Consider the following 72,089-nt stretch of genomic DNA (forward strand, 5'->3'; position numbering starts at 1 on the left):
TTATTCTGATATTATTACATAAAGAAGTGTGGAAAGATAATATATAAAACAAGCATGCGCTGTAGCTAGCTTTCATGCTCAGTTAAGCTAGCTTAATGTAGCACCTTTTTCTTAAACTCGTAAACATTAATTGAAATGAAAACCCCTACATTTAAAAATATTTGGCTTTTCTTTGAAATTTTTGTTAAATGTGTTCAGTTAACTTGATATTAGTAAAGCAAAAGGCATATGCACAATAAGCATGTGTTATGCTAGCAGCCATTCAGCTGTTGCTAACTGTTTGTGATCCAATATCCTCGTTCTGAATTCTAAAGCCCACGTTTGAAAGAAAACACTTAGGTTTATGGAGGATTTCATTGTTTCCATAGTGCCATATCATGAGAGTTAATATATTAAAGGTGTTGGGTTATTCTGACATTACTACATGAACAAGTGTGGGAAGGTAATATATAAAACAAGCATTTATCATGCTTGAAGCTGTTAAGCTGTTGCTAGGTGCTATGCTCAATTAGCTAGCTTAATGTAGCTCTTTGTCTTGGAACTTTCAAAGATAAATTGAAATGAAAACCCTTACATTTTAAAAATATTTGGCTGTTCTTTGAAATTCTTGTTAAATGTGTTCAGTTAACTTGATATTAGTAAAGCAAAAAGCATATGCACAATAAGCATATGTAATGCTAGCAGAGTCATTCTATGGAAATGGCACATTTTAAGTCCTTCTCACTTCTTAAGGTGAATGTCCTATGTGGGGTTACCATATTTTATATTTAAACAGCTTTACATTTACATTGAAATGCACTCTCAAATACAGTGTAAAAAGAACTTGACTAAATTGTTTTATTTATTAGAAATAATCCAGTTTTTTATGTGACACTACCCATTTTGTCATGTCCCTCATGGCCTTGATTACAGTTTACTTTGAAAATACCAAATATAACTATTTAAAAACTCAAGAAATTTTTTCATGAACATAAAAACCTATTTGTGCTCTTTTGTTGGTAATGTGTTTTTCAAAAAAAATAAATTGCTAATTATCAAATAAAATTACATTTATTTCTGTCCCTGAGTTACACTCAACCCCGTTACAATTATCATCAACCCCCCATAAATACAATGGTATGATCCATAATTGCATATATACATCAGGAAGTGACAACACTGAAGTCTTTTGGACAACAGGACTTCAGAGTGAGGCAAGTTGCTCCTTTCTTCTCCTTCATTTTACTTGTTTATCTTTTAAAGGTCCTATATTATACACTTTATTCCCAATCTGAGACCATTCAATAATATCTAAATGAAATATTTCCGCCATGGTATGGACAAATCGACCCTCAGTTTGAGTGCAGCGGCTTCTCTTCACCTCCCTCTTTTTAGCAGCTTCAGAAATGTGCCGTTTATGGTGGGCGGAACCCTGGTGAAGCAGCTCAGCTGTTGGCTCCGCCCATCGCATCGCCCGTCATGAGGTGATTGACAGGTTAGGCCTTAGCGGTTACTAGACGCTGATTACAGCGTAGTGAAGGATAAACAAACGCCGGAACACCGGAACCCATTCCTGAAGAAGTTCGAGCAAGAAGACTAACAGGACGTTAGTGAAAGGTTAGTGTGACTTTTACTAGTCCAGCCAGTAAAATTTCAGCCATTCCATTAGTCCCTGTCTTGAATTTTTTCCCCCTCTTTTGTAACTATGTTCATGGATGATGCCCGTTCATGCTGCTCTCGTGAACAGCAGCGTTATGGCAACTGGTAGAGACGCTGTTGTTCTCCCTTACCAGTTTGAGCCAGAGTCGGACCCAGAAGGAGAGATATCAGAGGAGGGTCAAACTCTGCGGCTGCAGCAGGGAGTTTCTGCATGGTTAGTTGTAAATATTGTCTCTAAATATGTTGTCAAGTTTTTTTCATATTTGGTGCAATGTAGCTAACGGCAGCTTTTTACTGTCACAAACACATACTGTGTCACTTTCTGAAAGTTTTTCAATATATTGTGGATAGGTGCACCTGTGGAAACTGTGAAACCATGCCAACAGAAGCTGAATGTGTTTGTTGCTTGGAGATCCCACAGGTAAGAACGCCAATACTAATATGAGAGCTAACTCGTGTAGTTATGCTAATAGTTAGACTTACAAATTACAATATCACTATTTTCTGTAGGAGGGCGGGCTTTGAGAGCCGGTAGGCGGGTCCATCGCTCTGTGGGGAGTGGTTATTGTCCCTTATGACGTCATAACGTACACGCTTTCAAACAAGCTCATTTCAGCGCTTACTTCCCTAGAGGTGGAGCAGGGGGGAGAGAGAGCGCCTGAAAGAGTTTCACACTTACGGGTCTCCTACACATGCGGGGGGACCAGTATGACTGTTCCAAAACCATTAAAAAGTGAATTTTGCATAATATGGGACCTTTAATACTGATGTCGTCAAAATCAATGACTCAACACCGTAACATGAAAAAAAGATAGAAAACTTCTGCTTATGAATTTTTTGTGGATTATTTCAAGAATATATACTAATTCAGAATTTCATGGGTGCCATGTGCTTTGTCTCTGGCATTCACTACATTAAGTAGCGGCCATTTTGTGATCAAATCTCAACCCCGTCACACTCAACCCCGTTATGTGTTTGATTGTAACGGGGTTGTGACATTGTGACGGGGTTGAGATCTTGGTGGTGAAGGCTGGTCTTGTAGATCTCCCTGATCTGGACTCTCTGGAGGAGTGCTCAAGAACTTGACGGGGTTGAGAATAAATACTTTGGTTGTGAAATAATCCAGTTATTTTACATAATTATAATTAAATTCAATCAACATTTTTCTTCTTTCTGCAAGCTAAATGTGATTAATGTCTCATGTTAAAGATGTGAGTAAGATGGCACCAACAACAGCAGCAGAAAGGCAGAGGAAGTATCGAGAACGCCTCAAAGCAGATCCTGAAAAAAGGGAGAGATACCTGAAGAGTGAGCGTGAGAGATGGAGAAAGAATGTGGAGGCAGGAAAGAAGAAAGTAATTAAAGAACTGAGTGAGAGAGAACAGCGTAAGAAAAGAAAAATGTGGCGAGCAGCTTACCATAGGAGCAGGAAGAGGAAAGAAGTGCTCAAGAACTTGAGCACTCCTCCAGAGAGTCCAGATCAGGGAGATCTACAAGAGCAGCCTTCACCACCAAGATCTTCAAGGTTTGGGTAATGGGTAGTTGACAGTGTTATTAGACGTCAATACATGTCAATTTTCACAATGTCATTTTAGAAACAGGGAGGGCAGGGGGGGACAAGGCACTACTTTCCTTACCCAAATCAACTTTTATTTTTTGCTTTGTAGGCAGCGTCTGGTGGCGAAGAAGAAGGATAGAAGAGAAAAAGAATAAGCTCAAGAAGAAAATAGCAGAGTTACAGGAAAAACTTGAAAAAGAAAGAAAAAGCAAAGAAAAATACAAAAAAAGGTGCCAACGTTCAAATAAATACTCAGATTCCCCTCGGTCAAAAGTAAGACAACTCACTACTAACTACCCTGTTAATTCCCATATAAAGAAAACCTTACTCTACCATGAATCACTAATTCAAGATATTAGAAATAAATACAAAAAAGCCACCAAGGACAGAGAAAGGCAACTGATTGCCAAAGTCGTTTCAGGGAGAATCATGAGAAAATACAGGTTGCGAAAATTTGCAAGTGACTCCCTTGGATTTTCCATCAAGAATTTTAAACATCATGACAGTCTTGATTTTGAGAGAAAGATGACCAGCCGGGTCACTGAAGACTTCAGAAAAAGAATCAAAGCATTCTATCTCAGGGATGATGTGAGCAGAATAACTACAGGAATCAAACAAACACTCACAAAGAACAAGTTAAAAATGCAGAAGAGGTTCCTCATGGATACAATACAAAATATCCACAGAAGATTTCTGGCAGAAAACCCACACCAGATGATATCCTACTCCCATTTCTGTCGTCTTCGGCCCTTTTGGGTTGTAAATCCGACTGTCTCTGAACGTGACACATGCCTGTGTAAGTTGCATGAAAATCTCATTTTTCTCGTGGTGAAGCTCAGTCAGCTGAAACTCATTGAGTCTGCCAACATTGAAGAATTGATAGAGAAGGTTTGCTGCAACTCATCCAGCAAGAGTTGCATGTATGGAGAGTGTGTCCACTGCAAGGACAAAATGATCCACATCGCAAGTGCATACAACAGCACCTCAATCACATCCTTTACCCAGTGGGTAACAGAGGAGAAGGAGATAGACAAAAAGGGAAAAAAGGCAACTGTCAAGGTGACAGTAAAGAAATCTATAGATGGCACACAAGAGGACCTCGTTGAGCTCTTTCACAGCTATGTCAAGAGATTTAAAATGCATCACTTCAATATCAAGCAGCAGTATGCATTCTGTCGTGAGCTTAAGAAAAACATGTCAGGGGAAGAGGCTCTTATACATGTTGACTTCTCTGAAAACTACAACTGTAAATACAGTTCTCAAGTTCAGGCAGTCCATTTTGGGGCTTCTCATCAGCAGGCCACTCTTCATACTGGTGTGTTGTATGTTGGTGGACTCCCAGAGCCTGTGTGCTTTAGCTCCATCTGCCCCAGTAAACATAAAAGCCCTCCAGCAATATGGCAGCACCTAAACCCTGTGCTGGATTACCTCCAAACCCAACACCCACAAGTGTCTGTACTGCATTTTTTAAGCGATGGACCTTGTACACAGTACAAACAAAGAGGCAACTTCTACTTTTTCAACACAGAACTGGACAGAAGAGGATTTAAGGCTGGTACTTGGAATTATTTCGAGGCTAGTCATGGAAAAGGAGCCCCAGATGGTGTCGGGGGAGCCTTAAAAAGAGCAGCTGACATGATGGTGGCAAATGGGCGTGACATCCCAGATGCAGAAGAGTTGTTCAAGGCCCTGTCTGAAACAAGCACAAGTGTGAAACTATTCTTTGTAAAAAGTGAGGATGTTGAGAGAGCAATGGAGAAAATGCCGAAACAGATAGCAGCTGTTCCTGGAACCATGAGAATTCACCAGGTCATTACTCAGGCTCCAGGAGAACTGAAGGTCCGTGATGTAAGCTGCATGTGCACAACGCAGAAGCAGTTTGACTGCAAGTGCTTCAACACCAAGTGTTTCAGTTATGGCCATAAGATTGAAACAGATGCCTCAAAGCCAGTCAGTGGGGGGGTTCCAGAAAAAGAAATCCAGTGGGAAAGTCCAGAGCTGATTGGTAAATGGTGCATTCTCAGATATGATGATGATTTATATCCAGGTGTAATTGTAAATGTACAAGAAACACATGTTCAAGTCAAGTGCATGCATCGTGTTGGGTCAAACCGATTCTTCTGGCCACATCAGGAAGATTTTCACTGGTACCTGTTTGATGATGTCCTGGAACTCATTCCACCCCCACAGAATGTGACAAAGCGCCATGTAGAAGTCTCAAAAGAGGTGTGGAAACGACTCACAAGATGAAGAAACAAGAGGAACATTAATACAAACAGACACTGATGCAGGTGGAGACAAACAAAATACTTTGATATGGACACAGAGACGAGCACTGATACAGACAGGTTGAAATCATAAACTGTTTATCATTGTTATTATAAGTTAATCAATTTAAATTTTCAAATGTATTGTTATAGGAATAAGGATAAGATGACTATTACCACACCTCCTTGAGGATCTTTTATGCTCATACACACACATGCACACACCCACCCACCCACTCACACACTACATTTTATGTTATATTAAATTAATTCACGTTACAATGTTTGACTGATAACTGTTAACATGGTGATGATTGTTTTAACTTCAGATTAATAAAATGCAAATCAACCAGTTTGATATGGACACAGATACAAACACTGATACAGACAGGTTGAAATCATTAACTGTTTATCACTGTTACTATAAGTTCATCAATTTTCAAGTTCAACTGTATGTTATAGGAATAAGGATGAGATGACAACTACAACACCTCCTTGAGGCTCTTTTATGCTCACACACACGCACACACACACCAACACACACACTAAATCAATTCACGCTACGATGTTTGACTGATAGCTGTTAACATGCTGTCATGATTGTTTTAACTTCAGATTAATAAAATGCAAATCAACCAGTTTGTATGTGGTGTCCTTTTTTATGGTTGCAAAATGAAATAATGCTAATGGAAAGTTCTAGACATTGAATTTGAGAGAAAACAACTATTTATATGTAAAGCTATATTTGTCCCTTCAACCCCGTTACCATCTTCAACCCTGTCATGCAAGCCTCAACCCCGTCACACCTACATTTTTGTATGTTATTTTCTAAAAATGTTGAAAAAATGATTCTAAGTTTGTTGATTTTTGTCTAAAATATTTGGAACTATCATATGATTATTGATTTTGATTACAGTTATTCTGTTGAACTATATTCTGATGAAAAAGACAAGAGTGTTTTCACTTATTACCTAAACTTTAGGATATAAGTGAGTAAAAATCTGGGATTTTGTGTCAATTTTCTTTCCAAAATGACTGAATTAGTATAAGGGACATCTGACTAATGTGAAAATATGGATTTATATAGAAACATATTCATTGATGAAATTCAGAAATCCTCCATAGTGTACGCAACGGGGTTGAAGACATATGGTGTCCACATCTTGATAAAATGATCAATAATAGAAGAAAACTAATGCCTGAGATGGGAAAATGTGTTTTTCTGATAGTTAAACATATCCTTGATCATTTAGGATATACATAGAAATTATTTATCTTGGTAAAAAAAACAAAAATATCAAAGTTCAAATCACACCATTTTCAAGGAATGACTCAGCAGCTGTTCAGCAGTTGCTAATTGTTCATGTTCCAACATCCTTTCTCTGAATTCTAAAGCTTACATCTGACAGAAAACACTCAAGTTTAACCAGGATTTTTCTCTCAGGTAGTGCCATTTCATGTGCGGTAATGGATTAAATGTATTTGGTTTTTCTGACATTACTACAAAAACAAGTGTGGAAAGATAATATATAAAACAAATATATATAATGCTAGCAGCTGTTAAGCTGTAGCTAGCTTTCATGCTCAGTTAAGCTAGCTTAAGCACCTTTTTCTTAAACTCTTAAACATTAATTGAAATGAAAACCCTTACATTTTAAAAATATTTGGCTTTCTCTGAATTCTAAAGCCCACATTTGAAGGAAAATACTTAGGTTTAAGAAATACACCATGCCAAAAATATTTGTGTTGCCTGAGAACAACATGGTACAATAAAGGGTGGATGGATTGATCAGAATAAGCCTGTTTGCTTCTTCCTCTGATGGTTTGTGCTTTCTGAGAGAATATGTGGACTCAGAACAGTTGCTGGAGTCAAAATGGTTGACAAGCAGCCAACTGAGCCAAGCCCTACAGAGCTGAGATGACCTCATTCTTGTCTCTCTGCTCCACCACTGCTGACCCTGAAGCGAGATGGAGCTGCAGATTGAAGCTGCAGCCCCCTCTGCTGGCGAATGAGCAGAAAACTTGCAGGAGATGCAATTCTGAAAGGAAACAAAATGAGCCCCAGGAGCTACTCATCCATGTAGACAGCAGGGGTGTCATCAGGGTATGTTCCTTCTAATGTGCAAAGAAAAAACTATCATTTTTGTTTGACTCCAAATGAAAAGGATGCATTACTGACAGAAAACTCCTAATCCTCTTTTGAGTTCAGTTCTGCCTCTATATACTGAAGGCATTTGGAGGCAGAACTGTGCATAATAGCACATGAAAACTTTGAGGCAGTTTGTCTCAGGCCAATTAATAAGACTGACAGTGTCCCTCTTCATTTTCCAGCCGCTTACCTGCGTAAATACAATCTGTAGTTATCAGGTAATAGAGATCTGCAGGCTGCTGTACCACTGTGTCACCTGATTGAGTTGCATCGGTCGCCGTTGAAGAAAACTGAAAAACTTGTAGATTGCAGGACAAAATAAAGTGGATGGTTCAGGGTCAGTCCGACGGTCCAGGGTCAGTCTGAAGGTTCAGGGTCAGTCCGATGGTCCAGGGTCAGTCTGACGGTTCAGGGTCAGTCCGATGGTTCAGGGTCAGTCCGATGGTTCAGGGTCAGTCAGATGGTCCAGGGTTGGTCCGATGGTTCAGGGTTGGTCTGATTTTCAGACTGTTTATTGGCTGATTATGTGTGTTTATACTTTTCTACTTTTACTGTCTCTTTGGTAAACTGTATTGTTTTTAAAGTGCTATATAAATAAAGTTGAAATGGAGATGATGGTTCTGAGGCTATGACATTGGGAGAAGATTGTTTACACCCCAGCAGGACATCCAGAATCTCTCTGATGTTTCCATGTTTTTCACCTCCAGCCTGAACCTCAGTTGTTGTTGTGTTGTTGGTTTCAGCCTTTGTTTATAACTGCCAGTTCCTTTAGCATCCGTGGTCAACAAACTGACTCAAAGAAGAAGCGAAGTGTAGAGACCATGAACATGGGTCCTTAGAAAGTTGTGTCCGTCCACGGGCTTTATCCCATTCAGCTCTCCACTTCTTATAAAAAAAACCAGCAAAGACTCACCTTGCTGTTTTTATTTCCTTTTAACTAGGACCTTAAACCAAGGGCAGCTCAGTGAGCATCGTTTCTGTCTTGCCACAAAGAGGCTGCATTTACCTTCACCTCCTGGTCATCTTGTTTTAAAAGCAACCCTGACACATCATTTCTCAGAATGGAAGTAAAATAATGCCAACCTCTGTAGGTCAAAAACGGAGTAAGTACATAGGATTTTTAAAGTAATTATGAATTTTCACTCATAATTAAATTAATTTTAGTAGAACAGGACAATAACTACATTTACAACATTTACATCTTCTTGTACATGTAAGAACAAGTGCTGATAGTCAGGGTTCCTTTTAAGAGTTTCCAGAGACCCAAGCATCTTGTATTTCACACTGATTCCAACCAAAGTTAACAGCGACCCAGCTGGACGTTGCAGTTAGCGGTATCTATTGATTGACTCAGATGAACAATTTAAAATGAGGTCACTTAGGCAAATATGGGATACGGATCCAACGCAGGGCCACATGTGAAGGTAGACTGGGTCGGATTGGGAAAAAGTTTCTGCTCCTCAGACTTTCATATAAAGATCAGATATGGGCCATATAACGGGGGGGTCAGATTTGCTGTGGGTCAACATGCATATCCAGAGACACAACGCAAAGTGGATAACAAAGTTACTTCTCCATGTGTAATTTTATTGCTACATCTGCTGTTGGAAGCATGTCTTTCTTACTAATGTGAAACTATAAAGGGATTAATTTTCATAAGCTAGCCTTAAAAATGTGGAAACTAATTTATAAACACAACAAATGGAAATATTTTGCATAAGAATAAGAATATTTTTAATGTATTGGCAAACATACTGATGTGTCCAAAAGGTCATCTTATGGGGTTTAATGATTTTGTGATTTTGTTATTTTACTATAACAGAAGAAGGAAATGGTTATGAAGGTTATGTTGGTTTAGTGTTGCTCCTTAAAAATGTGCCTCATCATGCCGATGCTGCTTTAATTTATCCCAGTTATACCTTTTGTAGAAAAACGTTTTTTCTCATCCTATAAGAAACGTGACAAAGATGTCTGTATAAAATATACTGGCAACCGTTTGTTAAAGATGCCCTTTGGGTCAAAGTTCGGATGTTGCTACACAAATTCTTTACAAGAAATAAAATTAAGCAGGTATCATTAAAATTTTAAACAAATTTTACCTGGTCAAACATTTTCTTAAGGAATTTAAAAGTTGCACTGAAATGGAAAAAAAATCTATTTTAGCATCACTAATACAGCAAAAAAAAAAACTCTGGAAACTGGAAAGATGTTTCCTAATTTATTATTGATGATTTGTTGGAAGATTTTCCATTGTCATTTGAACAAATGATTTTAGGGTGTTTAAAATATAAGAAAGTAAAAGAAAGGAAATATATTAGCAACTTATTGATCAATATAGCTAAATTCTTTTTGAATGAGTTCTCTCAACAAAAGTCATTTTCCTCCGTATTTTACCAAATGTTTGTATTATAAAGCACCAGTACCAGTCCCACTCGTTGTAATGACAAAATGTGACCAAACTTTTGACTTGTAATGTATGTTAATACTATCAAGCCCCTTTTTCAATAACAAGGCTAGAAAAAATGTGAAAATGTGTTGTTTAGAATTAGTGTCTTTCATAATTTCTGATTCTTATTCCTTGTTTTTGTTTTTATTTTTTTAATGGTTAATCTGTGTTTTTTTGCTTCTCCGTCTTGTTGGCTCTTTGTCCTTTCTATTGTTTTTTTGTTTTTTTTTCTCTTCCTCATATAGATTATTCTTCATTTTTTAAATTGCAATATTTGTTATAATTGAATATATTTATTTGTTGCAAACTGTATTTGTATTTATTAATAAAGATAAATTATTTAAAAAGATACAGGGCAGCTGCCATATTTGTGCCAACATTTTTACTACGGCGTCACTGAATGGACAAACAACTCTGTGCGTGAAGCTTTACAACTACAGTGCTGGCTTTGTTTGATAGGTGTTAGCGCACTGTTTGGTAACGCTTTAAAAGGACCATAGAAGACTGCACGTGAGGCCGTTAATCCACTCACAGACCAAATCAACATGTTTATGTCTGGATATATATATTATAGCCAGTCTGTTTTACTATTGTGTGTAATAAACATTTATTAGCTTGTAGGATTATATTAATCAGCTCAGTATAATGTGTGATACACTTCGGCCTATTTACATGGTGGAATGTTTCTCATATAACAAAGTAGATATACAGGCTTAGGACACCCACGCACATGAAACTATTTTAATAACTGCAGAAGTTGGTGTGCAAACTTTCTGTGAGTCTCCAGTCACACACACACAGGTCCAGATAGAAAAGCAGTGACTGATAAGAAGAAACTCTGCCCAGCAACCTGGAGTCAGATGTTGGGTGCGGTGAGCCTCCTCCAGGCCTTTAATCTGCATAAAACCACTGGCGAACTAGTTAAGTTTTGTTCTTCTCCTCGTGAGCAAAGACACTTGCTTGCTAGTGAGAACGACCAGAGCTCTGCACCAGCACATTCAATTTCTGATGTAACCTGCATTGTAATAATAAAGCTTTTGAATGAAATCTATTGTTTCTCTCCTGATAATTCCCAAATCAACAAACATGTAAATCCTTGACCAGGTAAAGCCCAGGATTCAACAATATGTATATATATATACATATACTGTGTATGTAACACATAAATAATCTATATAGTCATTATGATCTCTCAGAAATTTTAAAATTTCTAACTGGACCTGTTAGTTGAATACTTAATAGAGGTACAAACATTGAAATGTCACTGGTATTAGAACTGGCAATTTAAAAATTTGGTTTTGAAATTTAGTTTTGGGGTGTTAAGATTGATGAAAATATACCATGGAAGTCACATTTTAATGGTAAAAAAAAGCAATGAAAGGATTCACTGGACAATGAAGTTCTGTATCTATTGTATAATTCTTTTATTGTTCCTTAACTGACTTATTGTGATGAAATATGGGGAACTATATGTAAAATGTGTGTTCTGAACGTAATTTATAAAGCTTAAGCGATTAATAACCAAAAAAGATTTGAAAAAAAAAACAAACATGATTTGAAAGGCTGTGAGATATTCATAACACTGAGCTTCAGAGCTAAAGAGATGGAGGATGTGTTTCTGGGTACAATCAGCAGCATGCCTGTCTTGCTGTTTTTAGTTGAATTTGTTCTAGGTTTCATTAATTAATCCTTTATGTGAGAGGGGCAGATTATATCATATTTTTCTTCTTTCTGCTCCTTTTCATTCAGTGTTTGAGATTTCTGTTTCTATTTATTTATTTATTTATTTTGGAATAGAATTAAATAAATCTGTTTAAAAAAAATTTTTATATGTTACTGGTGCCAGACCTAGGGGAAATCTGGACTGGCAGCTAGAGGCACACAGGCTAGAGAGCACTGTGTAGCAAGTACAAACTGTGAATCACAGAGAGGAGACCATTTTAGTGTGTTGTCCAGGCCAGAGCTTGTTTATTCTAAATATAAAAATAAAGAAAAAATAAACTATTTAAACTGAAAGTGCATATAACTTTATTAAAGGTATCTTTATAAAATAAAATAAATACTAATTGGTCTTAAACAAATTTAAATAACTAAAAAGACAAGGATATTACATTTACTCACAAACACAAATCATTGTGGTAATTACCAAATATACTGCAATCTACCAAGCGGCAACCTCCGGCAGTAAAATGTGGAGCCAATGTGGAAGTGCAAAAAACTGCAGTTCACCCCTCATCCACTAGGGGCTGGCTCCAAAACAGAGTCAATCCCCATAGACTCTCATGTTAAAAAGACCAACTTCACAGCAGAAATAAACATGTTTGAAGCCTGGTACAAAAATCCATTTTAAGATTAATAGGTCAAGTTTACCTTCATGACAACTGTGATTCTAACTCATCCGTTCGGATGATATTTAATCTTGAAATTCAGCCCAATTTGATAGGCTGGTATCCAATATCCTCAGCAAGAAGGGAGTGTAGCACAAATGCGGTTTGTAGCCGTCTAACAGTGCGCCTTAGCTTTAGCCCACCTAGCTTCATTGGCCGGTTAGCTCACATTAGATCCGAGTTTGATAGACGTCAATCATCCACCCCCAAGCTCACAGCCCCCCTCTCAGCACTTTCCCCTTTTTTTATTTTCCAGGAGCAACGGCAGGCGTGAAGCTACCAAGATGGCGACGGTGGGAACGCCCAACGAGCTTCACTTTTGCTCTTCTGAAACCTACGGGTGACGTCACGGAGGCTCCGTCCATCTTTTATATACAGTCCATGCAGTCTACTTCCACTCTTTCAGTCTTACCAGTACAGCAGAATACGCTTGTAGTTAATGGCGATGGTGAACAACATGGCGGTGTGCACGAAATGAAAAGCATGTATGTAAAACAATTTAAAAAAAAATGAAAAACTTTCTCTTATCCTCACAGAACATGCTACTGGCTGGTTAACATTTTACATGCTGAACAGAATTTCAAATAACAGAAATAGTTTATGTCAGTTTAATACACTTTTAAAATCATCGTGCATCTGACATACTTGAAAACATGCTAGGTACCAGATAACAGACCACAGTTAAATACAAAACAGTCATTTGAAGCTCAAAAGTCTCAAACAGTTCAAATTAATAATAATGCCTTTAATTACGATTCTAATCAGTTTTAGCATAGTTTTACCGTACCTGTGAATCACAGACAAGAGACCGTTTTAGGGTGTTGTCCAGGCCAGAGCTTGTTTATTCTGAGCTGCTCATGCCCAAAGCCTGTAGCTAAAGCTTCTCTGCTGGACCCACCATGGCACAAGGACGCCATCTACTGACTTGTTGGAGCTGTGTAACACCATGTGAAAAATGAATGTTTGAATAAAATAGTTCACAATATAAACAAAAAAAGGGGGGGGGGGGGGCAAAAAAGCTTTATGTAGCTATTTTTTCCAACCTACTACAAATACAAGATTGTATTATTTTTATTTATGGTTTTGGTACTTTTACAATCTGTAAAGTACTTTGTTCTACATTCATCTTACTTTTAAAAGTCCAATACAAATGGTCTGATATATTAATTGATGGATAGAAATTTCTGCGAGACGCACCACCTTTACTAGTGAGTCATATTTGATGTTCCACATGTGTAGGGTAAAGGTGTTCCATTGAATCTGTGGATTCTGTTTCTCTGTCCATGAACACCAGACCAGAAGAAGTTGAAACTTTATGCAAATTATATGCAGATTATTTAAAAATACATTTGAGAGGTAGGTTTGAGTGGCGGGGCTTCTGTGCCCCTCAAACCTGCCCCCTCATGCAAAAACAGTGACAGAGTTGAAACAGAAAGTCACATCAATGAAAGAAAACTGACAAAAAAAACGGTCAGTGTAAAGAAATTATGCTAACAAGTAAAAACACCATTAGCATAAATAATTATTTGAATTGAAAGTTATGACTGTCTTAATAAATGTATTTTATTGTTCAATGCAACTTATTTTATTCTCAAAAAACTTTGAGTTTTTCAGAACTCATAATTTAATACCAGGCTTTCTATTTTAGTTGAAATTTAAATTTTTCAAAGACAAATTTTATTTCAACACCAATAGGAGCTGTCATTGTTACAACTCCATAATAATATTTCAATGGAATTAACTGTAATTCCTAATGTGTCCACGTGAGGTCAGACTTCAGATCTGGCTTCAGTTTGTAATATGAGATGAGTCAGTTCAGGTGGTCAGGATTACTACATACATGTAGAAATGTACATGTATGAATATTTAAAATAACTTCTAGATCTGGAAAAGTTACTCAGATCATAATGTGAAATTCTGGATTTTCCAGTTCCAGGTACCTTAGATTAAATGTGACATTTCTCTCTTGGACTGGATGCAACAAATAAACTTTTAGTTTTTAGGCTGACATTTAAAAAAAAGTCACAATTAAGAGAAAAAAAGCAAGCCAAGGGGTGGTGCAACTTAATCTTATAACTAAGTACCTATTAAATGAAAAACAACAGATGGTGGGAACAGATGATGAAAAAATAGTCGTTTGATATTGGAATGGATGTTTTAGTAAACGAAGGAATTATTGATTAAGACTGCCTAATCTAAAAATTGTGGTTAGTCATGAAAAAAGTACAAACTGACTTACCTGACAGGTTTAATTTTAATTTATAAAATAAAAAGCTTATTCACAGAGCTGCCAAAATTATCTGGATAAAAATCATATCCAGTTTCCTCTGCAGCAGTACAAGACTTTGTCCAACAGGGGGCGGTGTTGCACCAGTAAGCTGTTTGACACCCTCCATACAGACACCCAGGTACCCACTGTTTACATAACTATGAAGAAAGTTGTGATTCTTTTGTACTTTATGTGCAAGGGCTGGGCCAGAGGGGAGGCCTGGGGGGGGACACAGGCTACCCGGAAAATCCTAGTACCACCCCAAGAGTAGACCATCCAAACTGTAAACTGACCTTTACCTGGGTAAAACTCAGATGTCCAAGTGTTAGTGAATGCAACAAATTTATTACTATCAACTCTACCATTTTCTAGATTAACAATTCTCAATGGAAGTATTACAGTGGAAAGCAGGAGTGTGTGTGTGTGTGTGTGTGTGTGTGTGTGTGTGTGTGTGTGTGTGTGTGTGTGTGTGTGTGTGTGTGTGTGTGTGTGTTGGGGGGGTTACTACCCATAGCTCATGACCATAGGTGAAGGTGAGGGTCGACTGGTAAACTGAGCGCTTCACCTTTCCGTTCACCTCCTTCACAGACTGATGCAGAATCACTGGAGACTCAGTAACAGGAACAGGTCACACACAGCGGCCCAAAGCCTGGAGATAAAACTGAAATTACTAACAAAATAGAAAATTCACAACTTTTGTAAACATTCAAAGCTTTTTATTTACTAACGTTTGATAAGTTATTATAACTTATATAATATTGTGTTTTATACACACACGCGGTTGCCTTTATATTTACATCTTTATAATGTTTGCGTGAAGTATCGTAAAATAAAAGATTTATGCAAATGCAGGGTGAACGTAGGTTCTGGATTTATCTGGATCAGCCTTGAGGTCCACCCTCAAATGATAATATATATCATGCTGTTTCCTAGTTTGGATGATTCCAGGGTTTTCTTTCTCTTTTGTAGAGTGGATTCAACTGCATGATTTCTGTCAATTGAAGCAAAATCTTCTGACTCATCATCCTTCATGTTCTGTCCATCAGTAAAATTGTCTAACAGTAATACTTAGATGGTATACACATGGTCTGACTGTACCCTGGAGCTTGTAGCTTGTTTGTTTAAAAATCAAACATCAAGGCAAATTTAACCTGGTGAATTGCTACCAGTCCTTTCTCTTCCTTACACACACACACACACAAAAGCTGGAATTCTGCCAAAAACGATGATGGATCTGAATTATTGATGCATGTCCACTGTAGAGCCTGACCACATCCATGTGTTCAATACAGCCATTATACAATAAAAGCAGACACATTTTCCAAGACTGTTGTTTTTACACATGTTGTCTTAGTTTATAGAAAGTTGCTCATTTCATGACCTACCTGTGCAAACTTATGTGTAAAGTTTTCACAACTTAAAAGTTTATTTTATCTGTTTGCTATTATAATATATGCAACTTCTGGTGTACTTCCAGGACGCTCCTTAGTGTGCGACTTGAGTAGCTTACAAGATTTTTCGTGTCTTCCAACCCAACAACCATGTTGGAAGACACAACAAAAAAGTGCTTCCTGATTTTGTCTGACACATTTTATTTTGTCTGACACATTTTATCTATCTATCTATCTATCTATCTATCTATCTATCTATCTATCTATCTATCTATCTATCTATCTATCTATCTGTCTGTCTGTCTGTCTGTCTGTCTGTCTGTCTGTCTGTCTGTCCGTCTATCCGTCTATCAGTCTGTCTGTCTGTCTGTCTGTCTGTCTATCTATCTATCTATCTATTTGTCTGTCTGTCTGTCTGTCTGTCTATCCATCTATCTATCTATCTATCTATCTATTTGTCTGTCTGTCTGTCTGTCTGTCTGTCTATCTATCTATCTATCTATCTATCTATCTATCTATCTATCTATCTATCTATCTATCTATCTATCTATCTATCTATCTGTCTGTCTGTCTGTCTGTCTGTCTATCCGTCTGTCTGTCTGTCTGTCTGTCTGTCTGTCTGTCTGTCTGTCTATCTATCTGTCTATCTATCTATCTATCTATCTATCTATCTATCTATCTATCTATCTATCTATCTATCTATCTATCTATCTATCTGTCTGTCTGTCTGTCTGTCTGTCTATCTATCTATCTATCTATCTATCTATCTATCTATCTATCTATCTATCTGTCTGTCTGTCTGTCTGTCTGTCTGTCTGTCTGTCTGTCTGTCTATATGTCTGTCTGTCTGTCTGTCTGTCTGTCTGTCTAGCTATCCATCTATCTATCTATCTATCTATCTATCTATCTATCTATCTATCTATCTATCTATCCATCTATCCATCTATCCATCTATCTATCTATCTGTCTGTCTGTCTGTCTGTCTGTCTGTCTGTCTGTCTGTCTATCTATCTATCTATCTATCTATCTATCTATCCATCTATCCATCTATCCGTCTATCTGTCTGTCTGTCTGTCTGTCTGTCTGTCTGTCTATCTATCTATCTATCTATCTATCTATCTATCTATCTATCTGTCTGTCTGTATGTCTGTATGTCTGTCTGTCTGTCTGTCTGTCTGTCTGTCTGTCTGTCTATCTATCCATCTATCTGTCTGTCTGTCTGTCTGTCTGTCTGTCTATCTATCTATCTATCTATCTATCTATCTATCTATCTATCTATCTATTTGTCTATCTGTCTGTCTGTATGTCTATCCATCTATCCATCTATCCATCTATCCATCTATCTATCTATCTGTCTGTCTGTCTGTCTGTATGTCTGTCTGTATGTCTGTCTGTCTGTCTATCTATCTATCTATCTATCTATCTATCTATCCATCTATCCATCTATCTGTCTGTCTGTCTGTCTGTCTGTCTGTCTGTCTGTCTGTCTGTCTGTCTGTCTGTCTGTCAATCTATCTAAAAAATAGTGGTATTTAAAGGTTTATTGAAAATGCTATGTGTAAAATAATTAAAGTATAAAATAGAATAGAACTTTATTTGTCATACGCACTCACAAAACACTCAGCTGCGCTACTTGTGAGGAGGGTGCATGGCACGGGTGCTTTTTCCAGCACAACAGCGGTCTAGTTGCAGTATTTTGCGGTATTTTCTCAGATTAGTCTATGGATTCAGTGAAAAATGTCAGAAGATCCGTGCAAAGTAGCCCCAATGGACACAGTGTTCCTAAAGGGTAATTACGCTCTTCATCGTACTGTAGGAGCCTTAAATGTGGACACATTTTATCCACATGGTCATGATGCCATATATGATACACTATTGCTAACATGTCCCGTTTTTCACCAACTCAAATCTGGTCACCCCAATTGTAGCCCAACAATATTTGTGTCATATCCATCATCTGATTCACATTAGTCTGAGCTCTTGTTAGGAAGTGTGGACAATTGTTAAAGTTATCCCGTGAGTTGGCAGCAGATGTGGAAACAGCTGTTTGCACTATACAGAGTTGGCTAAGCTGCTGCTGGAAAACCTCCCACTCCCTTTGACCTACATTCCTGGTTGCAACATGAGTCAGCAGAAACAGAAAATTGACCCAGATTTCAGTCTGCTCCAGAGATTATTCGTCCATGTTCAGCTAAACACGTGAGCAGCAGCATTTGGAGGCCACTTATCTCAGGATTTTGTGAAATTTTTAAATATTTGAAATAGCTGGTTGCTGTTTCAACACTTCTTATTTGTATATGTAAAATACCTGGAGGCACAAACTACCATGTGTCAAATATGCAAATGGCTCTGTGATTAATTATCTCCCATTTCTTCCCTGACATTTTCTCTAAGAACTCCACCTCTAAACCAGCAAGTGTGTTCACCAGATTAAATAATTGATTACATAAAAGAAGAGCTTCATAAAGCTTGAAATCAAACGTAATGATTTAAAAAACTGTTAAACCTGAAGTTATCCTACATTTTTACTAAGTTAACTTCATAAACTTGAGAAGATTATAAGTAAAAAAGAAACCCTCACATCAGTACAGGAGTTCTGGATGATCGTTCCTCCCTACAAAGAGCGAATCAGCTGTTGAGATTAGTTTGTTCAGAATTACTTTTTGATTGTCTTCTATGAATTATATGACTTGTCGGAAACTGGCAAGTTTAATAATTTCTGTGAGTGTTTAAACAGATAAAATTCAACAGCTATAGGCCCTTCAAAGCAGCTAAAAAACACACACACTCCACACATACATCCACAGCAGATAAACCTGATAAACGCTGGAGGTGAAGAGCAGATGGCAGGAGTCAAATCAGAGCAAACAGAAAACGTGGAGCCCTGCAGACCCGCTGATCATCCAGTCCATCCACTGTCAATATGAACTACTGCAGGCTGGCCTGGAGGCACAAAGTCTTCAGCTGGTGAATGAGTTCAGCAGCAAGTCAAACAAGAGCAGAAGGAAATCCTTTTACCACCACACGTCTGGACAATGAGCAGTACGAATAAAGAGATTTCATTTAATTTATGATAATAAAAACAGAATTCAATGATCTCCAAATCTTATCAAATAATAATTTATTTCCAGTAGAACATAAACAAAATATCAGATGTTGAAACATTTTACAATTTCAAGGAAAATCAGAGCTCATTTTGAATCTGATGGCAGCAACATGTCAGTAAAAAGTAGTTCCAGGATGATGTTTAGCATCATGTAGCATCCTCTTCTTCTAACATCTGTCTGGAAACGTCTGGGAAGTGAGGAGACCAGATCTGGAGTTTTAAGAGAGGAATGTTATTCCATTTTGGTTCAGCATTGTCTTGCTGAAATCTGCAAGGCCTTCCCTGAAAGAGACGTTGTCTGGATGGGAGCAGATATTGCTTTAAAACCTCCACGTACTTTTCAGTATTGATGGAGCTTCACAGATGTGGAAACTGCCCACACCATAGATACTAATGCAGCCTCAAACCATCAGAGATACAGGCTGCTCACCTGCCCACTGATAACAAGCTGGATGCTCCCTCTCCTCTTTAGTCTGCAGGACACGCCATTCATGCTCTCCAGAAACTAGTTCATCTTACCACAGAACAGTTTTCCATTTAGCCTCAGACCATTTTAAATGAGCTTCGGTCCAGAGAAGATGGCTGTGTTTATGGATCCTGTTCACATCTGGCTTTTTCTCTGCATGATGGAGCTTTAACCTGCATTTGTGGATTTCAGGGTGAACTGTGTTTACAGTCAGTGATTTCTGGAAGTCCAGTAGTGGTTGAACTATGCTCTGAGGTGCTTTGAGAGAAACCAGTAAGGTCTCTTATAAAGGTGGTTACATCGGATGGAAAAAGGGAAAAATACCAATATTTTGGTGTATAATTCATATAGAGGAGAAACTCTGAGTGTGAAAGAAGTGTATACGAGAAAATGTATGAAAACTTTTGAAGGGCAAATTAATATGATTCATTATTGTCACTTAATAACGTGCTCAACCAAAGCAGCAGAGCAGGAAATTAAAGGGTTAAAGATCAAAATCAAGATGCTTTGAACAACTATTTCCTCTGGGTATGACGCTGTGGAACCACAGTACTCTGTTCTTCAATAACCCTCTGAAACTATTAAATGTGCTCAGCACATGTAAATATAGACGTGAGGTGGAAGGGTAAGAAACATAGAAAGAGGTGGAGAGTCTGAGTTAAGGAGAGGAGGGACGGAGGGAGGGATGAAGGGGGAGGGTGAAAAGACAGGAGTGAAGCGAAGTTGGTAGTACCGATCAGAGGAAGAGGAGCGCACAGAGAGAGGAGCATCTGCACATGACGTCCGGTATTTATTCAATCTGCAGCTGTGTCATAGAAAATATGTAGATATATTTACACACAGGAGCTGTTTGCATGACTGCTGCTTGCTTTGTTTGTTTTACAGAACTACTGGTTTACAGGATAGAAGTGAAACGCCCTGCTGCAGTTAGCAGCTGCTCGGATAAGTTTGTTTCATATTTGACAGGTAAACAGTCAATGAGCTGAAAGCTTCTAAAAGCTGCACAGACCAACATAAAAATATAATTCTGGGGTCAGAATATCATCTGTATATCATCAGATACACTCCACTGACTCACATTTCCTAAAAAATTAGTTTGTATCTGTGCTTAGTTTTATCTGTTGAAATGCAACGCGGATCAGCAAAAATCAGCAAAGAAGTAACAGCATCTTTTACTGTCCTTCTAACCTCATTTCTAGCTATAAGCTCTTTTTTCTTTGGTGTATATGTGCATTTTAATGAAGATGGATTCCCCATAAGGACGTCACTTTAACATCTGGAGCTGCGCTAGTTGCCTGAAGCAACTGAAACATGTTTTATATGACGTCATTGGCAATGTTAGGGAACTTTTTTTAAGGACTAAAACAATGAATGTTTAAGCTGTAAAAATTATTTTACTTCATGTTTGTTTAAATTTAAAAATTTAAATGTTAAAAATAATGTTTTCAGAAAGCTTTCTAAATAAAAAACTGGGTAAAGAATGACATAGCCACGACCACTGGATTACAGTTACATTTACAACTTCTCTTCTGGGATTTCGTCTGTGGTTTTCTTCATTTTTGCTGCAGGATATTTACAAGCAGGGGTCAGAGTTTGTTTTTTTTTTTATCTTTCAGCAAGCTTACTGTCCACTCCACATCCAGACAGAAGAGACCTGAGCCTGCGCCACATCTCTGCAACAACAGCCTCAGCAGCTGGTGAGTTTGGCTCAGCTAGTTCCTGTTAAGACAAGGCAAATTTATTTGTATAGCACATTTCATGTACATGACAATTCAAAGTGCTTTACATAAAACATAAAACCATCACAGCAAGGTGTAGGGAAAGAAAAAAAAAGAAAGAAAAACAAAGATTAAAAAAGATAAAATTGATTAAAAAGCTCAGATAACAAAATAAAGTTAAGATTTCAGCATAAAAGAACCAAATGCAGATCTGGATTTCTAAATAAAAACTACTGAAATGCAGCAGAGAACAGGTGGGTTGTCAACCTTGATTTAAATAAAATTTCAGCTGTTTCAGCTGATCTGAGGCTTTCTGGGAGTTTGTTCCAGACATGTGGAGCATAGAAGCTCAATGCAGCTTTTCCATGTCTGGTTTTGACTCTGGGAACTGATAAGAAACTGGATCCAGATGACCTGAGGGTTCTGGTAGGTTCATACTGGGTCAAGAGGTCACTGATGTATTTTGGTCCTAAACCATTCAGAGCTTTATAGACCAGCAGCAGAACTTTAAAGTCTATCCTCTGACAAACAGACAGCCAGTGTAAAGACCTCAGAGCTGGACTGATGTGGTCCACTTTCTTGGGCTTAGTGAGAACTCGAGCAGCAGAGTTCTGAATAAGCTGCAGGTGTTTAATTGATTTTTTAGATAGAACCTGTAAAACCACTGTTACAATAATCAAGCCGACTAAAGATGAATGCATGGACTAGTTTTTCCAGGTCCTGCTGACATCAGATCAGACCAGAGGTTAACGCGACCTCTGGCTCCCCCTGCTGGACAGTTAAAGAACACACAGATGGTTTTAGGTCTGAAAGCTGCAGTTTTCTCAGCTCTGTGCTGCATTCAACCCTCTAACTACATCCTCTAGTGTTTAAGAAAGCAAACTTTTCAGTGAATTTAAATAATTTTATTTAAAAAAAATGTGTAAATAAAGCTGCCTGAGCCATCTCTGTCACTTGGTTTGGGTATGTACTGAAGTGTTTGTTTTCCCACTACTGATTCAAATTTTGACCATTTCACTTCTCTGACTGTTATCTCAACTATTTGATTAAACAAAAACACTATTCCCATTATTACTGTTGTTGTTCAAAGGAAAAGTAAAAAAAAAAAAGCAAAGAAACATTTTTCTGTTGTCATTTTCTTAGTGAGAACACTGACGTATTAAAGCCGTTTCCACCAAAACAGACATGATAAAACTGTTGTATGTAACCGGTTCATGAATGACGGATTAAAGTTAACCAATCAGGACAACCACAGTGATTTTTAATGTTGCTTCACATCCGCTGGATGTATAAATGAGGCAGATACATATTTATTTTAGCTTTTTGACCGGCCTTTGTTTCCTAAAACATGTTTTACTGAAACTTTTATAACAGCTGATCTTTAACTCGTTTTCTGGTGTTTTAATGTCTCAGCAGAGGACGACAGTAGACAACTGTGGACGGGATGGAGAGCAGCCGTAAGCCAGAGAACACGCCTCCTGGCCAGATGATGAGGAAACCTCTCATCTTGGACCACCGACAGAGGCAGCACAGCCAGACAGACCCTTTCCTCACCGCAGCCCGCCTCCTCCGCGGTGGATGGCTGGAGGAAGGCACGAGAAGAAATTGGAAGTTTTCAGATATGGAGAAGTCAGCAGGTCAACCCCCTCACCCTGGGTCAGAAGAAAAGCAGATTCCAAATCGTGCTGAGATTTGGGTCAAGGACCCCAGGACCAGGCGGGTCATCATCTCAAACATCAGGGAGACGAGGGGGGACGAGAAAAAGACATGTGAAGAGAAGCAGAAACCTGATGGTGATGATGCTTTGTCAGTTAAAAGACCAACACAAGAGCAGGCTGGTCAGACAGGTGTGGTGTGCGTGTGGAGGTCTGGATGTCGGCTCACATGTAGACAACCCAGAAGGTTTAAGGCCCCGATGCTTCCAGTGATAGCTGAGATGTAGACACATCACCAACTCTGAAGACATTTCTTTGTCATTAAATGTATGAGTCGTCATTAAACTGCAAAGTGCAGATGTAAATGAGTTTGTTCTTGTTAAAGCTGGTGACTGAAGTAAAAAAACTGTCCAGAAGATAAGGATCAGCTTACAGATAAGTAGCTTTACTTTAAACCAAATAAACTTTGTCATACTGAGGCATTAAAACAGAGTTTATCCATCATTAACGTTGTTGTTCCTCAGGACTCAGATGGAACAACAACAGGAGTCTTATGGCAGGGATCATCAGCTCCAGACCTCCTGAGCCAGTATCCTGATGGTTTTCATTATGTCCATGCTACAGCACATCTGACTCAAATAATGGGTTAAGAGGCCGGTGCAGACCTTGACAAGCTGCTAGAGAACTATTTCATTTGAACCAGGTGCAGCAGGGACACACTGACAACCTGCAGGACACTGGCTGAAGAGCTCTGGAGTTGGGAATCAGTGGCGTATTGGATGAAGATGAAGTTGGTGTGCTGGAGTGGTTGGTGTAAAACCTGAGCTAAAATGAGTTAACCTTCTTTGTGAGATGTTTTTTTCTGCCTCCTGTCTGAAATGGCATCCCCAAAATAAATGAAGTCTTCACAACTACAAGGGCTGTATGTATAATCTTGGTCTCTACAAAAAGCTGAGACGTGTGAGATTACTAGACATGTCAGAATCAACATTACCGTGTCAAGAGGAACTTCACCTGGAGCACAGAAAAAAGGTAAATGGCCATCTCTTCGTAAAACCATGTTTTTTTTAGTGAAAACCAGAAGATAGCAGCCCAGTTCATCAAGGAATGAGTACAGTAATATGTGATGAGGAGCTGTGCTGCAGTAAAAGCGAAACTCAGCAGTTTTCCGAGTGTTAGATGTGCTACGCAGGTAAATACACAACTCACAAAATGTTAGTCATATTAAACTTTTGGGTGATATTTACAGAAAATAGAAAGACGTGGTGCTATGCTGATGTATCATGAATGTAGGACATTTCAGTAGAATCACGTGACGGTAATACCTTCATCCCAAATAATTTACTGAAACAAAACCTAATAACAGTGGTGGGTATACCTCATCATGTAATGTCAGTGTATCATGGACTTGTCTTGGTGTAATTACGTGTATGTGGAAACAGTATGATGAAGAGGAAGGTTTAGCTACAGGCTGCCATTGAATCACATTTAGTGGTCCATTCATTGTTCTGACACTGTTCTTTGTGGTTTATTAATCCTGTTAGAGAAGTTTGTCATGAAACAAAGACTTAAACACGGAAAAACTGTCCATGTGCACTTATAAGTTTCATGTCTTAAGTTCACCTATAAAAGTTATAATGGATTTTAGGTTAAATCCAACATACAAAACATCAAATATCACTAGCTTTTTGAGTAGTGCATGTCAGGAAGCTATTGGCTAGTGTTGACAGACGCCTGTCTCAATGGTCAGGAGAATCCAGGGATGTTCCCAAATTCACCTTAGAAACACCATGAAAATCCAGAAAGTGAAGCCCACATCAGTCTATAATAGGAAGTGAATACTCTATAAAACCCTCTAATATGACCTTAATGAATCACTTCAAAGGCAGTTGTAGAACAGATTAGCAGCTTTTTTTTAAAGCTGGAATAAAGCTTCTCACCACAAAAGACATGATTACAGATTGTGGCTGCTCCTAGATGAGACATTTTTGTAATAAGCCGTCTCTGCTTTCATATGACACCTTGTTTGGTTTGCTTGAAGTGGAGAAATTAGCAGAAGCTCTACAGTGGACAGTGCTGTTCTCATGTATTGTGACATTCCCATAAATTGCTTGGGTTATGAACTGCATTTGTCTTTTAGCTGAAATTCTTCCAGTTATTTTGATATGCTACATGTTAGGATTGCAGCTTCCTAGTGTGCAAACATCTGTACTGTAGGTTCCCATGCCTCCTCCTCCTGTACAGGGTCTGCAATGAAGAGGTTCAACATTAAAAAAAAGATCAAAATTCTTAAAATGTTAAGTTTATTAAGAAACACTGGCTGAGGAGACTGCAGCAGCAGGATTAAATTCTACGAACGAAGAAAAAGCAAGGACACAAAAAGGAAACAAAAAGCGGAACTTAAATAATCTTCCAGACATGTGATGCCGTCAGAAGTCAACCTAAATGAAAATGAGGTTTTCAGATGTTCCAACAGAAGCTTGTAGGTCCTATCCCAGTCAGATGTTTCACCTTCCATCCCAGAAGCATCAGAACAAATTACTCAAAACTGTTTTTATTCATCAAAAAAAGCTCCTTTACAGCACCACGATTTTCAACCTGTAAAGCCAGCACACATGTAAAATACAACCCTTACAATACATTAGAATCAAAACAGGTACCAAAAAGTACAGTAAAAATTACACTTCCGGTGGAAATGTGGAGGGGAGAGAAAACAGGAAAAAAAAAAAGACACGAAGGGGAAAATAAAACCTAAAAATTATAGGGCTTTAAAAAAAAAAAAAAAAAGGGGGGGGGGGGGGGGGGGGACATGGAAAATTTATATTTCAGATGTTGTCTGTACAAATGGTCTTCTGTCAAAAGATGTCGGGTGAGGCCCAGTGTGTCCGTCCAGCTGTCCGTCTCACCAAGTCATCGGAGTCCTGAGGAACAACAACGTTAATGATGGATCAAAATTTCCTTAAAGTTCATAACTTCACTGTCTGAAGCAAAAATACCCAACAGTTCAGCAAATAAAGAAAAGTCAGTAAATATTTAGATTTGGTATAAATCTACTGTTGGAAAGTATTTATCTTTTAATAGTGATGCATCTGGAAGGAAAATGCATGTGTGGGATGAGCAGCTGGGTATGTGGGTTGTGCCAATGACAAACAGCTGATTCCAATAAACACCAAACAAGTCAAGTGCATTTTCTTTGCAACTGTGGCTCCATTTTAAAAAAGGGACAAACCATCTCCAATGGAAGGTATTACCAAGAAGCACCGTTACAACGGAAATAATTCACCAAAACAGGGTTGCTTATCGTCGCTAATTGCCCGATTCAATTCACAGCCTACTTTGATTTAGTTGTGATTAAATCGGATTGATATTAATTAATTTACAGCCAATTGTGTAACACCGCCTATTTTTCTTGATTACAGGAAAAAAAAAAAAAAAAAAAAAAAATTTTAAAATGTCCCAACAAAACCACTACATTTAGTGGATTCACTAAATATTCAATTTTAAGCCGTAAAACTACTCAAATTCCTACGAGGACGTAGATTCAGCGTGACTTCCCGTGACGACTATCTGCATAACACCAGAGCACGATGCTTCCATCTTCACCCGCCTGATTTTTTTTCAACTGATTGAAGCGTTTTCTGACGCTGCACTCTGTCCTAATGGAAACTGCACACACACACACACACACACACACGTGTGCTCACTACTGTTGACACAGAGCAGCTATGACATGCCGCCATGTAAATCTGATGAATAGCATCAGACTGTTTACTTTTTGACAAAGGATAAAATGTAAACCGTTCTAGAGGAAATGTGAATTTAAAAGACCATGTCGGATTTATTTCAAAGTACATACGTGCTTTGTGACATCACTCCCACGTTTTAGCTTTAGCTGCTAATGTGAGCAGTGACAGGCTGCAAAAAAAATAGAGGTGAACATCTAAATGTGACATCTCGGCAAGAGAAGCTGATCGGACGGAGGCGACACAGGAGACCAGTTGTGTGTGTATGTATGTATATATATATATATATATATATATATATATATATATATATATATATATATATATATATATATATATATATATATATATATATATATATATATATATATATATATATATATATATATATAAAAAATCCATATCCAAGTTTTATCAATACTGGATTTATTTAATGTGAATCGATTTAAATTGATCTTTTTTAAACCCAGCCTTACACTGACATTTAAATTATATTGTTTTATGAGAAATAAAAAAAAAAAAAAAAACAAGCACTCGGAAACTTTCCAGCATGAAAGGGTTCTGGTTCATGATTTACTGAACGGTCACCATAAAAGTAACAAAGACGACATTCTGGCGTACCTTCCACTACCCAGTGATCATCAGTAAGGCTTGTAGCTGGTCTGGTGTGCTCCCCGTCTTGGTGTTTTTCCATAGTTGGCGCTGCCCTGGTCTGTGGTACCGATGTAAAGACAAACATGTTTCACCATCATCATCATCATTTAAACTTTTATGAAAAGCTTTAGATGAGACCAGGTTAGATGACAAAAGACACAGACATGAAGGCCAACTCTGAAAGTACAAGTCTTAGGAATAAATAGCTGCGGAGGACCTGGGGGCTCTGTGAGGTGGATAAATTAAAAGCAAGTCAAATTAAACCATCAATAGGATTAAAAACTAATGCACTGAAAATTGTCTAAAGCTTGGTCTACATGTCAATTTCTCTTGGGCTTATCTCAATCTACCTAGAAAGCCAAGTAATTCAATCTTATTTATTTGTGTACTTTATTGGGGACGATGGATAGAAACTGACACTGATGTTTTCCACAAAGAGTGATCACATCAAGCCAATTCATAACTCGTCCCTGGTTGGACTTTTCAAAGGAGAAAGAAGGTAATCAAATTAAGACCTTTATAAGATAAACATCCACATTAAACAGCACAGATTTTTTAGAGCTTCATATAAAGACCATTAAAAATATTCAACATTTCTACAGTTCTGTCAACATTTACACATTTAACTCTGTTGTAGCGCCCATCCAAAAAACTTACTGTAATCATAACCAGTGCCGTATCCGTAGTAACCAGAAGAGTAGTCATAGTTGCCATAACCGCTGTATCCACCATAGCCATAACCTTGGTTACCATAGCCCTGGTTCCAGTAGTTTCCATAGCCCTGGTTCCAGCCCTGGCTCTGACCTGAGGCAAAGTTGAGTTTACATCAGTTTTCAGCAACATGAGCTGAACATCTGACACTGGAGCGTTTGTTGGAAGGGGCTCATACACCCCATGTTTTTATTCCAGGGGCCACTTAAGAGACCTCAAGACAACAGATAACAGACCTGAGCACCATCAGACCAGATCCGACAACTGGTCGGTTAACTGCAAAGTCTTAAAATCAATTTTCATATTTTTTGAGAGGAGAATTACCTTGTTGTTGCAATTTTGTTTTCAAATTTAGAAAACAAACATTAAATAAAAAAAATAAATACAATGAAAATTTGGAAACTAATGTGAAGATTTTATTGCTTTTACTGAATTTGCAGAATGTTAGATTCATGCCGATCATGTTACTGTCCTCCCTTACCTCCCCGGCCCCTTCCTCCTCGGCCTCCGTAGCCACCTCCACGTCCTGTTCCGTACTGTTGCTGCTGATACACCTCTTTAGGCTGAGCGATCTTCAGCTCACACTGAACAAAGGAGGTGAGAAACCAGAGTAAAAACCAGCTCAAAATGAAAAAAGGAACTGTAAACTGTTCAAGTACGACCCCCCGTTTTTGTTGTGTTATTGTGTGCTTACCCTGCCTCCCTCGATGTTGTGGTATTTCTTCTCCAGACACTTCTTAACACTGGCTTCCTCTTTGTATGTGATGAAAATAAAACCCCTCCTTTTCTTTGATTTGGGGTCAATGGGCAGCTCGATGGTTTCAATCTGAAAGGAGATTACCAATTAAAACTTGTACAGGTTGGACAGGCACATAGTTGATAAAAAACACAGGACCCACAAGATATTAAACATTGAGGCCCAGAAATATTTTTGCTTTGCTAATGAGAATACTAAAATAATTTATTGAAACTTGCCTCTCCAAAGGTGCCGAAATATTCCCTGATTGCTTCCTCAGTTGCCTCGGGATTCAAACCCCCAACGAAGATCTTCTTTACAGGTTCCTTCTTCATGGCCATCGCCCTCTTAGGGTCAATCTGACGTCCATCAAGTCTGTGTTCCTTCTGCTCCAGCACCTGCAGAAGCACAATCAGACTTCAGGCTTAGGAACCTCATTCATACACCGGTAAGAGATGCAGAGAGGGCTACCGTTCACCTTGTCCACGCTGGAGGGGTCTTTAAAGAGAACAAAGCCAAAGCCTCTGGACCGGCCAGTGTTAGAGTCCATCTTGATGATGCAGTCTGACACCTCGCCAAACTTGCTGAAGTAATCCTTCAGGTCCTTTTTACTCGTGTCCCAACTGAGGCCACCAACAAACATCTTACTGAAAACAGAGAGAGACCAGCTGTTAATTTTACTTCTGAGAAGTTTCAGTGCAAATGATAAAATCAGACAGGCTTTTGCTCTACATTCAGCACTGTAGTTAAAACACTGCAGAGGTTACATATGACCCGAGAAAGGTCATTCAGATTTCTCATATACAGAGAGCAAACCAATAGAGCTACAGTACATCTACATTACACCTTAAAACGCAAAAGTGTTAAAACATTCTCTACGAGTCTCACCCAGCATCTTCCTCTCCTTTACTGGAGTTGATCTTTCCTCCATCTGTATCCTGGCTTTCATCCCCACCCATGAATTCCTGCTCTGCTCCGTTCTGGTCCTCCTCTCCTTCATTGCCATTCTGCTCCAACGTCTCCATGAGCAGATTCTCAGCGTCTGCCATTGTGACTGTGGTCTCTTCAAGAAACTGAAATGATGAAAGAAACAATGATCCTGGTCTGATAGAAATCCATCCGCTGCAGCGGCAACAAGTCCAATCAACATATGATTTATAATATGATTTGGAAAGCAAAGGTTACAGAGGGGGCCAGAAAATTTGACGCAAGACATGTCTGCTGACGATTTACAAACGTACACCAGGGATGACTTAAAATTAACACTGTCACCTCATTTAATACTAAATATTAAATGTCATTTATAACACACACTGAACAAATGCTTGGTAAAATTTAAGATTTAATGAAGTTGATGCTTCCCAGTGTGTAAATATGATTTCAACAGTTTCTGGTGGTCTCTGAATTTTGTTTACTATTGCTTTATTAAAGATAAGTCTGAACAACTTCATGCAGAGATAATTTATCCCCCACAGCCAGACGTAACATTTACAATTTATTTTAAAATCAAACCACCAAAAGATTGAGTCCAAAGAGGACCCATCCATTTGAACAATATTATAAAGTTAAAGCACAGGTTACTGCTCCGTCGCTAGCTTCATTTCCAGTTAAAAAATTTTTATACATAATGTAAACTCTTTTTAATGAAGTTAACAGAGAATCTTACAACAACAGTGTAACTTTAGTACATTGTAACGTAACAGATGGTTGTAAATTAGCCTGGAGCGCAAAAGAGATGCTGCTAGCAAACAAAAATGTATAAACCGATGTTTCTCCGTATTCAAGCAGACCGCGCTTTGCTCAGTTACCGCTCCTGACACAGTAGGCCAAGCTAGCTGATATGCAACCAAACATTACCCAAAAATTGTCAAAACAACATGGAAACCGTAATTTATTAACGGTAAACACAAACTTATAGAAATGGGTCAATTTCTTGGTTTAGTGCGAATAAGAAATGGACATTTCATTCAGGACAATAACCGCGCTGACGTACTTTAGCACCTCTTTGGCTAACGGGCAGCTAGCTACGTTCGTAACTAACAGGAAAACAACACGCAGATAAAGCAAACCGGTGAGGGTAAAAAAAAACGAAAGGCAAACACATTCATAGAAACACGACTAAATCTTTCTGAATGCATTTCAGTTTCCCAATAATAACAAGACAGCGTGCTTACTTTAGTTGACTAAACCGGAGACGCCGACTCACCGCTCAAAATGGACACTCCAAATTCGCCGCTAACTCGTGGCAAGATTTATACAACCGGATGTGCACCAGCTTTAGGGGACATGGTAAACAGGACGTCTGTGATTGGATAATGCGTTCTTTTTAAAAGATGAAGTATGTATTTTATTGGTTAAGTGCGCGTACTCAATGAAAAAAAAGAAAAAGAAATCAAACTGAGCAGCGTAGTGTTTTCCTGCTTCCTGTCTTCTTAGTTCTTTATACTGTTTAACATTCTAGGGACCTTTTAAAATAACGCACCACAGCTTAGGCGACCTGAACCAAATGTAAACATATAATCTTTTTGTTTATATCGTATATCTGGAGAAGCTGCGTGGGAAAAGTTAAACTTGCTGCCTGTGGTCTTTGTTTTTGCATACAAAACAGTCAAAAGGGACAGTTCACATCGATCTTAAAGAAGTTTTCGGTAGTTTTGACTGTGAAGTGTCTGTATTATTTGCAGTTACAGTAAACACATTTTGATTAAAAAATATTTGTTTTACTAATGAGCATCAATACCATACATATTGGTAGTCATATCAGACAGACAGTGTACGGAAACATCTGCACAGACTATGGACTAGAGACCTGGAGGCTGCAATGAGAAACACCTCCTAAGGTGATACAGAATGAGAGCTCTAAAATTCTGTGGGACTTCCAGATCCTTCCTGGTTCTGGTTCTGATGCAGGTTTTCCTTTCCACTGTCTCCTTGTGCAGCTCAGGGTGGAGGTAGGATTTAATCAAAGAGAAGATTTGATCCAGTCCATTGGTTTCTTAGCTAGGTCATTATTTTCTGAACTGGTCTCATGAACACAGTTATTATAAATTGGGCCGATGTGGATCATATAATGGATTTGTTTTAACTAGATTATAATTGAAATGTTTTTAAAAGTTTAAACCTTGACATTAATAAAATATTTTTTGTAATTTTTGGTAAACTGGATTCCCTTGTTATATTAAGTCTAATTGAAAGAGGAAAGGAGGGTATAGAGTAGGGGTCTGCAACCTGTGGCTCGAGCACCGCAAGTGTCTCTCTGGACCTTCCACAATGGCTCTTAATACATGAATAAAAATGCTAAAGAACTAACTAATGTTTTTAAATCTATGTATAATAACAAATCCAGATTTTTAAGCAAACTTTTTGTTTTTTTTCCATGTAATAATTGCACTGAATTTCCACAACATAATGATGCTAAAAGGACCAGTAATATATTTCTTTAAATCTATTTTTTTGTGATTGAGTTGGAAACTGTGGGCTTTTTTTTCTTTACATTATTACCACAAATATCTTCATCCCATGGAAGAAAGTCTGTCTATCCTGTTTTTTTCCAAAAGTTTTATGTTTCCTGTATTTTAAAACCTAAAAATAGAAATTAAAATGTGGTTCTTCAAAAGTGACAACAAATTTCTCATAGTAGATATTTATCAAAAATAATAAGTTGTCTTTTTTTCAAAAAGTGTTGTAACATTTGCGGCTGTAAACGAGTTTTATTTAGCTGGGCAGAGGGACAAATGGCTCTTTGGGTTGTAACGGTTGCAGACCCCTGGTATGGAGGCTGGAAACTTTAATGGATAAAAACAACTTATGAAGATGGAATTTTCCACATAGATTAAGGAAGTTGACAACAAGGAAAGAAATGTTTGTTTTCTTAGGTTTAGTTGCTTACATGGAGCTCACTTTTGATAGACTTGTCCTCCATGATGAACCAGTGAGGGCGTTACGCCAGACTCAGCATCGATGCCCACTCTGTGTTGGAGGGTGTGATAAGATGGCCCTTGACATGGAGGATCCTCCATGTGATCGCACTAATGGGGTGGAGGTGGGCAAGAGGAGGAATTATATCAGAAAGGCCCATCATCTTCTTGTCATCTTTCCTTCCTGCTTCTGCTGCAGCTGCTGTGTTTCCTGTCAGAAAAACAGAATTATGATTGGTCATCTGCTGTCAAGTATTTCTTTTCTACCATGCATTCAGAGTCAGAAACCCATCACCATCAGGGCCAGATCGTCTGTTAAAACTGCATCTGGTGCAAGCCCCTGATAAGATGTTAGCTGAGGCTACAACGCTACATCCTGAACCATCTGCCTTACAATTAAATGTTTGACCTCAGACATGACACACAGGGCTGGCCTGAGCCTTTGTGACAATACTTTGTGTGAACACCAGTGTTATTCAGCACAGCCTTCATCCTCTTGGGCATGGAGTTCACCAGAGCTGCACAGGATGTTACTGTAATTTTTTTCCAGTCCTCCATCATCACACCACAGAGCTGATGGATGTTAAACACCTTGAGCTGTATGACCTTGGCCACCACTCTTTAGCTCAGTTTCAGGGTGTTACCAAACTTCTTATTAACTAGGCCATCTTTGGGAAGAGCCACAGAGAGATCTTTGCCATAAGGAGTCGAGTTGAACATCCAGCGATCAGTAGGAATCATACCCAAAGAGCCAAATTTAACAGCTCTAATCCATGATAAACATGTTTCTGTGGTCCAGTCAAGCAGGTAAAACATGAATATGAAAATAAAACAGGTTGCTGTGCAAAGGTATCACTTGCACTGCCAGCCAGTTATACGTAAATGTGTGTGTGTGTTGAGTAATTTTCAGATAAATCTACGCCGCTGTATGATTTGTACACTGACCAAGTTTCATTTCCCTCTGATTGTCCTTTAAGGAAATGGAGTCAAATTTTTGCTGAAATGTGAAGGGTGAGATACTGTTCGTACATAATAGGAGCCTAAATGTAATGTTTAAAAATGTTTAGTGTAAACAAGTTAACCAGTTAATTTGTGAAAATCATACAATCTTACACAACAGAATAGTTAAATACCAAAGCTGATTTGTCCTTAACGTCTATAGTGAATCGCAGAGATTCCAGAGCTGCTGCAAAAACTGTGCACATGCACCAAATGACAGGCAGTAGCCTGCAACAGGAGCTGTTTAACCAGCATTTTTACCTCTGCTAAGGTCATGGTTGTGTTTTTGACGAAATTTGTTTGTCTGTCTGCAACATAACTCAAAAGGTTATGGATGGATTTTAATCAAATTTTCAGGAAATGTCAGAAATGGAATAAGAAATTACATTTTGGTGGCAATCCAAATCACCATCTGGATCCAGGAATTTTATACGGATTCTTTACTATAATAGGGAAAATTCTGCCATTACAGCTTCTAGCTCAACAGATAACACCCAGAATCATTGGTTTAAAAAAAACAAAACAAAATGACATCATGGTAGATGTTAAAAACATTAACAGCTGCCACATTAGAGAAGATACCATTTTTAAAAATAACTTTTTTATAGTTATTTGATTCATCTTTGTATCTAAAGGTATGTTTCCAGTGTCTAGAATTCTATATAAGAAGTGGCATCTATCCTGATGCCTGATCTATCCTGATTGTGATTAGCTTGAAGTATACATAAGAGTGTTGGCATGGGGCTGGTAACTGGGGTTTTCTTGGCTGAGTGTCCCTATGGCTTGATGGAGGTCTATGCTCTCTGAGTGCTTCTAGTTTTATATGCAACAGTTGTAGTTTAACAACATAAATCTCATATCTGAATCTGCGATGCTGCATCAGGCTAAAAAATATCAACAATGTTCAAGAACAGTTACTCAAAATCTATCAGTGGAAAAATCAAAGTCAGTAGTCAAAAACTTTGTCTGAAGACAGCGAGGTGCAAGCAGGGTGTATTTACTGAACCAGCATAAAAATACGAGCAAAAAATGTGTGAATCAAGAGCCGGGTCAAGACTGATTTTTACTCTGCCGGGCTGCTGTTTTCTTACAGTTCTCAAAGTGAATCACACAAAGCCAGATAACAGCTTGACATTGTTGTGATCAGAATAATTTAGTCATTCTGCATCACAACATTAAATCATTTGTAAAGATGTCCAAAAAAAGCCTCAAATTAAAACTCAAATATTCTCTGGGAACACTGGCAAGAGCCCAGGGGAGAAAAGAATTTTATCAGAAAAAAAATAGGTTAATCCACCGATGAATCCCAAAATAATAGTTTTCTGGTCCCTAAATCATCCCCAGAAGGATCCTTTCAGAAAACAGCAGACAGCAGGTGAAGAGCACATTTTTATCAGCAGGTCCCTCTTATGCTGTCCCCTCTCACACAGCAGTAAACACACCCCTCTGCTGACTGACCTTTGTCCCAGCCTCCACACAGGAAATACTGCGTTTAATGTCAGTGTGGTGTGTTCATAACTTTTATACTTACATCTATAAATGCGTACAACCTCAATTCTAAAAAGGTATCTGAGTAAAATGTAAATGAAACCAGAATGCAACGATTTCCAGATCTCATCAATCCATATCTATCTATCTATCTATCTATCTATCTATCTATCTATCTATCTATCTATCTATCTATCTATCTATCTATCTATCTATCTATCTATCTATCTGTCTGTCTGTCTGTCTGTCTGTCTATCTGTCTGTCTGTCTATCTATCTATCTATCTATCTATCTATCTATCTATCTATCTATCTATCTATCTATCTATCTATCTATCTTTCTATCTATCTATCTATCTATGATTACATGTAACTTGGTATACTGAGACACATACATATATTTGTTTATATGCTTTCCTGTGCAGTCTTCAGCAGCCTAGCGTGAGGTGCAGTAGGGCAGTGGTTTTCAGAGTTTTTGAGCCATGACTCCCAAGATAACACGTTGGTGTTTGATGTTGGTGATTAATTTTGTGATGTATCAAATGGGCTGTTTCGCAGCATCCTCTAAATGTAAGGCTGGAAAACTGTCAGAATTTTTATAAATAAGGAGGATAAAGGCACCTACATGCCCAAAATCAGCTTCTCTTACTTCGATAATTATATTTAAATTTTTAATATTGGATGCGTACTAACTTTGTTGTTTATGCATTAATGTGTAAAAAAATTAAGGGGCTAATTTAAAAGATTTATATCTTCATTAATGGTTTAATTTTGACAGCCCTGGTAATAAATAAATAAATAAATGAATAAACTGATAAATGCAAGCTATATATGTTTTACAATATTCTGGCCACCCATTGAAATAATCTCGTGACCCCCATGGGCGTCCCAACCCTCAGTTTGAGAACCACTGCAGATATCACAACACAACCTCCAACCTCCCGACTTTTATTTGTGTCTTACACTTCAGCTCTCTTTGTTTCCTCAAAGGACCGGGTCTCTCAGGGCCTGATTTGGGTTTACAACATATCTGCTATCACACTGTAAGGAGGTTTTGTGGCTCTGATATGAACTTATGATCTTTTATAGCTCTGCAGCTGGGTGTAGGAAAGCCAACTACTGTCCTGATTAAAGGCTCTAGGGTTTTTTCACTATACTCACACAGAAATATGTCATCCTAGTTCTTTTGGATTTTCCTTTCAGTTATTCAAAATATTACACTACACAACCATGATGAAAATTATATGAAATTGAGTTTGTGTTTTAACATCTTTATGCAAATTATGTTTTCCTTTTAAAAAAATCAAATCAAGATATCTTGACATTTAACTTGCACTTAGGAAAGCTCCAAGTAGCTCCTCAGCTCGCTAATGCCTTGGACAGGCTCTGATGACAAACCTCACTCATCTATTAATAGCAGCCCTCACATCTTTCTCTCAGGACTTTAATCTGCTGCAGTCTGCTCATATATTCTGTTTGGAAAACATTCAGCTGAATTCTCTATATAATAAGAAATAAGTACTTCAATGAATCCTTTAATCTCTTTTAGTGAAGGATACACTGGATCATCCAGTATCAATGAGGATGATGTCTCTCTTAAGGCTTAGCTCAGCAGCCATAAAACGGAGTGTTTATTTTCATGCTGTCATGCTAATTGATTCATTTTTAGCTTTACTTTAGTTTCAAATGACCAGCTTTTTGTTTGCAAAGTAACATTTAACATTTAAATGAGGTTTTCCTCATTTATATAACATGAACCTGCAGGTGGTTCATGTTCATTCAGTCCATGCGGGCGGACAAGAATTTCACAGTATTTTTTCTTCATCTTCATCACAAAAGAAACGCCTCCAAACAGCCATGGATCTTGCATTTTGAAGCCTTAAAAACAGGAGGGGGGGGGGGGGGGGGGGACACTTTGAAAGCATAAAATGTGAGTGAACATGCATTTGTGTAATACCACATCTCAGTATGCTGCAGTGATGTAATAATGAATAGTGTAATGGGGTTGCTGTGTAGGCAGGGCCGTTAGCTGATTATTCTCATGTGCCAATCACCAGCGCAGCCTCCACCCACACCTGCTGTAACAGACTGAGCTGCACTTAGATGTGGACGTCAGACGTTTGGATTATTTTTGGATATTCTAGCAAAACTGCCTCGTATTGCGTTAAAGAAAACTCCAACATGAAATAAGTCTCCAAGGAACAACTAGTGGAGCTGACATATTTATTTCTTTTCAATGACAGTTCAATCTTACTTTATTCACACTTGCTTTATTTTCAGTTAAAAACATGTAGAAACGTATTTAAAATTTCATGAATACATTAAAAACACACTTAAACAGCATTACTTTAAATCACATACAAATAATAAACTCATGCTTCAGATAAACTGCAGTCTGTAATTCAGCTGCCGTTCTGGTTCGAGGCCTGGCTTACATTAAGACCGGGACTTGTTGACCCAGTGGTACTTGTCAACGCGAGGTCCAGTGAAGGTGAATGTGGCTCGGTAGGATTTGAAGCCTTTCTGGCCAGAGAACTGGGATGGTGCACCTCCAGCAGATGACTGGAAGGCATCTCCAGAGAAGCCTCTCCTCTTCTCTCTCAGCCATGTCTGAGGAGCACCTGGAGAAAACTCACTGAACTGTGGACCAAAACACAGATTTACTCAAAAACTGCACCTCAAGTGGAAAATCAGATGGACTTTTTCCTTTTTTAAAAGCAATTCCAGACTTAGTCCTATTTTTTTCTTTTAAAAACCATAGGCAAGATTATTATTATTTAGCAGAGTTTATCCTGTAATAAAGATCTGCACTGTGCTTTTCTTAAGGTTGTAAAATGCTTTAACAGGTCATCAGGGACTTTGTCTAGTCAGGTTATTTTCCCTTAATATTTAGCCAACATTTTTGGGTGCGTTACCACAGTGTTTTTTTTATTTATTTATTTTAAGAAAGTGTTTCTCATATGTTTCATTGCTAATTTTAATTTTATTGAAGGGTCAAACTGAAAAGAAACACTAGGCGCAAATTTACAACCTTTTTGGGTCATTAGACGACCTCAATGCCAACAGCATTACAGGTTAATGTTTTTTCCATTTTTTTGTTCAAATTAATCAGTCAACTTCTCTTTGGGAAAATTAACAAATATGTAATTATTCAAATTATTTTAACCCTTTAATGCCTATCTGATTACATGATGTATTTCTATGAAAAAAAAGGAAAATGATTTTCTATATAAACACATGTTAGGGGTATGGGTATTCAATTCTTAACGTTAATATAAGTCCTACTTCTGATTTCATGCATAATGTTTTTACAATTTTTTTTGAGAGATCAGGGGACCAGAAAAGTTCATTTTCAAATCTGACACTGCTAAAAAGGAAAATAAAAGAATGCATCAAAATCAGTATTGTTTGTAATTTTTAGAACATTTAAGCCAGGGGGGCTGAAGTTTGGTCCTCGAGATCTACCATCCTGCAACTTTTAGATGCAACCCTTCTCCAACATACTTGTATCAGATGTCATCTGCATGTCATTCAGCTCCGCAGAGGCCTGGTAACGAGCCAGTCATTTGATTCAGCTGTGTTGGAGAAGGATTGCATCTAAAAGATGCAGGATGGTGGAGCTCGAGGACCAGACTTGGGCACTCCTGATTTAAAGACTGATGGGGGGGAACATTTGACAACTAATTAGGTTAATTAACAACAGGTCAGTAACATGACTGGGGATAAAAGGAGCATTTCACAGAGGCAGAGTCTCTCAGATGTAAAGATGGACAGAGGTTCACCAATCTGAGATAAACTGCATCTAAAAATTGTGGAACAATTTCAGGAAAATGTTGAACATAAAGATTTTGAAGATCATATACAGTGTACAATATTAAAAGATTCAGATCCTGAGGAGGGATCTATGTGTATGGGGTAAGGCCAAAGATCAAAAATGGACGTTTTTGATTTTCCAAGATAAGGGAGCATCCAGCTTGTTATCAGTGGACAGGTGAAAAGCCTGCATCTCTAATAGTATGGGGCTGCATTAGTTCCTATGATGTGGGCAGCTTCCACATCTGAGAAGCTCCATCAATGCTGAAAAAGTACACGGAGGTTTTTGAGCAACGTCTGGTCCCATCCAGACAACGTCTCTTTCAGGGAAGGCCTTGCAGATTTCAGCAAAACAATGCTGAACCACATCCTGCATCCATCACAGCAGCTTCACAGGAGAAGAGTCTGATAAGTTCAAGGTAAAATGTCTCAGTTTCAACACCTTATGTTTTTTTTTTACGTTCTATTAGAATAAAAATATGGGTTTGGAGTTGTACACGCTACCCAGTTTGGGCCTAATGAACATTACTGCACTGAGTTAAAGGACGGCTGTAAACTGTAGAAAGTACAAACTGAGAAACTGAGGAAACCCCAGACAGAATTCAGCAGAAATTCTTTTCAGTGTGATATTAAGTTTATTTTATTTATAGTATTGCTCATGTCTAAATGTATTTAACCTACCCGGTACACACTGTTGGGATTGCTGACAGTTGGGATGGTTTTTGCTTCCAGGGTTGGGGGAGGAGCTGCAGCAGGGCAGGAAGCCGATAAGCTGTTGTTGCTGCTTACGCTCTTGTCTCCACCTCCCTCATCTTCATCAGAGGAGCTACCTGATCGTACGTCAAGGCTCGCCCGCTCCACAGCATCGTGGATACGGCGCGAAAATTCTCCGTCTCCTCTACGGTAGCTGTCCACGGCTGAGACACAGAATGGAGTGCTTTGTTCACCATACCTTCAGGAAGGAGATGACCAAAGCAGAGAGAAGCTAACTAGTTTGAAAACACAGACCCTGAGGCCTGCACTGAAACAGAACAGCTGCTCTTTCTCAGGGGTGTTTGTGGGATCTTCTAGTTTTTAGGCGCACACTGAAACTCTGTAGCTTGAAGTCAAACCTGCAAGACACTTCCCCGGGATCGACCCACACTGTCAGTTCTTGAGGCAAGCCCAGATCCTCGTAGCGTACCCCACTCCGCTCACAAGCCTGTTGTAGAACCGGATCTTGCAGCCGGACACGGTTCATCCGTAGACACCTGAAACACCACAGTCAGCACAAACTGGTTCAGACATACAGGCTGGAAGATCTCTGGTAGGGAAAACTACATCAATGTTTGCTTTTTGTGTGTAATAATATCTGATGGTAAAGAAATGCCTCCTATAACAATTACAGTTGTAAATGTACGGTGGTTATTAGTGGCCAAAATTCCTCCAGACAAATGTGTTTTCATGTGAGTGGATTCAGTGGCCTCAGGTGCAGCGATGCCTCAGGTGCAGCGATGCCTCAGGTGCAGCGATGCCTCAGGTGCAGCGATGCCTCAGGTGCAGCGATGCCTCAGGTGCAGCGATGCCTCAGGTGCAGCGATGCCTCAGGTGCAGCGATGCCTGCACTACAACTAACATCTTGAACATTGTGTACATGTCTACTATCCTCTTCTATGGCTCTTAAGGCATTACTTATCCCAAACGGTGCTCTAGCACCAGTCAAATAAAGCCGGTGTTGTCAGTTAAGCATACATTGTCAGATCAGCATACGTACAGTGCAAACGGACGACTGCACCTAACCCTAACCCTAACCTTAACCCGCATGCGCATCAACGTAATGTATGCTACTCTGATGAGTATGCTAAACTGACAGACCACCGGTACTGCAATTTTAAAGCTTCACACGCAGAGTTGTTCGTCCACTCAGCGACACTGAAGTCACTGGATCATAGTTTGGATTGTCTCAATTTAAATGTGTTTTTCCTTATATTAAGACAAATTATTCCTGCCATTATTCTACTCAACAGGACCATGAATGATGGTTCCTGTTCGCAACACAGATTACTGACCTGTAGGCCTGTCCCTTGCTGGGTGCACTGGGATGCCAGTGGTTCTTGTAGCTCTCAAACAGAACGGAAGTCAGAGCGGCAGCAAAACGTTCCCTGCTTTCGTTACCCAGGCAGCCATACCTCTTCACCAGCCGAGCCATGAAGAACACAGCAGCAGCGATTTCCTCCTTCATAGCTATGCTTTCTAGCAATCCTGCAGCACTAAAAACCAACTCGAGGCATAAAACACACGTAGGGAGATCCTACTCTCATACAACACAAAAATAAAACTAAGGATACACACTGAACAGATGACTCAAGAAAACATGTTTGTTACTGAAACTCCACTAAGAATTCAACTTTGATTTATCATTTTACTTCAGAAAAAAGCCCTGTATGAAGCTGCAGCCCATTCAGTACAGAAACTCACTTCCTCCTGGTTTGATAAAAACTGCTGCTCAGCTGTGTGACAGGCTGCCACACCTGAACATGCTTCCCCTAACGACCTCTGCAAGCGGCCACATGAGGCCGTCTCTGCTCTGTGGGCTTGGAAATGTCCAAAAGTTGTGCAAACTCTGTCTAAAAGCCCCAAAATATACTTTAGGGAGCCACATCTTTTAGATGTTCGTTTTACCAATTTATGTTGTATAAATAACTGACTCTGAGTTTGTTTGTATGCTTTGCAAACACTTGTAACCTCAGTGAAAGAAGATTTCTGATTGACAGCTCAGCTGCAGCCTTTTTTTCTGTTTCCTTCCCCCGTACATCCACTCGATTATTCATTTTGAATAGTTTTCCCACAATTCTCTGAATTCAGCCTGTCAGAGGAGCTGTGAGGATATCATGTGAGTGTCATGAATTTTTCTTCTTGGTGTGACATTTTATGTCAATATGTTTGGTTTATATTTTAATTGTTGATCAGATTTTTAAAAGACTAAATTAGATAAATAAAATAAAGTCATGTCAGCACATACAACCCCAATTTCCCAAAAGTTGGGTCTCTGTATAAAATGTAAATAAAACCAGCATTTAATGATCTACAGATCTCATCAACTCATATTTTATTTTCAGTAGAACATAAACAAGATACCAGATGTTGAAACTGAGACATTTTGACATTTCATGTATAATATAAGCTCATTATGAATCCGATGTAACTGTAGACAAAAAGTGGCCAGATATTTAATCCTATTGAAACGAGGTTGTGCAACGTATTTGTTTAGTAGTAATTGGGAAGACTAGTACTATTTGCATAATTGGAATAAATGATTTATGAATTAACTATGCGATTAATGACAAATCAAGAGAAAAGTGTCGAGACAGATTTTCACGATTCTAATGATTTTACCAGCGATGGTTTTCTCATTAAGTAATAATTTAATCATTCTTTCATTTTCTATACTGCTTATTTCAGTTCAGGGTTGTGGGGAAGTTGGAGTCTATCCCAGCAGTTAGCAGGCGAGAGGCAGGTACACCCTGGGCAGGTCGCCAGTCCATCACAGGCCCAACAAAGAGAGACAAACAACCACTCACACTCACTACTAGGGAGAATTTAGAGGGACCAGTTAACCTAACATGCATATCTTTAGAGGGTGGGAGGAAGTAACACAAAACATACATAACTCCAACATGCATGAAAAGTCATAGTCTGAACCCTCCATCCCCAGCTGAGGTTCGGACCTTCTTGCTGTGAGGCCGGACAGTAGAGAAAAAAGTACCATTGTACTGTATTTTTAACAGTTTAAACTACCCAGAAGAGGAGTGTAAGACATGGGTATAAAATACTGAGCTCACTCTGAACAGGCAGGGAAGTTCTCCAGCTTATAAATGTGAACAACTGATGTTTGTGTTACTTCTCTCATTTGCAAGATTAAACATATTTTGTCATTATTTTCTTAATTTCTCACCGGATTGGTAGAGGGAAAAATTCCACAACACAGCATCCCCACAGTAAAGCATGGTGGTGGCTGCATCATGGTGTGGGAATGTTTCAATCAGCAGGGAAACTGGTCAGAACTGACGGGGATACATCTAGGGAAATTCCAGAGATTTTAAACTGGGATGGAGGTTCGCCTTCCAGCAGAATAATCCTCATCCCTCGTCATTCTGATGAAAAAACATTGAGTGGATGGCCGAGTCAAAGTCCAGACCTCAACTCGACGCGTCCTGTGACAGGACTGTTTTAAATTAAAGGCTGTAATGTTAAATAAGATAAAATGGAAAAAATAAAAGTAGAAAAGCACCAAAGCATGTCACCATGCATCTATAGGTGCATTTCTATTACCCGTAGAATTGCGCAAAACCTAAATCTTGTAATAAAAAGAACTGGTAATGGAAAAACCTCTTAAATATCACTAAAAAGTTTTTAAACTCTCAGGACGAGGTTTTTCAGACGTGTCAATATAGAAGTATATTGCAAAAGTTTAATGAAACACTTTTTTTGTGTTTACACATCCCCTACATCACGTAGGGGGTCACGTGACCAGTTCATTATACGCAAAGAATGCACAATATGAGCAGACGCAGGAGGAGACGTTTATCTTTTTACAAATAATTAAAGAAAAAAATATAACTACCATCCTTGATAGCAAACAAAAGTGAAATGTTACAAAGAATTAGAAATCCATCCTCAAAGTGGTGAGATTTTACGAGAATAACGGATAATGCGTTAAAAACCTTTCAATGGAAACACCTGCAAATCGCAACTGCACTTTGTCAAAATTTTAGAAATATCACTTTTAATTTGCGAAAAACTGTAAAGGAAACACAGATACAGAGAGGAATAATTCCTTGTCAGTCTCCATCGACCCTTAAGATGAAGCAACTCCTTCACAGAAAGCGGCCATGCAGGGGAATTTCATGTCTTTCCTGAACCACAAACCAGCCAGTTCCCTGCTGCAGACACCAGCGGATTAGTCCTCCAACCTTATATTCAGCCAGAAAGTCGTTCTGATCTTGTTCAGTGACATTGAGCAAGACCAGAATGTGGAAGATAATTAATCATTTTATTTCTTACTTACTAAATCCTAAAAAAATGTTTATTTTACACTGTTTGAGATCACATTGAATCTTTCATTGCCAATTTTACCAGTACAACTTCTTTCAAGACTTCTCAGTACCAATTCACACACACTGCAAAAATGCAGCTATCTTACAGATCCAGTGTGTAAGAATTACTAATATCTAGTGGTAAAAATGGGTATAGCATAGCTGTGAATGGACGGTGTCTGTCAGTGACCAAAATTCTTCCAGACAAACACGTTTTCACCTGTGAATGGATCCAGTGTCGTCAGGTGCAGGAATGACTGCACTGAAGGTAACTTCTGGAACATTGTGTATATGTGTTCTGTCTTCAATGGTTCTTTAAAGGTGTTACTTATCCCAAACAGTGCTCCACGCAGAGTTGTTTGTCCACTCAGTGACACCATAGTAAAAATGGTGGCACAAACACGGCAGCTGCCATGCACTGGGACCCACAGCAAGTAAATATAAATGGTTTATTCTAAGACAATAAAACATATATTAGTAAAGTGATTAGATACCAACAGAAACACAGTTTATGATAGATTATTTTCTGTCACTGGAAAAATAAACTCCAAACTATCCTGTTCATGCTTCTTTTAGTGTCATTTTAACTCTGAGACAAAACATTGGAAAACAAGAAGAACTAAAGACGATTCTTCTGAAATCTATTATCACTGTTATGGCAGTTGACATGGTACAGTTGGGGTGGCAGTGGCAGGTGGTAGAGCAGGTAGGTGGTTCGACTCCCACTTCATCCCAGTCAGTCTGTCCTTGAAATACACGTAACCCATCTTGAATGACTGTGTGGCGTTTGTATGAATGACCATCAGCGCGGTCAGTTCACCACCTGCAGCGTTAATGTAAATAAATGATGGATTCAATGTGAAGCATTGCAGTGTTATATGCTGTCTAGCTTTTAAGTAAAATAACTTATTAATAGTGTTTCACCACTTGTTTTTAGATGTTTCTCAGCCACTGAAAGCCCAGAAATACATTCTTATTTCAGGAAGTGTAATTATCTTACTGCACTAGCAGCTTATTTCACTGGGTTATAGTCTAATTCTTCTTATGTTGTGTTTTTTCTTATATTAAGACAAATAATGTTTACAGTGTGTTGTTCAAGCTGAGTAAAATAAATTAATGGTGCGTATGCAACCATATGACCACCATCTACGTCCATGTTTTCTCAGTAACTCAAACTAATTATTTTAGGGCTTATTAATTTCTTCTGCGTATTCTTTCTGCAAATCAGCAAAAAATTCTGAATTTAATTTAGTTCAAGTGTTTTTCTAGTTATTTGGATGAAAAGTTAAAGCATTCCTCATGAAATTCAGCCCTTTTTTTCCAGATAAACAAAGATCACACGACTCCTCTTGGGCTCCTGAGATCATAAAACAGAGGAGTTTATCAGAGGTTCATATGACAGAGATCTGCTGACTCAATGGCTCAGAGAAGCTTTATTAACAGATGAAAGGCTGATGGGCAGGTAATAAAGCGTGAGGCTGAGACCCTCCAGGAACTTCACACCTCTATTAACACATCCTCACTTCAACACAGACATAATCTTCTCAAACCTGACACGCTGCTCTGGCTGGAGACGATAACAAGATGGAAGCTATGAACTGCTCCAAAAAAAGCAGAGACTGAACCAGAAGATGGAGAATTTTTTAGAGAACCACTGACTCATTCAATGGCCAATGTTTGATTTCATCTTATTTCATTTTTTATTCATTTTTTTTATTTTCAATTTTAAAAATTATGTAATGTTGTTGTTTTTTTATTCTAAAAAGCAGAACCAACCCAGATTCACAAAACCCTCTTCAGTCTCAGGGTATAAAAAAGGCAGGAGGAGGCGTATGAATGGAAATGAGTTTAAATCTTCAAAAAAACAAAAGCAGAGCAGATCAGGAGGCCGACACACTTCATCTTTACCTCGCTGGAGATTATCATCATTATCATGTAATAACAAGGTTTTATCAGCAATTTACAAAAACATCAAGCTCTAAAGAAAAGGCAAGAAAACAACACATTCATCTGCTAAAATAAATACATAAAGCTTCTAAAATCAAGCATATGATGATGATGGTGATGATGATAGTGGTGATGGTGGTGGTGATGATGATGGTGATGATGATAGTGGTGATGGTGGTGGTGATGATGGTGACGGTGAGGGAGTCCAGCAGGAGATGTTTTTCTTTTAATCTCTTGTATCACTGACTTATGGAAGCCCATTGCATTCACTTGAAGACACTTTAGTTTAGGTTCTACTGTATGGAAGTGTACTGCATAAAATAAAATAAAATAAAATAAAATAAAATAAAAAAAATTAAAATAAATTAAAATAAAATAAAACTTAACTTTTCGTTCCCTTTTTTTCTGTTTTTCTGAATTAATAAGACTGTGACACTGAGGATGAAGTCTCAGGTATGAACAACCACAAAAAAGTGATAAAATCATTTCCAGACTTTTGAGACCTGAATGAGTCCAAACAATGTCAGACTGAATGAAAGTCCACCAACGGGACACGATGGGGCTTCTCAGGAGAAAACAGATGCAGAGAAGCTGAGCAGATTATCTGGACAAACAAGACAGAGGTCTTTTATCCCCTGAGTGAAACTATAACTGTAATGGTAAAATTATGTTAATTCAGAAAAACAGCAGTTTTTTTTTACTGAATGCAACACACCTTAATTCTGACTGAAAACAGGACGTCTGGTCTGGAGTTTAAAGGATGGGACAAACATGTTGTCTTCATGCATCAAATCCAAGTACAGGAACATTTTACAGAGAAATGTAACAAATGCACTTTGGCACAAAGAGAAATGTGACAGGTAAAGAGGCCTTGTATGTACACCTTACCACAACCAAAACTGCAATAAAGGCTAATAACGTCATAATTTTGGCCATTTTACAACCAACAGCGTAGCTATTTTGGTTATTTTAAATTAAATAAAGCCAATAACATAATAATTAAATGTAATAAAGCCAGTAACATAATAATTTTGACCATTTTAAACGTAATAAAGCCAGTAACATAATAATTTTGACCATTTTAAACGTAATAAAGCCAGTAAAATAATCAATTTAAATTGTCAAATGACTACGTTATTGGCCATTATTACAGTTTGGTTGCTACACACCTGCTTTACATGAAACACATCCACCTGTATGTGTGTGAGTCTGAATGAGTCAATTTTTCCTGATATAAAACACAAAGGGCGAATGGGAACAAATGTCTAATTCTTCTCATTAGAGGCTTTGGTTCAGGCTGTAAAACTTTTAACAGCGCCGACATTTGGAGGTTTTCTCTCATTATTAAAAATAAATAAATAAATAAATTCATACAGAGTTTGAGTGATTCTGTAGCTCAGCTCAGCTGAACTGACCATTTTTATAGCATCTAAAACACAACTGAGTCTAACTGAAGAGAAATGCTGCTGTTCATTATTTCTCTTCATTTCACTTCTGTAACAGTCGACCTTTCATTTGTTCCACTCCTCTGTGTTATTCCTAAACATTCAGTAGTAATTTTTAAACCAGATTACATGCAGTGTCTGCTTTTTAAACACAGGCTTTCAACATTCAGACTTTTCAAAAATGCACAGATGCCCTTTTACTGACATTTCCACAGTAGTTAACGTTTTCCATCAGTTACAAGCTTCATCTTCAAAGCTTTCACACATTTAGCTGCCTGATGAGCGTCAGAGGGGGATGTGGGGGTCATAAACGTAACAGTCAGCATTAAAATAGAAACAGTGACGGTGAAGAAAAGTGTGGGTAGATGATGGATACCGTGTCATTCCCTCTGATTTTAGGAGGAGTGTGAGCGTACTGGTGCCAAAGCTGACACAGTCCAGTAAACCAGTGCAGTCCGACTTCCTGCTCCAGTTAGAAAGGGAGCTTCTTCAGCTGCTCGAAGGTGATGAAGAACTGGGGCTTTAGTTAAGAAAAACATCAGGATTTCCATCATAACCAGAGTCAGACTGAAACAGGAGAAAAGTTCGGATGGATCATTTGTCTTCAGCGTACTGACGCTCAGCATTTAAATAAAAAAATGGTGGAAAGTTATTTGTTCTGTAAGATTTCACTCAGATTTACTAAATTCCTGGAAAATAGAAGATTACAGCTATTCAGGATGTGACCCATTAGTACACAATGACTGTAGATGGACTGAAAGAAAACTACTAAATTTAGCTTTAAAACGAGCTGATATGCAGAAATTAAGACCTGTTTGAGTACATTACAGGGCTGAAGCTATATGGGGGTACTTCCCTACCTTTAATCAAGAATTAGGAAAACCCCCCTGTATAGCTACAGATAGTCACACAGCATGTTTAAAACCTCTACTATGGTCGAGGATGTGAAATCTTTTTCACCACAAATTCTATAAAAGCATAATTATCCCTATTCTACATTTCCTTTCACGTCCACTGCAAATTATTTTAATTAACAGCATCATCTTATTCAAAGGTTTAATGTCTGTTTATAATAAGGTAAATTCCACCGGACATGTAGAACACTGTGCTGTTAGTTATCAAACAACTAGAAGCACTCAGAAATCGCAGACCTCCGACAAGCCATTGTAATTTTTTTTTTTTTGATTGTAGGCATTATTTTTCAGTTACAAGCTCTAATGGCAAAATTATCCCTGTCTTCCCATAGTAAAAAATCCTTTAAAAATTCCTGGATCAGGGGGTGATCCGGATCAACCCAAAAATCTAATCACGTGTTCCTTTTTCCATTTCTGAGATTTCCTGGAAATTTAGTCAAAATCCTTGTGTGTTATGTTGCTAACAGACACAGACAAACCAGCGCTACTGAATACATGACCTCCGCCTTGGCAGAGGTGATAATAACTAAGCTCCAACAAAGATGAGGAGTGTAGAAAAAGTCCACCCTCACGGCTTCCACGGAAAAGTCTGGAGCTGCTAAGTTTGTCTGTTTGCTGCTGTGCTGCGTTCTGGTGTGTTAACACAATGCCAAAGAGGAAAGACATCGGCAAAAATCTTAGAGAAGCAACTGTTGCGAACCATCAATCTGGGAAGGGTTTTAAGGCCATTTCCAACCTATCTGGAGTCCATCATTCTACAGACGGAAAGATTATTCACAAAACAGCTGAAAATCTTCCCAGGAGAGAATGACTCAGCAAGTTCATGGAAGAAACCCAAGACCTACATCTGAAACACTCAAGGCCTCATTTAGCAAGTTAAATGTTAAAGTTCAGGCCAAGTATGGTTTGTTTGGAAGCCACAAGACTTCTGGAACAATGTCCTTTGGACAGACCAGACTATTGTGGAAATAGCAGCTGTCAGCACGGCGGTGGAGGGATGATGATGTGGGCTTGTTCTGCAGCTACAGGACCTGGGCAACTTGACCATGAACTCCTCTGTTTTTTTTGTTTTTTTTTAACATCCTGATGCATTAAACCTTAGAAGTGAAAGAGGGTTAACTTTCTTTTCGCTAAACTTTTTTGTATCATGTTAGTATCTTCACATCCTTGAAGTAAAAACGTTATAATTTTAGAAACTAAAGATCTATTCTAAAATGCATCTGAACAAATGAAATATTTCAGATATTCCAGACAGTTTTCCATGTTCCCCTTTTTAAAGGATACAATGATGTTCCAAGGCCCCAGTCGCAGCCAGTTAGGCCAGAAACCTTTATAGAGAGCAAAGAAGCCTTCGTTCTTCCACGTCTTCATCACTCCATCCAGTGTTCCTTTGTATGTGGGACTTCCAGACAAAACCCGCTGGTTCATCATGCGTGTCCGGACCACATCTACCGGGTTGGAGGCCAGCGCCCCTGCCAGGCCGCAGGTGAAACTTGAGCTGTAAATATGCAGGATGTTGTTAATACACAGAGCTAACATCAGCTGTGACTGGAAAGAGGAAAAAAGACTTACATGAAATGTGTCAAAATAGTGTCTCCCATGAGGCCAGAGCGTAGGAGGTGCTTCTTGGTGATGTCATAGACAGGAAGTTCCACGCCAACGACAATGGCCGCCCGCTGTGCAGTGGGGATGACACCCTGAGGAAGAGGAGCACAAAGACAATAAATCAGAATGGGATGTTTTTACACAACAACTGGTGCTGAGATGTCGTCACCCCACCACTTACCCTCCACAGCCCCCTGGTCCCCTCCGTCTGGTAGATGTTAATGAAGTTGGACATCATGCTGCCTTGGAGCAAACTGCCCTGAGCCTGCATTCGGATCTGAAAGAACACAAGTCCTCTGATTTACAGATGTGTTTTAAGTGTCATGAATACTTCAACAACAAACCTTCGGCTTTAACTTTCCTGACCAACAGCTACCAACCAGTGTGTGTCCACCTGGATTAAAGGTTACTCTACTCCACACAGATGTTTTACAGGAACTTCCTGGGTTAAAATCAGCATCTGAGCCCTGCAAATTAGGAATCAGGCAGAGGAGTTCATGTGTCTGGGGATCTTATTCTTAAGTGATGTTCGAATGGAGCCAGAGATAAACAGATAGATTGGGTCTTCATCAGCAGTGATGGGGATGCTGCACCAGTCCGTTGTGGTGAAGCGAGAGCTGTGCTGAAAGGTAAAGCTCTTAATTTATCAGTCTACGCTCCAACCCTCTCCCATGGTGACTGAAAGAATGAAATCATGGATACAAGCAGCTGAGATGAGCTTCCTAAAGTTTAACTGGAGAGATCAGGTGAGGAGCTCACACATCTGGAGGGATGTTGTGGAGCTGCTGCTCCCTTGGATCTAAAGGAGTCAGCAGTGGTTCAAGAAATCTGATAGACGCCTCTCTGGAGGTTTTGTGGCCACGTGCTACTGGGAGGAGACCACGGAGCAGATCCAGGACCTGCTGGAGGGATTATACATCCTCTGTTCTTATACTGCCTTGGGATCCTCCAGGAGGAGCTGGAGAGTGTTGCTGAGGAGAAAAAGTCCTGTGTCTCCCTCCTGAACCAGTTGCCTCCACAACCTGGCTTCAGATTAATGTAAAAAAATTGATGAATGGATGAATGAGCCCTGCTTCTATAAATCAACAAAGACATAACGTTTCTGAGCCTTGGCCTTAGCGTAGCATTAATATTCACCTTGAGAACATCTGTGGGGTTGGCCAGAGAAGAGGAGAGCACTCCAGATACAACTCCACAGAACACATTGATGACCATGGTCTCATCTGCCAAAAAGATAAAAAAAATGATGTAAACACACAAACCAGAAGCCAGAAATGACACATAAACAAAGATCAGCCAGTAACGGAGCGTGTAAATCTGGACTGCACAGCCCTGTGTTTGAAGACACTGTGTTTTTGTTATGTTTCGTACACTAGCCAGTTTTGTTGGAGGTAAAACATTTGTATAATTATTTAACACTTGTGTTCTGTTGAGCTGCTTTAATTTTGTCCTGAAATCATCTAACCGTATAAGTCTTAACAATATGTCCAGAGCTATGAATTAAACAGCATAATAAATAGTTTAATGAGGAGCTCCTGGCTGTTACTTCCATATCAGTCAGCTGTTAATAGTAAATGAAAAGGATTTATCTTTCACATTTTCTAGCTTTTGGCTTTAAATATATCAGACCACAGACAAGAGCTGTGAATTAGATTTTACAGATAAAATTGATTTTTTTCTCTATTTCTGTTGATCAGTGCTGCATCCAGCAGAAGTGAGCCATTACAAATGTGATTTCATCGTCTACCTTTACTGTATGTTTGGCTTTATTAACTCATTGTTGTGGTAGGTGTTTGTTCAGATTGTATCACTTATAACCAGAGACAGAGATCTGTTTTATACTGTTATGTTCTGACCCAAACAATACACAGAGGTGTCAAACAAACCAGACCCAGAGGATCCAATCTGGCCCACAGGATGGATTTGGTAAATGTGAGAATAACATAGAAGACATAATATTTTTATTAAAAGTAACTGTAATTCTTAATTTGTCCAGGTGTGGTTTCATTTTTTATGTTTAAATGTACATTTCCAATGCAGGGGGCTAACTTGTTCCATCTTTTCTAACCTTATGATGTAATAGATGTAACTCCAGTTTGTGTTATGAGGTGAGTCAGGATTACTACACACATGTGGAAATGTACACATATACATTTAAAATAACTTCTAGATCTGGAAAAGTTATATAATGTAAATTACTGGATTCTTCACTTCCAGATACCTGAGGATTTTTGGATCCTTTGTGATCTGGAAGTTGTAATCCATGTGGAGCTATTATGTAAAATAAACAGAAATAATATAAAAATTCTAATAAATAAAATAAATACATTTAAAAACTTTTATATGTGAAGTTAATAACATTTACTTAAAAGTCTGACATTACATGTAAACTTGAAAATAAAAAATGATGACATTAAAATAAAATAATTATTCATTTATAAACATGTAAATATATATAAATTAGGGCTGTCAAATGATTAAATTTTTAATCAGGTTAATCACAGCTTACAGATTAGTCATGATTAATAACAATCTACGATTATGCCTGAAATCTGCCCATTTTACTGTATTGTATCATCATAAAGAGCAAATGGCTTTTCTTTGCTTTTTTACATTAGATGATCATTTTAGTTGTAATAATCAGTTCAATATTACATACAATCCAGACCTTATAAAATATATCTCATTTGTACCCCTCTTTTGCTGGCCAGTACTCCTGTCTGGCTCCTAATCAAACTTTCCAGACCCGCCCCTGCATAACTGAAGTATAAATCCTTTCTACCACCTGTCAGCTGCTTCGTTGCGTCCTGCTCTGATTTGTATCTCAGAACCTGTTCACAACGTCTCAAATTACATTTACGGCCCATTAAGGATCAGACCTGTATCTCTAACATCTGTACAGCACCACTGATTTAGAGAATACATCTCTTTGCTTCCTTTTGCTGTTTCACTCTCCCTAGATATCTGAACCTGTTTTTTTTTTAAATGCAGGAAAAGTGCAGATGTTGGATCCTCTTACCAGGAAAAGTGTGGGTTTTAAAACATCCTCATCTCCCACTGGTGTGAATCAAATCCATAGTGAGCCAGCTCACCTTTAGGGTGACATCTCCATGTCTTGCCATCATTAATGACAGATGCTGCGCATGCGTTAAAATTTTTAATGCAATTTATTACATAAATTAGTTACCGCTGTTAATGTGTTATTTTTGACAGCCTTAATATAAATATATATTTACATATATATATTTTTTTGCATATCCTAAATATAAATATAACCTTTATATTTTTATATATAAAATATATGAGCAAAAATATTAAATACATAAAACAGGTAAATATATAACTGAGGCAAAATATTGTTCACACTTATTTTTCTCCAAAACTTTCAGGTTGTTCAAAATGTTTTCTAAAAGGACGATTCATTAAATGTAAACGTCTTGTTGATTTACTTGGAAAATGTTGGAAAAAGTTATTTTTATATTATTATGTTGTTATTTCACTGGCTGAACCCACTGGAGATCGGAGTGTTTTACAACACTTAATTATGACACATTAAAAGACAGAACTTCTTAATTAAAACATAACTAAATTATTTCAGTTAAGCTGATTTCAGGACTGCTGTGAAATCTGAGTGTTTCTAAAACAAAATCACAGAGAAAAAGAAAATAAATTAAGGGTGATTTTCTTTAGAAATGAGTGTCTATCACTGACATCAGAAACAGAGTTTTGTAAAAATGGAAGAGATCTAATTTAGGTTTTCTTTGCAGGAGTGAAGATATCTGCTGTGGAACATCATGTGGGTGGAGTTATTTTAAACAGTCAAAAAAACATCTCTGTAAATCAAACTCCACCCACCTGATGTCCAAGCAGACCAAAACCAGAATTAATGCTGTTAGCAATTAAACTTTGAGTTTGTCAGTGTTAGCAAGTGGTGGATCTTATTAGTAGGAACCCAGAATGATGTCTAGAATGGAGGAAGAGGGAGAAGGAGGAGGAGACAAAATAAGAATAGTAAGGGATTGAGTTTAGAACAATAGTTACAGTAATCCTTGATCAATCTGACCAACAGTTAGTGTGGCGTTCCTGGCGCCGCTCATTTTATGGGCAGGGGAACAGGCGCTCGATCCCACCACAACCACAGGGCAAACCCAAGCCTGTATCAAAACAAGCATTCAAAACACAGTGGCACCATCGTGGCACAGAGCATGCAGGTTGGAAAGGCAAACAATCAACAGGAACAAATAAAAGTGCTTTTTCTTGAAAAAACAGAAAAAAAAATTTAGACCCTCAAGTTTTATTTCATACTCGCCCCATCTTTAGTTTCAGGACCATCATGAGTTGTTAAGCAGATCAAAAATGAAATGCAGGTGTCCCTTACCCAGGTTTCATTGGTGCCATTACACTTATTCATAACTCTTCATGCGGAAAACTTACTACACTCCATGTGTGGACCATGACCGGTGCTCCACTGTTAGCAGTTTAATAAAATTTGTACAACAAAACACCAAATCTGAATAAAACTTCACACTAAAGCCAGCACTGAGGTCTCCACAGTATTGTGCTTGCTTTATTTACAACTGGCTCTTCAGCTTAATGATGGATGAAATGTTGTTGACAAGTAGTGGTGACAGATAAGGAAGGAAGCAGTCAACAGATAAAAAGGGAGATAGATGGGAGCAGAGGAGACGGACCTGTGGTCATAAACTTCTCCAACATCGTGGCGCCAGTCATTTACTGATAAACGCAGCAGGAAGCCATCTGGCTGTCGACGTGTCTGCACCCATCATGAAGCGACCACCTGAGTCCCTCCATCTCTATCTGACACCTTAATACAGGCAGACGTTTAACCTATGGCACATTATTTTCTGTTCAGGCTGATTAAATACTCCATCCAGAGAACAGATCGCAAGGGTAACAGCCTGAGCAGAGAAAGCCAGCATCTGTCCGGCAATTTCTTCCAGCTCATCCGATAGAACCCCAAGGTGTTCTCAGACCAGCCGAAAGATGCTGATTCTACAGTGTGTCCTGGGTCTGCCTCCTAAAAAGACATGCCCCAAAAACCTCCCCAGGGAGGTGTCCAGGAGGCATCCTAACCTGATGCCTGATCCACCTACACTGGCTCTGGATGTGGAGGAGCAGCAGTTCTACTCTGATCTCCTCCTGGATGACGGAGCTTCTCACCCTACTGTATCTCTAATGAGAGTCGAGACACCCTGAAGAGGAAACTCATTTCAGCCGCTTGTATCAGCTGGTGACCATAGATGAGGGTAGGAACGTAGATCGACCGGTAAATCGAAAGCTTCGTCTTTAAGCTCAGCTCCTTCTTCACCATGACAGGCTGATGCAGAGGCCACATCACTGCAGACGCTGCATCAATCCACCTGTAAATCTCCCACTCCATCCTTCCCACTCCTGAATGAGACTCTGAGATACTTGAACTCTTCCATTTGGAACAGGACCTCATTCCAAACTCGGAGAGGGCACCCCACCCTGTTCTGTCTGAGGACCGTGGTCTCGGATTTGAAGTGCTGATCTTAAATAATATAAAATATAAAGGTTGACAATCTGACACAACACTGAAAGATCCATGTTGTAGTAATTATGTGAGAAGAAATGTGTTCAATAAAAATATTTCAGAAGGGGTTAATGTAATCGCACCAACGTAACCAGGATAAACTCCACCTCACATACTGGTTACCAAACCTACTTCTGATGGTTCTCAAACTAAACTAAATGCAAATGGCTAAAGTGACTTTACTGATTTCTAGAGGGAACCCTGTATTAAAAGTTTGAAATTTTTCTCAGCTGCAGTAAAGCCCAACACTTTATATAAAGAAATATTTACAACAGAAAAAAAGAGAGTATTATTAACTCCTTTTCATCCATTGTAAAACAAATGACACCAGAACATCCAGTATGCATGCAAAATATCCCAAAACAAAGAAAGGACAAGACCCACAGGGTTTCTGTGCTGTTTGAACAACAAACCTTTTGAGTCCAAACAGAAGAAAAAGAAGTGAGAGGAATGAATGATCAGTGAAAGAATGATGTAACCAGCAACCTGCCGCTGAGATGTTAACACCTGAGAAAAATATACCAACAAAGATTTGTTGAAGGGAAACCAGTGTGGTTTTCCAACATTTGTTGTCCTGTAAACATGAGACGTCAATAATGTGTTTAATTCCCACAGTAAAAGATCAATAATAATAATAATAATAAATATTTTATTGTAGCTTGTGGGGCGCTGGAGTCTAAGTCTGTCCAGACCGGTTGACTCTACATTAACACTTAAAACTCCACTAGATCTTCGGTGCCCCACAAGCGATAGTGTGTATGTTATCAACATTCCTCTGTAACAGTAGTGTGTAATTCTGTGGGGTAAACTGTGATGGATGGCTTACCCTTTAGGTCAGGGCTACTCAGGTTTTCAATGTAGACTGTTGTTTGATTCTGGTGTTTTCAACACATCAGAATCAAATGAAATGGCTCTAACAGACTGTCACAATGACTCATTAATTTGTGTGAGGTGTGTTGGAGCAGGGATACATGGAAAACCTGCTGGATTGCAGGCCTCGTAGGACCGAACTGAGTAGCCCTGCTTTAGGTGATATACCGTCCAGGAGGTTTGCAATCCAGCCACAAAATGTAGTGTTTATTCAGAGACTCTACATGGTAAATTTAAAATGATAACACCATTATTTATCACATTTTCATTAAAAAAAAGGTCACTATTAATACTGTGTTAACGCCTTTCCACCCATCAGCTAGCTTACATTGATGGTAATGTCCATTCAGGAGCAGCCAAAGATCAATAAGTGAGCAGAAAGTTCTATGTGTGTCTGAAAAGAAGAAAAATAATAATTCTCGATGGGTTGAATAAAGTCAAGAAAATGTTTTATGATGCAGGGTGGTGCTAAGTTGGAGCTGATTTTATTGAGGACAGTAGGTAAATAGTAGCATAAAAAAAGATCTGCTTGATCACTGTTGATCTGTGTGTTATTTCTACAAAGTACTGTTAGTAATAAATTCTTTTTTCTTGTTTTGGTCGGCCTTTATGCTGCTATAGCTGTTGTTACATTCATTTTACATCATTTTAGCCTCATAATCTGACAACTGAGGCTGTCCTAAAACATGTTGACTGGGATTAAAAGGTTGAGTTTTATTGACATTTTTACATTAAAATCAGGCGGAAAGTGACTTGGAGTTTTAAGGGTTAAATATACTGTCAGTTTGACTCTAACCATGTACCATCATTCCCATTTGTTCAGCTAAAAGGTCTAATAATGTTCCAGACATACGTGTGTTGAGTCCTGTCAAGATTTAACTGATTGTAACTACATCCTTTCACGTAAAAGCAGGGTTTCCTTCACTGCTGGCAGCCTGGACGTTTGCACATCTTAATGATGACAGACTGTAAGAAAGGTTAGCAGAAAAACAGAGGCTTGGATATCCCAGGAAAAGATGGTGGCGCTCACCTTCTGGGCGGCTGACAAACAGCCTCTTCAGAGAATTGTATGTTCCTATCTTGATTGTCCCATAAGAAGCTTGTCTCAAAAGCGCTGGGGAGATCCTGAGCAGAGAGGTGATATAAGTTAGCTGCAGAAATATATGAACTTAAGCAAATATGCGAGCACCATGAAATACAGACTTATTGAAAATCACAGGAATATGACCCACCGCTTTACAAGTCAGGAGTCGGCATTTATTAAGTCATTTTCAGGTTCTGATTGTAATGTAATAATGAGGGGGTCATATTGTTTGCTTTAGCATTGTGCAGTCGGGTCATTCTAACATTAAAAAGCAGCAACTCAAAAGAAGTTTGTCAGTATTAGAGTCAAAAACTGTAAACTTGCAAGGATGGATCATTTTGTTAACATGCTAATACGAATAACCTGCAGACAGGTGGAACTCTGTTATTCAGTCTTCCATTAATTCCTTCTAACAAACATTTCATGTGTGTCTGTGCTTTATAAAAATGTCCAAAACAAGCTCCCCAATAACACCAGAACTATCAAAAAGTAATAGTTATGCAGTAAATCATCTCTGCTTGGACAAAAATCTGTGACTCTTACATTAAGTATGAAATAAAATGATATTTTTGTGGCTATTTTTGGTCATATATTGGTCATGTATAAAGAATGTGAAGAAAAATGCCTGTTTCATACCCGGAGTAGAGCGCCCGGATACCCTCCTCCTTGCCAATCCTGAAGAGGGCGTGGAACATGCCCCTGTAGCGTACCTCCGTGTACTGGGACTGACCCTGGACCTGAAGCCGTGTCTTAGTCAGGTCGATGGGAAACGTCCCTGAAAATTAAAAAATAAATAAATAAATAAGAAAAAGAATAAAAAAGTCAAATGAAAAGACGGTGCTTTCAACAGAAAAGCTAGCACTAAAAATAACAGATTGCAAATTATTTGTAGCTGTATGTTTCTTACCATGAAACGCACAAGAAATGCTAAATTAATGCTAAAAAGTAATTAAATATTTAGCTTTCAATATTGTAATTTTTTTAAATAAACAATTGGGGATAAGGTTCAAAGAAATGTCTCATATGCAGCACACAAACTAAATATAATTTTTCAGAAAACTAAGATGCATAATGGGACTAATAGTCATATTACTGCATCTCGTCCCAACAACCTGCCTAGTTCGGAGTCTGTAAACCATGCACAAACAGAATAATTCATACAATTTTCACCAAACAGCTTTGATATTTATTCAGCTGCAGTATCAGTTCCCCTCTGAAACCAGAGTTTTCACCACTAAGCAGACGCTGCTGCACATTTCCCAGTGGCTGAAAATCTCAGCAGCTGACAACACAATTTACTTTTAACATGTGAAACAGCCACAGTTTATAATATACCCAGTTCAATTTTGGTTGTTCAATGTCTGTATGCTGTGATGCATCACATACCAAATTCTGCGACAATTGAGGCCATCCCTCCGTAGATGAATGGCTTCCAGTTCAGGCTGGCCATCTCCGTGGCGGCGGCGGCAGCTTCCACCTGCTGCAGCCCCGCTAAGAACAGGAACAAGCCCAGGCAGAGGTCAACACAATGCTGCAGCCTCTGACAGTACAGCATGTCGGCAACCATTTAAATGTAACGATGCTACAGATCTACACGGCTGCTCAGCATCAGCATCCCAGCATACTGCGCCGGAAAGAGACGCCCGCCACAAGGAACGCCAAGAGAAGAGCCGTCATGTTTGTTCTGAGCTTTCTATTGGCTGAGTGATCAGTCAATCAATATTTACAGCAATTTCATTGGCTGTGAGGGAACACCGTTTGATGACAGTTAGGGGACAGCAACAGTGTCACGAGAGGGAAGTTATTTATCATTAAAACCAATTACCTGAAGTCAAAACGCTATTTTATACAACAGTACAAATTCTCTGTTTGTATATACAGCTTCAATAAAAGGAAAACACACATGTTATTTGTCTATTTTACAGAGAAATATGTTCCAACTATTTGAAACGCTCAGCTTGCGGCAGATGGCTGCTATCGGTTTCTCAGCTAACACTTCTCAAGATAAGTAGCCCGTTTGTTAGCCAACTAACCGGCAGGTAATCCGTCACCATGACGACCAGGTGAGGTATCACGTACCTGTGGTGTAGAGACGATCCGCAGTTATTATTTCTCTTTGCTTGCCATGACTCGATGAATGTTCGTGCACTGACTTTAAAAAACTGTGAGCAGGAAACTTATCGTCTGCTGTAGCTTCCCATTTCAGCTAGCGGCAAAGTCCGGACCGGAAGTGGGGCAAACATGATTTCCGTTTACGGCATCAAAATAAACTGCTGTGTATGGTACTAACAAAGACAAAACAAGGTCACCGTAATATCCCTGTAAACAAGCCAGATCGTTCTGGTTAAAGGGGAAAAACTAAATAACTTTCTTTTATTCTTTGCCTCGTAGTCTCAAATCCAAATAGGTCGTAATTTATTCATACAAAACAGTATTTTATTTAATTTTCAGTCATTTTTGGAGTTTTAATTTGTGCTTCGTTTAAATTTGTTTTACATCAGTGGGAGTAAAATATGCCTCAGAAAGACAGGATATCATGGGAATCATGGTAAAGTATTACAGCAGGCCAGATGCATCCATTTTAGCTTGCTGATTTTGAATAATAGTACTTTAATAAAAATCCATTTCCATCTTTTCCTTTTCGATATTATATTATTCCATTTTATGACATATAAACACAGTCCCTGAATATAACTAACATCTACTTAGCAAAATATATAAACTTTAAACTAAACAAATCTTGGTCTAGATGGATGTTAACATTTTATCTAGTATAACTGTTGTAATTATCATACCATGTATGAGCTTTGAGGTTAAATAGAAATAAAACAGGATAAGTGGGATTTAAATGAAAAGACCGACTTGTGAAATATACATTTATAACAACAGATTATAGTCTAAGGTTTTACTGAAGCAGTGTAATGTAAAGGATTGTAAATTTTATTTGTTGCCTATGTATACATTGGTAAAGCATAAGTAAAAGATCTGTTTCAGAAATCCCATTTTGTTTTGACAGGTTTTTTTCAGAAGGTATGGAATAAACATAAAACCATTAGTTTTTTTACAAAAATGTGAAAAAGTAAAGTTGTCTACAACAAGGACAACCTCAAATAAAACTTATGAAATAACCAAAGATGTTCCTTTAGTTTTTATTATTTTATTACTTTATATATTATTAAGTTTTTGCTATTTAGTAGAAAAAAATCATACATATAACACAAAACCTTTATTTAACTGCTTTTTATTTAATCATGGTTAACATTTGTTTTTTCTGAATGTAAATCTGATTTCCTTCTGCTGGTCTCTCACCGCTCAGTTCCAAACACCGACATTCATCTCTGCCCAGTCATGTTTTAATTCCTTATGAACATTTTCTGTTTTCAGTCAGTTCTATTTCCGTTGTGATGATATTTCTGTTGGTGTCCTGCCTGCTCAAACTGTATGTTTCCATTTTACAACCTTCCTATTTTGTTTGTACTTGTTCCAAACGTTAGACACAGCTGATGAAAAACAACCAACATCTTGTTCTATCATCATAGTTGAATTACCACCTTGATTCAGATTTTAAATCATTTCCATTGTTTTAACTGACTGCTCTCGTTTCCGGACAATCACTCAAAATGCTCACCAAGTTCTGCAAACACTTTTTAAAAGCAGGCTTGTTGGAAAATTTAGATTTTTACCAATTTTTATAATATAGTGACTTTATTTAATCATTTTGAGAGTGGTTTTAAAAACCTAAGATGTTTAGCTGTTAAATTAAACAGTTCTGTGCCAAATTTAAAATAGTTAGATGAAAATCCTCAGTGGTGAGTCCATATTTTGTGTTATACATCTTTTAAGGTGGTATTAAAAATTACATCCAATTCATTTTAAATCCCAACTGACTCTCGTAATCACCCATTTCACTAAAAAGCTTCACTGGCACAACTTACCAAATTCCAGCTGTTAGTGATTGTAACTTGTTCATATCTGCACTTAAATACAACTGTTACATACCATCGATTTCTCTTTCGAGCATCTCAGATGTGAAACTGTTCATAAAACTCATTAACTTCATATCTCAGTTTTAGAGCAAAACAATTCAGCTTCGGATTAGCAGCTTGTTAACTTGATATAACCCAACACAAGGAAGAGCTGAGAAACTCCTCAGTATAACACATCAGCCTACACTACAACTTATTGTAGTCAGAAAACATCAGCAGTCAATGAAATTGATTCTGCCCGAGGAAGGTAAACAGGGTCACAGAGATATGCACGGTAGCTGGATTCTTTCATCCAAAGACATGCATGTGAGGTTAAGTAAACAGGTCTGTCTTGTGCCTCTATAGGACTCTCTGTATAAATAAAGGTTTCAGTCCTTTGCATCACAAAATTCCAACTACCTCCACAGTTTTTGTCATTTTTGTTGTATAAATGTTGAATAAATTCAGCAGCTCATCAGGTATCTCCACTGTGGTGACAAATTAGTAACACATATGTAAATATGTGCTTGGAATTACACACATGAAGATTGTGTTTCATGCACAAATGTACCACATTACTTAAAAACAAGCCAAATGTTATCATTTAGGGGTAGTTTTAATCTTCTCAGGTTGGTCCATCTGGTCCTAGTCTGATGTGTGAGAACACAAGTAAAACTTTGCTGGACTTGCTGACAGCTCTGAACATGCGGTGAGTCAGGATAGTCTATTCTTTTATTTATACCTCTTTCTCTGTCTTACATGAGTTCTTTCTTTTCAGTCATACCTTCCCTGTTTTCCTCCCATCTTTAGGGATTTTTTGACCTTATCTGGACACATGTTTTCCTGCTAAATGAAGCAGAAGGCTAATTTGGAGCTATTACCATAACACTCACTGATTACCAAGAATTTCACTTGGAAAGCTCAACTCACCATCCATTTTATCAGGACCACCTTCTAGTACTGGGTCAGACCCCTTTGTCTTTCAGAACTATTTTAATTATTAGTGTCATAGATTCAACAAGGTGGTGGAAACATTCCTCAGAGATTTTGTTCCATGTTGACATGACAGCATCACACAGTTGCTGCAGGTTTGTCGGCTGCATCCATGATGAGAATCTCCCGTTCCACCACATCCCAAAGCTGCTCTACTGGATTGAGATCTGGTGGCTGTGGAGGTCATTGGAGTCCAGTGACCTCATTGTCATGTTCTAGAAGATGTTGGAGATGATCTGAGCTTTGTTGCATTATCCTGCTGGAAGTAGCCATCACCCTTACACCATTTACACCATCACACCAATACACCAGCAGCAGCCTGAAGCATTGATCCAAGGCAGGATGGATCCATGTTTTCATGACGTTTCCACCAAATTCTGAACCTATTATATTAATGTGGAGCTGAAATGGAGACTCATCCGACCAGCAACGTTTCTCCATCTTCTATTTTCCAGTTCTGGTGAGTCCGTGTGAATTGTAGCCTTAGTTTCCTGTTCCCTTCTTCAGACCGTTCTCTGTAAACCCTAGAGATGGTTGTGTGTGAAAATCCCAGTAAATACTCAGGCCAACAACCATGCCATGTTCAAAGTCATGTAAATCCTCTTTCTTAATCATTCTGATGCTCAGTTTGAAATTCAGCAAGTTCTCTTCACCATGTCTACATGACTGGATGTATTGAGTTGCTGCCATGTGATTGGCTGATTAGATATTTGTGTTAACCAGCAGATGAATTGGTGGAGCTGATAAAGTGGACGATGAGTGGGTGTGTCCAGCTGTAGGAGTGCTGATGTCTTGTCTATCTCACTTATGTTTAACACAGTAAATATCAGTAACATCCTTCTCCATCAGTAGAAAAATAGACTCGTTAGATTCTTTTCTAAACCAACAAATGTAGTCAGAGGTTAGTAGAACAATAACAAGCAGTTAAAGCCCAGTTCAGAGAGAATGGAGTCGATTGAAACTCTGCAGTCCAGTTGAGACACATTTTTGCCTTTCCTTTCTTTCTTCTTCTTCTTCTTATTTGGTGGTGGACTACAGGAAGACACCTTGACAACAGCTTCTGTGGCATGCCTGCTTCAGGTTTGCTCCAACATGTTACGCAGTGGATTTACAGTGTGGTTCTCAGCAGTCGAAGTACACGCTGGTAAAGTTGTTGGACAACTGACACCAGATTCCTAAGAGAAGGACAAGATACAAGTCAGAACAAGATCCTGAAGGAAAGCTGAAGAGACTCAGCAGCATTTTTTTTAGAGAGAGAATCTAAATAAGTCCTCATCTCTCTGTAAATAAATCTGCAGGTCATAACAGATTTGTTGCCTCTGTAGGACAGGATCTATGATATCTTTCTAACAGCAGTTAGAACCAACAAGGCTGCGGCCATGTTTTCATGTTGGTTTTTCTGTCTGTCTGTTAGCAACATAACTCAAAAAGTTATGGACAAATTTTGATGAAATTTTCAGGAAATCTCTGTGGAATAAGGAACAAATTATTAGATTTTTTAAAGGATTCTTCGGTATGGGGCAATAGGGATAGTTTTGCCATTAGAGCTTTTAACTAAAAAATAATTACCACAATCACTGGTAAAAAATAAATGACCATGGCTTGCCGGAGATCTGCGCTCTCCGAATGCTTCTAGTTATGACATTTTGTAAACAGGACTTGGATAAAGAAAGACCACGTCTGGTATAGAAAAAGGGTGGAACCACTGATGGAATAGTATTTGAGTAATTTAAAGTGTTGATGTATTTAATTTATTCTAGAATAACAAAATGTTTTGTTAATCATCATCATCATCATCATATACAGCGCTTTATCACCAGCCACAGCTGAAACTACATCTGATATAGAATAAAAGCATTAAACTACAGCATAAACAATTAAAATTCACTGCAAGGAATAAAAATAATAAATTAGGTTAAATCAAATCCAAACAATAAAAGATATAAGATCAAGTCTCAACTTTGGTTGAAGGCCAGTGAGTAAAAGTGGGTTTTAAGGCGGGTTTTCTAAATAGAGAGTGTTTGGGTCTGTTAAATGTGCAGAGGTAGGTCGTTCCATAACCCGGGCGCAGGAAAGTAGAAAGTCCCATCCGCTCTGAGATTCCTCTTAGAACCAAGGAGGACCAGGAGCAGCTGGTCAGCTGATCGGAGGAACTGAGTGGGAGCACAAAGTGCACAGGCAGCCAGGACAGGAGTTATGTGCTCTCTTTTTCAGGTTAAATGACCAAAAGTTATTTTAAAAACTCTGATAAAAACATGACTGTGATCTTATTGTAAGGTAATGAACTGACCAAGAAACACAAACACTCATTGGTCATGTCAGCAGATTTCTCCTGACCTAAAAACAAATCCTGCATAGGAAATCCTTCCTGAATTCCACAATCCTCATAAAAAGAGCAGCAGAACAAATTTGTTCTAAATGCCTGTTGACAGCTGAGGCCCAATGATCCTGATGTTTGGACTTTTATAACTTTTATTAGTTTTTATCACAGAGCACGTTCAACCAGCCTCCATCTGGAATCAAGCAGCGCACATTGAAGTAAAATCATCTGGAAAACTCCCTTAGTGCTCAGTTATTTTTCAGTTTCTGTGTCATCCAACGGGACATGGGAGTAGATAGTGGACGAACTCACCCAGCTCCGACGGAGAAGCAGTTGTTTCGATTTGGATGGAGGCAGAAGAGCGAGGCCACACAGTAAACACAGCACAGCAACATGGATACCAGCCGTCGCTTTAAAGACATCTTCTCTCTGACAGGAACACAGACACCATCAGTTTCCCAGAAACCTGCCTCACAATCCATCCCATCATGTCCACAAAGTATTTAATGCTTTTAACTCACAACTTATAATGACAACATTAACTTTCTGTTCATTTAATCTGGGTAAAACTTTAACATTTCCCTCTTATTCAGGGTTGAGATGACCCTCACATCACCTCTCTGATTCCACAGATGACTAAACAACAGAGTGAAAGAATAAAAAGAAAAAAAAGATGTGTAATAATAACAACACAACATGCACATCATCACCGCAACAAGCCGTCCAGAAGAATTCCTTCCTGATGAGCTGATCTTCCAGAAATGTCAGACTCCTCCAAAATCTCCAGATGCTTCTTCACACCAAATCCACAAGAATTCCTCCCAGCAGGTGGAAGATGGCGCCGGCAGAGGTGAAAACAGGATCTGGGCTCCCTGGGTGCTGCTGGGCACTGGGCACAATTACTGCTGACCCACGCTTTGTTTGGAAAGGTCCTGAAAGGTCTGGCAGGGGTGAACAACATTCCTACATTGTGTCTCTGTTGGAGCTATTTTGGTTGGTTGGGTGGTGTTTGTGGGGGTGGAGGGATGATGAAAGGAGGATTTTCCTCTCAGACGGCTCAGAACTGACTTGTTCAGACTCAGCAGACGTGATCAGTCAGTATCTTGATATTCTACTGAGATTGACTCAGTGTAGAATAATCTAAAGTTTCACCTGAGTCATCAGCTGTGTGTGCTGTGACACACTCTGGCATGTCCATGCTAACAGGATGACATCTAGAAAATTATTTACAGTTTTCCAGCCAGAAGAGCATCCACAACATGAGTCAAGCTGAGGATTTACCACAGTTTAAACATAGTTTTTCAGTTTGGTTGTGAACTTTCAGATAGAAATTTAGTTCTGGATTAAAAATCCAGTGTTTGAACTCAACCTTGTTAAATACAGATATTGATTTATTTTACTGGAAAGACAAAACTTTGACGTGCTGACAGCTGCAGAAAAACTCAGTGGACCAGTCCCTCTATAAAACCAGGATGCTGATGTGGCTAAACATCAGACAAACTTTGGAAACATGTTCTCAGATTGGTCTACTGTAATTCCTGAATATTGTTCTCTCCCAGAAATGTTCTGACAAGTTTCTGACTTTTCATTGTTTATTGTTGTCTTTATTAAATTTCTTTCTAATATGTTTTGTGTCCTTTAACTTTCTAATGTAAATAGCACTGAGTTGTGAAGGTGGGGTTGATCGTGAAATGTCACGTAAGTATGTGTGGTTTATTAATCATAATCACCAACATTGGCTGGTGTTCTCATGGTACACAATTTCACAAACTGGCTCTTTAGGAGGTGTCCATTTCCCTTTTTTTCTTTTTTCTTGGGTTGATGCAGAGGGATGCCAACTTATGATGCCATGTAGAAATATCTGTCTTTGTTGTTGTCATTAATTTGTGTTTCTCTTCTTTCTCAGCAGGTATCCCTGGCTTAGAGTTATGCTGCTTGTTAACTCCTCTCCACTCCCAACTAATCCAGAAAGATGATCATCCTTCCTGGTTCTGATGTTTTTCCTTCCTGATCCTGGTTCTGATGGAAGTGTTCCCTCCTGGTTCTGGTTCTGATGGAGGTTTTCCTTCCTGGTTCTGGTTCTGCTAGTCTGGTGTAAAGATTGGACTGGAGAACTGACACTGACAACGGAGGCCAACAGCGGATGGGCTCGAGTATTTTTTTAACACTGTTTTCTTGTGATAACAGGGTAATTTATCTCGGTATATAACTCTACACAGGTTCCCTACAGAAACCTACTTGTTGTTAATATGTATAATAATAATTATAAAAATAGGATATATTAAGCATGTACATTTATAAATTTTATTGGATTTTAATGAGTGTGTTTATTGAGTGTGGATGCAGACCTCCACTGGTGGAACCAAGGGGCATCCCAGTAAAAAGCTGTTCTATACTGGGTTTCCTCAGTACAGTAACTGACGCAAGCTGACGTCAGATCAAGGTACATCCATCTCTGATCAATATATCCGATTTTATTTCTTTCAAGTCTGACAAAGGCGATGTGTCTGACTGTTAGTCATTTACATAATTACACATCTACACCATGACTGCTCGCATTGATGCGAGGTGATGTGTTGCGTGTGTGAGGCTCACACCAGTTAGCAGAAAATCTGACTGAGTAGGAATGGTGAAAACGAGGCCTCATGAAACATCGAGTCAACTTTGACACAACTGCCTGAAATTGTCTCACTGTGTTGAAACATTTGACATGGTCAAAGAGCTCCATCTGCAGGCTGTGGGTGTCTGATGCATGAGCAGGACAGCATTGACAGGGCTTCCTCACTGCTCGTCTGTCATCCTTGTCTCATTTTTGACAAAGTGTTCAATAAAGGATATGTTTTCTACCATGAGTGAATATCTTCTTCTGTCGTTCATATAAATAATAAAAGGGGGCTGTTAGGTAACATTGGCTTAGGTAACAAACTTATGATGTAATTTAAAGTATACCAACCTGTAATGACAGTAGGAGGCTACTTGCGGCTACATCTGTGTTTGTAAACAGGAACGTATGAGGGAAGGGGTGCTTGTCCAAAGGGGATTGTGATCGTGTTACTGATTTTATACAGTTGTATAAATTAAATATAAAGTATGAGTTATGACAAAAATGCTTGTACAACTTGTACAATGCTTGTCAGATTGTTAATTTGAAAAAGTATTTTCTCAATAATGTTAGCTTTCAGTCTGCTCCTCTTCTGGTACACTACTCCAGCTTTGGAGAAATTGTACCTTAAAGAAACAAGAGTTAAATTGCAATTAACTAACTACAAAAAATCCTTAAAAATTTATGCTGATGACGATTAGAAGCTGAGGAGACGAAGGTCCCACAGGTTTTCGTGCTCCTCCAGAGCAGCAGACTGAGACGTTTCCTCTGATGCTTCCAGATGAAGTTTATATGTTTAACTTTAAAGTCTGCTTTTTGCAAGGTTATTTAAAAAGCGCCGACATTTGTTACCCAAGAGCTAAAATCATTCTAATGTGAGGCTTTTCTTCAATCCAAAGTGATGAATGGTTGTTAGCAAAATCTCCTCTTAAAAGCCTTTAGTTCACAATGCGATTTAATCCATTTTAAAGCTTTGACTGATTAACAACATCAGTCACTTCAAAAGGAGCAGCTCGACACGCATACATCATATTGAGACCTCGGTTGGTGTGGTCATGTGACTTTTTTCATGCTTAATCAGCGTATCGGAACAAAGCTCACGACACTTCTGTGTCACATGCTCGACACGTGGTCGAGCAGACCGACTCCAGCGTAACATCACTAACTGCGAGCTGATGGGCAGCGTAACACAGTGTCAGGACATTTCTACATTTAGATCACATTTAGATTTAACAGCACAGAAATACTCTCCTGACATCAGATCTGATAGCGCGGGTAGACTGCCGGTTAAAAATGCTTTAAGTCATATTCAACGTCAGCCTGGTTTTGCTGACTTCAGCAGAGGAAAGTTGAGGTCAAACTGAATCTAAAACTCTTTAGTTCTCTGTTAGAATTGAATGAAATGTCAGCACAGACTTTGTTGTTGATAAGATGCTGTTATTATTGATCTTTTGTTGTTGTTTTGTTTTTTGAGGCATTCAAGGACAAAACAAGATATTGCACAGAAAACTTTAGATCGTATATTCACAACATCTGCAGTTTGACTGATGCTTTTTGGTTTACTTTGCTTCTGATTTAATTTGAGGACAGGTTTAAACAGCTAGTTTTTAATTCCTAAAGTCATCAGAGATCAGTTTTTGTTCAAAACTGTTGGAAATGTGCTGACTTTCTGAAGTGAAGAAGAAGAAGTAAAATCATGTTTCTTTGAGCCGTGGCTGATGAAGAATTATATATTTTTTTAATAATTGAATTTTGTTATTTAACAGAGAACGTTGTTGCTGCTCTCTCCTGTGGCTCGAGGAGCAGGTATGATGCCAGATAATGTAATGAATGTGTGCCGAGGGGAAGCATCATTAGCCAGATGTATTTGCGTGTGAATCCTTGTGGAAAATGATCCCATTATGTCTCTCCTGGGGACGCTGTGGCCAAACAGGATGGCAGCCAGCAGGGTTAGAGTTTAACTAAAGCTGCAGTTAAACTGATCATGTTCTGCAACTGTTTTAAATCATCAGAGTGTAATTCTTTACATCCAGCTCTCTGTGGCATTCATACATTTCTTACATCACGCTTCATAAGGTTTCAAAATGTCCGCTCACCACCTCTATCACATATTCTTACTCAAAACTTTTTCACAGTGAAGCTGAAGAAAACAGTTTGCCTGAATGCACCTGGTGATGAGATGCTAGAATTAACACACTGAATCAACACATAAAAATATAGAAAAATAATAGAAAATGCATCACACTAAATATTTCAGAAGTTTGTATTCAACATTATCTCTCTTCACTCTGCTCTCCTCTGGAGCTTTTTGTTTACTGTTCTGTAAAAGAAGCTGAACTTTCTTCTCTCTTCATCTCACAGTGCTGCAAAAAGCCTCTTTGGTAAAAGTGCCACATTGTGCATGACACAAACTGTCTCAGACAGAGGCTGAAACCAGATACAGACACATCAGTGGAGGAGCTGAATCATGCTTGTTTATTTGCGCGTAGTAGTAGATGTAGAAATGTTCAAAGGAAATGCATGAAGAGACATTTACAAGAGATGGAGCAGTACAAGCTGCAGGCAGGGAAATACAAACATTAGCAAACATGAACATTAGGCTGACATGCGACCACTGGTGGAAATTAACCAGAAAAGATTACATTATTTATTCAAGACAGGAAAAAAACACACTTTTTCAAGTAATGACAAAATCTAATCATATCAGCTTTCTTTTTTTTTTTAAAGTTGTGAATCTGAACACACTGATGAAAATAAGACAATGATAAGTGTGTGTTGCAGAGCTGCAGCCGTTGGTCATGGGCTGAAGTTAGTAATAAATAAGTTATTCAAACAAAATGACTAAAATATTTCTGCTCCATCTGTTCATTCGTACAGTTTACTGATAGATAGATAGATAGATAGATAGATAGATAGATAGATAGATAGATAGATAGATAGATAGATAGATAGATAGATAGATAGATAGATAGATAGATAGATAGATAGATAGATAGATAGATAGATAGATAGATAGATAGATAGATAGATAGATAGATAGATATGGATTGATGAGATCTGGAAATTATTGCATTCTGGTTTCATTTACATTTTACTCAGATACCTTTTTAGAATTGAGGTTGTACGCATTTATAGATGTAAGTATAAAAGTTATGAACACACCACACTGACATTAAACGCAGTATTTCCTGTGTGGAGGCTGGGACAAAGGTCAGTCAGCAGAGGGGTGTGTTTACTGCTGTGTGAGAGGGGACAGCATAAGAGGGACCTGCTGATAAAAATGTGCTCTTTACCATCCGTCTGCTGTTTTCTGAAAGGATCCTTCTGGGGATGTTTTAGGGACCAGAAAACTATTATTTTGGGATTGGTCAGAGGAAATATTTCATCGGTGGATTAAATTCTTTACTCCCCTGGGCTCTTGCCAGTGTTCCCAGAAAATATTTGAGTTTTAATTTGAGGCTTCTTTTTGGACATCTTTACAAATGATTTAATGTTGTGATGCAGAATGACTAAATTATTCTGATCACAACAATGTCAAGCTGTTATCTGGCTTTGTGTGATTCACTTTAAAATCAAAACCTTTTCCATCATCATCTCTCGGCTGGACAAACCAGCACCCAGCCTTTAGTCAGCATGACTTCTGGCAGCATCGACTCCAACCAGCCGATGACACAAAGCGACATGAGGCCCCGGGTGATGGGTTTGATCCTGAGCATTGCCTCCTGCCTCATCATCTCCATCAACCTGCTGGTGGCAGCTGCATTGCTGAAGCTGCTGCTGAAGAAGAGCAGCCAAAGCTGGTGTTTCGTCCTCAACTTGGCTCTGGCTGACATTCTGGTGGGAGTGGGCATCACTGGCCTAGCCGTAGAGGACTTCAACAACAACAACGCTGTTCTGAACCAACACAGCCACACGGCTGCTCATCTTCTCATAAAACCGACGCCTCCTCCTATTATTCAGGGTAAAACACGCTGCTTGCTGCGCATGGCCTTTGTGACATCACCCTGCACGGCATCCATCATGTCCATGTTTCTGATCTCACTTGACCGCTATGCAGCCATCAAGATGCCGCTGCGTTACTCGCTGCTGTCGGGGAAGTGGACAGCAGCCTGGTCCCTGCTGGCTGTGTGGGTCAGCTCCATCACTATGGGGTTTTTACCAGGTGACATTTTAAAGATATTATTCTTTTTTTTTGAAAATGTGAAAACTGTGTGTGGGAACGCAAGGCAAGGCAGTTTATTTGTACAGCACATTTCATGTACAGGACAATTCAAAGTGCTTTACATAAAACAAAGGCATTACAGATATTTAGAAATAGTAAAAGGCATCAACACATAATCACAATAAAATAACAAAATACATTAAAATGATTAAAAGCAAGATAAGTTAAAAAAAAAAAGAAAAAGAAATGTTTTTAACCTGGATTTAAAAATGTCTACATTTGGTGAAAGTTTAATCTCTACTGGCAGTTTGTTCCACTTGTTTGCAGCATAACAGTTAAATGCTGCTTCTCCATGTTTAGTCTGGACTCTGGTCTGGACTAGTTGACCAGAGTCTTTGGATCTAAGAGCTCTGCTAGGTTTA

At 38.6% G+C, this 72,089-nt stretch overlaps 4 protein-coding genes and 1 long non-coding RNA gene across 9 annotated transcripts in view; 2 read left to right on the top strand and 3 right to left on the bottom strand.

Moving 5' to 3' along the window:
* The first annotated feature begins 20,383 nt into the window (after positions 1-20,383).
* On the top strand, positions 20,384-23,406 carry LOC121655006. Of its 2 annotated transcripts, none has more exons than XR_006013058.1 (3): positions 20,384-20,463; positions 21,294-21,374; positions 22,809-23,406. It is a non-coding gene; the product is annotated as an uncharacterized LOC121655006 (long non-coding RNA). The 2 variants fall into 2 exon arrangements; XR_006013059.1 differs by lacking the exon at positions 20,384-20,463 and adding an exon at positions 20,568-20,643.
* Positions 23,407-25,336: 1,930 nt separating this feature from the next.
* On the bottom strand, positions 25,337-31,166 carry LOC121654999 (heterogeneous nuclear ribonucleoprotein A/B-like). 4 transcript variants are annotated; one of them, XM_042009420.1, is made up of 9 exons: positions 31,101-31,166; positions 29,783-29,967; positions 29,373-29,541; positions 29,134-29,292; positions 28,853-28,984; positions 28,640-28,742; positions 28,105-28,251; positions 27,415-27,514; positions 25,337-25,971 (listed from the first exon to the last, which is right to left on the bottom strand). In XM_042009420.1, exons 2-8 carry the CDS (start codon positions 29,941-29,943, stop codon positions 27,435-27,437), a joined length of 951 nt encoding a protein of 316 aa, XP_041865354.1. In that variant the 5' UTR covers positions 29,944-29,967; positions 31,101-31,166; the 3' UTR covers positions 25,337-25,971; positions 27,415-27,434. The 4 variants fall into 4 exon arrangements, with proteins under 4 accessions (XP_041865354.1, XP_041865356.1, XP_041865355.1 ...); XM_042009422.1 differs by having other exon boundaries at positions 28,655-28,742; positions 31,069-31,159; XM_042009421.1 differs by having other exon boundaries at positions 27,415-27,505; positions 31,069-31,159.
* A 6,340-nt stretch (positions 31,167-37,506) lies between these two features.
* Positions 37,507-41,660, bottom strand: btg4 (B-cell translocation gene 4). Its single transcript, XM_042009429.1, has 4 exons — positions 41,159-41,660; positions 40,223-40,360; positions 39,792-40,062; positions 37,507-37,937 (listed from the first exon to the last, which is right to left on the bottom strand). Exons 1-4 carry the CDS (start codon positions 41,329-41,331, stop codon positions 37,734-37,736), a joined length of 786 nt encoding a protein of 261 aa, XP_041865363.1. The 5' UTR covers positions 41,332-41,660; the 3' UTR covers positions 37,507-37,733.
* A 4,358-nt stretch (positions 41,661-46,018) lies between these two features.
* slc25a14 (solute carrier family 25 member 14) lies at positions 46,019-59,256 on the bottom strand. Its single transcript, XM_042009418.1, has 8 exons — positions 59,012-59,256; positions 58,262-58,400; positions 57,572-57,666; positions 51,234-51,319; positions 50,278-50,373; positions 50,064-50,188; positions 49,776-49,989; positions 46,019-48,091 (listed from the first exon to the last, which is right to left on the bottom strand). The coding sequence occupies exons 1-8, from the start codon at positions 59,190-59,192 to the stop codon at positions 48,050-48,052; spliced, it is 978 nt and encodes a 325-aa protein (XP_041865352.1). The 5' UTR covers positions 59,193-59,256; the 3' UTR covers positions 46,019-48,049.
* An 11,521-nt stretch (positions 59,257-70,777) lies between these two features.
* The window catches only part of LOC121654995 (glucose-dependent insulinotropic receptor), a 5,393-nt gene continuing 4,081 nt past the window's right edge, over positions 70,778-72,089 (top strand). Inside the window, exon 1 of the mRNA XM_042009412.1 lies at positions 70,778-71,667. Coding sequence (XP_041865346.1) covers positions 71,139-71,667 — 529 coding nt within the window. The 5' untranslated portion in view covers positions 70,778-71,138. The remainder of the gene's footprint in view (positions 71,668-72,089) is intronic.

This window comes from Melanotaenia boesemani, chromosome 15 (assembly GCF_017639745.1).
Source record: "Melanotaenia boesemani isolate fMelBoe1 chromosome 15, fMelBoe1.pri, whole genome shotgun sequence".
Taxonomy (NCBI): domain Eukaryota; kingdom Metazoa; phylum Chordata; class Actinopteri; order Atheriniformes; family Melanotaeniidae; genus Melanotaenia; species Melanotaenia boesemani.

Bases quoted from the DNA above. Each gene is read 5' to 3' on its own strand.
- btg4 (XM_042009429.1), bottom strand. From the start codon at position 41,331: ATGAAGGAGGAAATCGCTGCTGCTGTGTTCTTCATGGCTCGGCTGGTG. The intron at 40,361-41,158 runs GTCAGTAATCTG...GTGGTGTTTCAG, and splicing joins AGCAAGGGACAGGCCTACAG to GTGTCTACGGATGAACCGTG. The intron at 37,938-39,791 runs GTAGGTTAAATA...TTTGGTCCACAG, and splicing joins ATCCCAACAGTGTGTACCGG to TTCAGTGAGTTTTCTCCAGG.
- LOC121654999 (XM_042009420.1), bottom strand. From the start codon at position 29,943: ATGGCAGACGCTGAGAATCTGCTCATGGAGACGTTGGAGCAGAATGGC. The intron at 29,293-29,372 runs GTGAACGGTAGC...GTGCTTCTGCAG, and splicing joins ACCCCTCCAGCGTGGACAAG to GTGCTGGAGCAGAAGGAACA. The intron at 28,252-28,639 runs GTAAGGGAGGAC...ACTTTGCCTCAG, and splicing joins AGGAGGAAGGGGCCGGGGAG to GTCAGAGCCAGGGCTGGAAC.
- slc25a14 (XM_042009418.1), bottom strand. From the start codon at position 59,192: ATGGTTGCCGACATGCTGTACTGTCAGAGGCTGCAGCATTGTGTTGAC. The intron at 50,189-50,277 runs GTAAGTGGTGGG...CCTCTTCCTCAG, and splicing joins GGACCAGGGGGCTGTGGAGG to GGTGTCATCCCCACTGCACA. The intron at 48,092-49,775 runs GTATCCTTTAAA...CTAAAGCCCCAG, and splicing joins TGGGGCCTTGGAACATCATT to TTCTTCATCACCTTCGAGCA.